Source organism: Asparagus officinalis, chromosome 4 (assembly GCF_001876935.1).
Source record: "Asparagus officinalis chromosome 4, Aspof.V1, whole genome shotgun sequence".
Classification (NCBI taxonomy): domain Eukaryota; kingdom Viridiplantae; phylum Streptophyta; class Magnoliopsida; order Asparagales; family Asparagaceae; genus Asparagus; species Asparagus officinalis.
This window is the reverse complement of record NC_033797.1, coordinates 122,194,999-122,267,087: the sequence shown is the minus strand read 5'-3', so window position 1 is coordinate 122,267,087 and position 72,089 is coordinate 122,194,999. Positions and strand designations below refer to the sequence as shown.

Below are 72,089 nucleotides of genomic sequence, written 5' to 3'. Positions count from 1 at the left end.
GAGTCCAAGCAATCAGCTTATTCGACTGATACATCACAGGGTGTTGGCTGTGGGCGGCATGAGTCACCATTATGATAAATACGACAGTGACAGGGGGAGTGAGGTGCTGACAAGGTACGATGAGTCATCAGGACTTCCTAGGGCGATATAATCATGACTCCGACTGTGCATTTAATATGATTATGATTGGTTGTCTTCCGTCTCGGCTTTGCAAGAGGGCCGAGAAAAGAGTCCTTTTATCTGGACCCTCGAGGGAAACGAGAAGGAATGCCTTTCGTCTCGTCCTTTGAGTGAGGCGAGAAGTCTGTGTATCTGGGTCATGTCGGTGTGTAGTCTGCTTGAGACACATGTCAGCCAGTTGAATGTGATTAACAGTTATTTCTATAGGACAACAATAACTATTCTCATTTATAACAACTAAGCATAGAAAAATAATAATACAATTGATAAATAGTATATTATTTTATTTGTACTATTTATTTTAATTAAATTATTATAATTTATAAATATAAAATATTTTAATATAATAATTATCATAATTATTCTTATTATTGTAAATTATTTTTGAAGTATATTATTTTTTTATTCTACTGATTTACCAAAGGTTTTGTGAAAGTGAGGACGTGTATAATTAATCAGAGGTTACGAATGACTAATAAAAGATTAATTAGTGATAATAACATGATTGAAAATTATCATATTTATTAGCTCTGATTAATTAGTTGAGCGGTGATGTTGTCCGGGCGTACACGTTAGGCCGATTCCTTATCGTGTGTGCCGCTCAAGGTTCACTTGTGTGAAGGTTCTTAGGCGTTAATGGGGGGTAGGAGGGGGAGGAAATAGAAGAATGTTGTTCTTGTAGAGTATCCTTTTTTTTAAAGTTAATAAAGAGTTTCGTAACTGTAGGTAGTAAATTGGGTTATTTTGTGTTGTAAGTATAACTAATTATATGGGAGTTTAGAAATCCAAAAGCCATGAAAACTTTTAAAAAAAGGGAAAATATGAAAGAGTAGAAGCTTGAGAACCAGAGAAAGGAAGAGGGCAAAGACAAGCTTGTAAGAGGTCAGTGTTTTTGTTTATTTGGTTTGGGTTAAAAATATAGATAGATAATATATTTATTTTCGACCGTCGGGATCATGTTTGGCGATGTCTAACGACCTTGGGCAACTCTAGATCTAGGCTCTTGTAGGAGGTAGCCGCTCCGGACACTTAATGATGTAGGACGCTTAACGGAAAATCTGATGGAGGATTCGGAGAATCACGAACTACACGTAGTATTAACTTCCGCAACCCACAATACCACACGGTTGATCATCACCAAGGTATACATATCCCAGATTTTCGGGGTCATACTTCTCGAAGAATTCTTTCTGAGAAGTGGCATGAAACGATGCTCCAGAGTCTAACACCCAAGACTCTTCCTTCCTCTCCAAAAAGCATATCAATGTGTCATCTCCTCGCGAGGTGAAAGTGACATTCACCTCTGCATTTGCCTCCTTCTCCTTCTGTGCACTCTTGCACTGATTCTTATAGCGCCCCGTTTTCTCACAATTCCAATACTCGATAGCCTTCAAGCTGTTACTTGGATTCCTGGATTTGGACCTCCTGTCTTTTGATCTACCTCTTAAGTTTGATTTTTCTTGTCTATTTCCTCTAGTTAAATTTCTACCTCTTGACTCTGTATGTAATACTAAAAAAGTTATAGTTCTACCTGATAATCATATTTTATTATAATGTTATACCCTCATTATCTATTTTTAATGAATAAATATACCACTAATAATTGTTTTTATCTTTAATTGCAGGTTAATAAGGAATAAAGCCCAAAAATCCCATCTCTCAACAAAAGCTCATGGATTAAATAAAGAACACAAGCAAGAGCCAAAAATCCCAAGCCTAGAATCAAGCCGAAGAAAATAAAAAAATCAAATATGAAAACAAAATGTATTCAAGATGATTGGCCGCAAAGAAACGACAATATCTCTCAATCCGGAAGGCGGAATTTAACATATAATATATAAAAATCACCTAGCTCAACGAGACGAATCCATCTGCGGAGGTAGATTTTTGATTGGACATCGATGCTGGTATCGATACTAACGAGCCAGTTACATATCAATGACTGATTTTTGATGGTTTTGGATAAGGATTCAATCCAAGGGCTCTCATTCACTGATGTTTACTATAAATAGGGGTAGAGAGTAAGGGGTTAGGGGTATGAAAATTTTGGTAACTCCTTTTGGAGAAGAGGGCTACTCTTAATTGAGATGGCCTTCCAAATTTATAACTTTTTGTTACAATTAATAAAAAAAATTTTCACCACTTTAAAATTTTCTTTTCTTCTCTTTGTTGGATGATGAAGATGAAGATGAAGATGGAGATTAAGATTTGTTTTTCTTATTTCTCTTTTATTGCTTATTAGTTTAGATTTATTTTCATGCTTGTAATTAGATTTTATTTTCTTGTTTAAATAGCCAAGAGGCTAGAAACCTCTTGCCTTAGATTATTTCATGCTTATAGATTAGATAGATTTATTTTTTTGTATTTAATTGTTTTAATTTATTTTGTAGTTTAGATTTTACAATTTATTTTGTAGTTAGATTTTAATTTCTTGTACTATTCACCTTGAGGCTAGAACCCTCTTGGGTTTAGTTTTTCTTTTTGTTTATTTTTATTTTCTTTGATTTGCCTTTAGGCTAGAACCCTCTAGAGAATCATCATTTTCTAAGAAGTTGATTCAATTCTAGATCACCCATATCTTTAATTGAATCCGCCATCTTTACTTTCTTGAATTTTATTTTCATTCTTGATTTTCCTTTTTGATTCTTGATTTTATTCATCTCTCCTTGTGGAAATCATTCATTCATTGTCACATCCACTCTCACTTACATTTTGTGCCTATTTACACACTATCATCTTCTTAATCTCTTCACAATCACATTCACTCATCACTCCTATTAGTCACATACACAACATAAGAACCGATTTTATATTTTCTCCTACAAAACACCTTCCTCGTGGGATCGATATCTTTATACTATAAGTTGACACAGTTGTGCACTCGTAATATTTTTTGGTACATGTTTATGCTGCATCAAGTTTTTGACGCCATTACCGGGGAAGGTGCTTAAGTAGGTTTTAATTATTTTGGTTCTTTAACTTGTGTGTTTATTGTTAAGGAAACGCTTGGAGCTTGAAGATCGCGGATTGGAGAACTAGGATTTGAAGATTTGCTTGTAGGTAACTCTTCTTTTTAGAATTTTTAATTCCACCCTTTAGCTACTTCTTCACAATTAGAGACAATTAGGACTTACAAAAAAAGATTTTATTTTCGTTGACCATAATAAAATTCACCCTCCACTTTGACATTTACTAACAAGATAATAAATTCAAACAATTTCCCCCTTCTCATTTGTTTGATTGTTAACCCTAATTAAAAAAAGATTTTTTTCTTTCCATCCTTTTTAGTTGCTTTTAATTCATAGGGTTGCATTTCATATTGTTAGTAGGAATTCACCAAGTAATTTTAGCATCTTGATTTGTCACACACTTGAAAATATTTTTAAGGGTAAAACCCTATAATCAAGATAAGGTGAGGGATTTCATCACCCTTTCCTTAGCCCAAAAATCACTAATTCCTCACTACACCACCCAAGCCTAATAAAACTCATTAGATGTTGGCCCTAAGGATTCGAGCTCAATAAGGAATAAAGAATCCTTAAGTGAACCGGTTTAAGTTTTCTTGGATTAGTTGGTATCTAAGGCAAGGTTTTGGGGTGCGTAAAGCGCTCCGTAAGGAACGAGGTACTTTATCGATCTCTGATCACCCACTAGTACTATCCTTACCTGGCTAACTACCTGGGTAAAACTTTAATCTTTTCACTTTAGGAGTTTTTGGTTAGGAGCTAGTCTAGTTGAGTTAGGCTTAACCCTAGAGTTAGAGTGATTGAAAAGTGATTGATTTTGATTAGTTTTAGTTAGGATTTTCCTCTTTTTCCATTCTCTCCTCATTAAAAAAAACTAACTTTTATAAAAAAAAGTATAAAATGAAATAGTTTTGGTGTATGCAAACTTGGGTTAGGGATAATTCTCATCGTTTAATTCATTTTGATTCAATCATAGAAATGACGTATCCTAATCCACCCGTTCTTCAAGATATGTGCTATCCCATTAGGAATGCAATCCACTCTTGCATTAGGCTCCCCGAAACAAATGGAATAATTTTTAAGCTTAGACTGTATTACATAAACATGCTTCCCAAATTCCTTGGAAATGAAACAGAAGATGCATATATTTTTATCTCGGAATTTGAGGAAGTGTGTATTATGATTAAAATGAGAGAATTAACAGAAGATGTGACCAAACTCAGATTTATTCCATTTGCTCTCAAAGACAAAGCAAAAAAATGGCCGTATAGCTTACCCATAAATTCCATCACTACTTGGGAGGAATTTATCACCGTTTTTCGTAAGAAATTTTTCTCGATCCATAAAACGGTAAAGCTAAGAAACAGCATCATGAATTTTAAAATTGTCCCGGGAGAACCCTTTTGGAAGTATTTTGACCGATTTAAAGATCTTCTCATCCAATATCCTCATCACGGTTTAGAAAAATTTAAAGATCTTCTCATCCAATATCCTCATCACGGTTTAGAAAAATGGCGATTGTGCCAAATAATTTATAAAGGATTAGATTATTCTGCAAAAACATTCTTAGAATCAATGTGCGATGGGGATTTCATGAGGAAAAACGCTGATGAAGCTTGGGAGTTTGTAGAGAGTCTTTCTGAAAATACCATGCAATGGGAACACTGTGATGACCGAGTGTCATCAGTTCCCCAACCCAAGTCCAGTTGTATTTCCTTAGAGTCGAACATTGCATCTGAAGCTAAGATGGCCACAATCATGCGTAGGTTAGAAGCTTTAGAAATCAAGGAAAGAGCCCCGGCTCAAATCAATCAAGTTTCAGCCTCAGGATGTCATAACTGTCTATCACCATCTCATGTTTCAGAAGAATATCCTCTCTTAGGAAATAATCAGCCATTAGGACAGGTCAACGCTACATTCCAGCCTTACACAAATGATCAATTCTCTCCAACCTACAACCCAGGTTGGAGAAATCACCCAAACTTTTCATGTAATCAGAGAACTCACTCCGAAACTCAAAACTTCACTCTCTCTTCAAACCAACAATTTCCTAGGGAAAACACAGTTCCTTTCAGTTTTCATCCACAATTTCAACAACCCAATCTGCCGTATCAAAATCAGTCTCTGCTTCATCAAGCTGTAATTCAGACTCCTCACAATCCAGATCAGGATAAACGTCTTAATGTCTTGGAAAGGGGTTTAGAAACCATAATTAAGGTCTCCACTCAAATCACGAATATGTTGACTCAAACGTCTAGCACTCTGAATTCCTTCATGCAATCAACTGGACAAATGCTCAACTCCAATATTCAAGCTATAGCTAGATTAGAATCCCAACTTGATAAACTAGCTAGTGTCGTGAGTGAAAAAGAGAAAGGAGAATTTCCAAGTCAACCCGTGGTCAACCCTAAAGACACAGGATACAGTTCATCCTATGAAGCTCAAGTGAATGCAATCCATTCACTTCGGTCAGGTAGACAGGTCAATAATCAAGTGAGAACTCCTCCAAGTCAAACTTTTGATCCAATACAAATTCCTTCTCCTTCTCCTTCTAATGAATCTATTCAACAATCACCCCCCTCAGATGACCAAGAACCTGAACCCGAAGCTGAGCCTGCTTTTGATAGATTTAGACCAGTTGCTCCCTTTCCAGATAGACTCAAGCCTAGGAAACACTCTCGTTAGGAGGAGAAGATCCTAGAAACATTCAAGCAGGTTAAGGTCAACATTCTTCTCTTAGATGTAATTGAATAAATTCCATCTTATGCTAAATTTTTAAAAGAATTATGCACTAAGAAGAGAAGAATAAATGTTCTAAAGAAAGTCTTTTTAGCCGCCATTATCAGTGAAATGCTATCAAATCTCATACCTTTGAAACGTAAAGATTCAGGTTCCCTCATCATTTCATGTATCATTGGTAATACTTATATTGATAAGGTGCTTTTAGACTTAGGGGCCAGTGTTAATTTGCTTCCATATTCAGTCTACCAGCAATTGGGTCTAGCTGTACTGAACCCAACCAGATGTACCTTACAGTTGGCTGATAGATCTGTTAAGGTCCCTATGGGTGAGTTAGAGGATGTTCTAATTAAGGTTGGAGATTTTATTTTTTTAGTAGATTTTGTAGTCTTGGAAACACAGCCTGTTTCCAATCCCAAAGGACAGACACCTGTCATCTTAGGACGATCTTTTTTAGTCACTTCTAATGCTCTTATTAACTGTAGAACTGGTCAAATAAAACTGTCCTTTGGGAATTTGACTACTGATCTCAACATTTTTAATCCAGGGGATCAACCAAATAATCAGCCTCTAGAAATAAATTATATTCAGGAAAGATCAGAAGAAGAAGAAGAAGAGTCTGATTTAAATTTTGAGGAAATTTTTGGTGAGGAGTTAGAAATTTTAGAAATAGCAGATCAAGTCTTTGAGAATAATGAAACTCTGTTAAACATTTGCTTCTTTGAATTAAATTTTGAAGAACTCTTTCTTGATGAATTTAGATTCTTAGAGAATAATCAATAACCAAATTTTCAAAACTCAACCATGAATCTTAGGGTTGAGGAAAATGATACAGAAGAATTGGTTGTTAGAAAATAAAAATTTACAGTACAAGAGTCTAAGTTCATTAAGAAATGTAAAATGCATGACACCAATAATACCTACCTTACTTTGTTACAAGAATTACTAAACACCCCGAAATGCTTGGAATTTCACATTATTGATTATATCATTCTGAATTTATTTAAAATCCGAGGAAGAATTTTTAACAATAAGATAGGATTCAATGTAGAATACGAGCTCTTCATGTTGAACACTTCATGCTACATTGTTTGTTTTGTTTATTTCAGAATAACAAAAAGAATTTATTCTTATCTCATTTGAGAGTTTCTTTTTCAGTTGTAAAAAAAGAAAAAAAGAAAAGAAGAAGAAAAAAAAAGAAAAAAAGAAGAATAAATTTCTGATTCTATCCTCCTCAGACCAAAGGTAATTGTAGATTTTTATCAGCTGACTAAATGTAAGTGCTTTACTTCATATCTGCTTTACTTTGTGCATCATAGAGTTTGCATTGAGTACAATGCAAAATTTAGGTGTGGGGGTGGGAATTAGTTATTTTTTTCTCTTTATTTTACATTTTTAGTTGCATTTTTGTCATTTTTTTCTTTTCCTCAAAAAAAAATTATAAAAATATCGTCACTTGCCAAATTAATAGAGTTATGTAATAATTAATTTATTTGATAAATTTTAAATTTTCTAATCTCTAGTTTGTTATTTACTCAAATTTACCTTTTATGATAACTCTAAATAAATTTCTTAAGAAATAATTTTTAAAATAGTATACTTCACTTAAGCCTTAACTTAGATTTTTATTTAAAATAATAAAATTTATGCATGCTTAGCTTAGAGTTAAAAATAATTTTTCAAAGTGTCTTGACTTACATATTTTTTTAGAATATATATACATATACATATAAAAATAATTACAAAAGAAGAATGCAAAAAATGGGCACCAAAAAAAAAGAAAAAAAATATTCTTAAATTCAAGTTGATTCTATCTTATAAAGCCTAAGTTGACTGAGTAATTAAGCCCAAGGAGCATTTCCATACTTAATGACCTAAGCCCAACTGGGTTGGGATCCATTGGCCCAAAACTCGTTAATTGGGTCGTTTAGAAAGCCCGTTAAAATAGAAAAAAAATCACCAAGGAAGAAAGAGTTAAAATAATAATAATAATAATAATAATAATAATAATAATAATAATAATAATAATATAATAATAATAATAATAATAATAATAATAATAATAATAATAATAATAATAATAATAATAATAATAATAATAATATAAATAATAAAAAATAAAAAATAAAAATACTAATAAATGTTTTGTATATATAGTTATATTTGTATATATGGTCTTGGAAAATATTTTAGATCAAGCAACTTTAATATTATTTTAAACAAAGAGTTAGCATGTTCTTTTCAAAAATTTTAAATTAAATTTTTAAGTTTGGCTTGATTTTGTATTGCTATAATGAGAAGATTTTCTAGAAAATTTACCTTAAAGTTATTTATAAAAACGTTTTTTGAGTGATAACTAGCTTCAATTAGATTGTCTAAGGTTATCAAGTGAATTTAGTTATTTACTGAGTTCTTTAATTTGGCAAGTAGACCGAATTTTATGGGTATATTTACTGCAAACCCTCACGAGACTACAACTCGTCCACTAGGGTAACCTAGGGGTTTAAATGTTTGTTGTATGCGCTAAATACAACCGTGATTCCTGTGAAAGTGAGTTAGGATTTTCTCTTTCTTTCTTTGCTAGAGGACTAGCAAGAGTTTAGGTGTGGGCGTATTTGATAATCTTATTTTATTACAATTTTATACCCTTATTTTCTATTTTTAATGAATAAATATACCACTAATAATTATTTTTATCTTTAATTACAGGTTAATGAAGAATAAAGCCCAAAAATCCCATCTCTTAACAAAAGCTCATGAATTAAATGAAGAACACAAGCAAGAGCCAAAAATCCTAAGCCTAGAATCAAGCCGAGTAGCTTGTAGAAGTCGGACAAAATAAAAAAATCAAATATGAGAACAAAATGTATTCATGATGGTTGGCCGTAAAGAAACGACGATATCTCTCAATCCGGAAGACGAAATTTAATATATAATATATTATATGAAAATCGCCTATCTCAACGAGAAGAATCCATCTGCGGAGGCATATTTTTGATTAGACATCGATGCCAGCATCGATACCAGCATCAATGCTAGCATCGATACTGGTATCGATACTGACGAGTCAGTAACAGATCAATGGCTGATTTTTGATGGTTTTGAATAAGGATTCAATCAAAGGGCTCTCATTCACTGATGTTTACTATAAACAGGGGTGGAGAGTGAGGGGTTAGGGGTGTGAAAATTTTTGTAACTCCTTTTGGAGAGGAGAGCTACTCTTGATTGAGAAGGCCTTCTAAATTTGTAATTTTTTGTTACAATTAATAAAAAAAATTCACCACTTTAAAATTTTCTTTTCTTCTCTTTGTTGGATGATGAAGATGAAGATGAAGATGGAGATTAATTTGAAGGTTTGTTTTTCTTATTTCTCTTTTATTGCTTATTAGTTTAGATTTATTTTCAAGCTTGTAATTAGAATTTATTTTCTTGTTTAAATAGCCAAGAGGCTAGACCCCTCTTGCCTTAGATTTATTTTATGCTTATAGATTAGATTTATTTCATGCTTATAGAGTAGATTTATTTTCTTGCATTTAATTCTTACAATTTATTTTGTATTTTAGATTTTACAATTTATTTTGTAGTTAGATTTTAATTTCTTATACTATTCACCTTGAGGCTAGAACCCTCTTGGATTTAGTTTTTCTTTTTGTTTATTTTTATTTTCTTTGATTCGCCTTTAGGCTAGAACCCTCTAGCGAATCACCATTTTCTATGAAGTTGATTCAATTCTAGATTACCCATATCTTTAATTGAATCCGCCATCTTTACTTTCTTGAATTTTATTTTCATTCTTGATTTTCCTTTTTGATTCTTGATTTTATTCATCTCTCCTTGTGGAAATCATTCATTCATTGTCACATCCACTCTCACTTACGTTTTGTGCCTATTTACACACTATCACCTTCTTAATCTCTTCACAATCACATTCACTCATCACTCCTATTTGTCACATACACAACATAAGAACCGATTTTATATTTTCTCCTACAAAATATTTTCCTCGTGGGGTTGATATCTTTATACTATAACTTGACACGGTTGTGCACTTGCAATATTTTTTGGTACATGTTTATGCCGCATCATTACCCGATCCTCTCCGTTGGATCTCCTCACTGAGAATCAGATCACGAATATTATCGAACTTCAACTTGTTGCTTCCCGATGAGCTACTCACAGCCGTGACTATAGCGTTCAAGCTTTCTGGTAGGGAAGAAAAAAGTTATCAACATTTAAACTTCCTCATCAAACTTAATTTTAACTGAACTCAATTGGGTTATGACCGTGTTCAGTTCAATGAGGTGTTGTGCTACTGACGCGCCTTCCACCATTCTCAAATTGAATAACCGACTCATCAAATGAACTTTGTTGGCGGCTTATGGCTTCTCATATATATTTGAGAGTGTTGCCATAAGACCTGTCATGGTCTTCTCCGTCGCAATATAGAACGTAACATTACGAGTTAACGTTAATCTGATACCTCTGAGGGCTTGTATGTGTAGAAGGTTCCACTCATCCTCGTTCATAGACTCCGACTTCTTCTCTGAAAGGGGTTGATACAAAATTTTTTAATACAGATAATCCTCTATCTGCATTTTCTAAAATCTAAAATCTGTTCCATCGAACTTTTCTAATCTCACATTTCCTTCATCTGCGGCTATCACTCCCATTTGAATTTGGCTTCCTCTAGATCTTTTTAAGCTCTGATACCAGTTGTTGGGGAATACCCAGAGATATGCTAAACCCCCAAAATAGCAAAAAAACACAGTAGAGAAAAGTACACCAAGATTTAACGAGGTTCGGCAAACTTGTATGTATCCTCGGGAACCACACAATTAATTTCTTATTAATCAAAGAAATTACAATGCAATACACACTGTAGCTACAATGTTAATTCTCTTTAAATATCTCCTCTTTTAAATTCCCCCTCAATAAATTTTCCCCTTATTAATTTGTTGGGCGCTGAGAAGAAGAGATGAGAAAATGCCTCTGCGAGGAAGAGTTCATGAGAAGAAGAAGAAGCTCACGTGCACACTCCCCCACGAGATCTGGGTTTCCTTTTATAGGGAAACCCTAGCGACAGGCTGGTGATAGCATGTCGGTGGAGCTCGCCTGCGTGCACCCTCGCCTAAGGGGAGCTCGCCCACATCGACCTCGAGCTTGTCTGATCAGGACCGACCCGACCTTGCCTGCAGAGCACTCAAGCTCGCTTGTAGAGCACTCGAGCTCGCCTGCGAGGATCCGCCTCGTCTGCTCGAACTCGACCTCACCTGAAGTTCGACCTCGCTTGAAGGAGCTTGACCTCGCCTGCTTTCCTGGAGAAGCTTGCCTGCAACTCGTTGACGACTTCGCCTGAAGCTCGCCTCGAGCTCACCGTCAACCTCACCTGAAGCTCGAGTTTGATCTGTCCTCGCTGACTGGAGCTTTTCCTTGCCTGAATCGAGGTTTGGTCTTCACACCCAGATCCAACAATATTTATTTATCATTGGTCTCTACTTGGTACTTCTACTCCTACTCCAGTTGATAATGAAGTCGGGGGTTATGGTAACACTCTTACTCCTGATATGCAGAATGCTTTACTCTTGCCAGTTACTAGGAAGGAGATCACTGAAGTAGTGTTTTCTATATCTGATCTAAAGGCTCATGGGCCAGATGGATTTTCTTCTAATTTTTTAAAAAGTTCTTGTATATAATTGAGGATAATTTTTGTGATGCTATTGTGAAAATCGTTTAGAAGGATGATTTGTTTGGTTACCACAATCACTTTGATTCCTAAAGTGTATAATCCTACTTTGGTAAGTGACTTTCGACCTATATCGTGTGCCAACTTCGCTTGCAAAGTTATATCTAATATTTGGCCTCTGGAATGCAATTGATCATGCTATGGATTGTTTATGGTGCACAAATAACCTTCGTGAAATGAAGAAGCTTGGCTTGTAACATTTTGCTCACTCATAATTTGTTGAAAACATTATAAGACCAAACATGTTTCTCCTAGAATTATACTTAAGGTGGATATAAGGCTTTTGACTCTGTTAACTGGAGTTTTTCTAAGAGCAAGTTCTTGTTGGTCTTTATTTTCCTCCTCAATTCACTACGTGGATTATGATTTGACTTATGCTAGGTTCTCTATCTTTTTAATGGTGAATTGCATGAATACTTTTAAGGAAAGAGGTGTTTAAGGCGGGTGTGTTGGAGTTATAACTTAAAAACTTGGGTTTGTAGAGGAAAACTTTAGTCCCACATTGGAAAAGAGATGGGAAGATAGGCTCTTTATAAGCCTTCCCTTTCTCTCTTATGCCTAGAAGAAAACAAAGGTTATGCTCCACACCACACACGCGCGCGCCGGCCGGGCCGGGCTCGGGTTCGGGTCGGGTGGCGCGCGCACACGACCTGCGGACACGAATGCAGCTCCGGACTGAGGGGCTCTTAATCTGCTACATTTTTATTTTTGAATAATTAAAATACAATTTTTATTTTTGAACAATTAACATGTGATAAATATTTTGTAACAGAAATATTTCGTAACGGTAAAAATTTATTAGTGTGATTAAAAACGTGAAAAATATTTTGTGAATTTATTATGTAACGGAAGCGTTTTTTAATTTTATAACGGCTAAGCTTTATTAACGTGATTAAAACGTATTAACTACGAGTTTATGTAACGGCTGTTTAACCCTATAAAAGGACCAAAGCCCGAATAGTTTCATACAGTGAAAAATCAACAGATCTCTTCTCTCCTTCTCTTTTCAAAATAGTTTTCTGTTTACGCTGGTTCCCTGAAAGTCTAGAAGAATTCGCAAAACCTTCTTGAAGCTCGTGCCGACGAGAAGGAGGTCGCCTGACCGAGGGTCGTTGTATCTCCGGGGACTTTTGCCGCGTAGCCCTGTACGAGAGGGGGCAATTAGTTTCTTGGGACAGTGCTTGCACGCCTCGACCATCAGGCCGTATTTCTAACCCTTATTTCTTTTTGTTTGAATTATTTCTTACATCTGCGTTACAATATTAATCCGTGATTATCTGTTAATTATTAAATTGCTTAAACTGATTTTCGTTATTGTCTAAACAGCTTATATTCCCAACAATCCAAGAAACTAATTTTGTGCTGTTTAGAATAGTAACATGATTAACATTCTGGTTTTTATGTTAATGTTGTCTGCAATTCTTAAAAACGAAATGTTACAATGCATGATTATTCTGTTGAATGAATGCTTTATATATTTCTGCTGCATTATAATAACAAAAATATTCATTCATCATCAGATTATGGCTACAAGTGAAGTTATGTCTGCTAAACCAGAGAAGTTTGATGGGAATAATTTTCGTCGTTGGCAAAACCAAATGAGATTTTGGTTAACAACCCTACATCTAATAACAGCCATAGAACCAGATAACCCATCTTCATCTAGACCAGTTACTAGGCAATCTTCCTCATCTTCCTCCACAGATTCCATTCCTATCCCAAGAACACCTCAAGAAATAGAGTATCATTGTCTACACAGAATCTTAGGAGCTTTATCTGATAGGTTATATGATATATATTATACTATCACTAATGCTAAAGTTCTGTGGGAAACCCTAGAGAAAAAGTATGGTTTAGATGATATGGGAATTAAAAGATTTAAAGCTTCTGATTTTAACAAATTTAAAATGGTAGATTCTAAACCAATGAATGAGCAAATTCATGAATTTGAACATATAGTTCACCAATTAAAAGTGAATGGATCCATCTTAGATGAAACGTTTCAGATAGCCTGTCTTATAGACAAACTTCCCGAGTCCTGGTCAGATTTTGCCAAAAACCTTAACCATACCCAAGGAGATCTTACCCTAGAGCAAGTATTGAATTCTATTAGAATTGAAGAGCAACATAGACTCAGGGAGAAAAATGTGACAAAATCTGAACCCAAAGAACCCAAAGTAAACAATGTTGAATCCAAACCCTTTCCCCAACACAAGAAACGTCCCTTCCACCAAAATCAAAATAAAACATTTAAGAAGAAACCCTATCATCAAAATAAGAACCATGTTCACTTTCAAAAGAAGGAAGGAGCTGAACGTCGAGCCTGCTTCGTTTGTGGAAGAACCAACCATCTTGCTAAGGACTGCTTTTTCAAGAAAACTGAACCACCCAAGCCTAGGAAGGGAGGACCTCCACCTAATAAGTCACAAGTAAACATGGTGACTTCCAGTCCAGCTGAGGCTGCTTTCAGGTCTGTTCTCTTCACTCCTGAAGTAAACATGACCTTTCAAGCAAATGATTGGTGGATTGACACTGGAGCTAATATTCACGTTTGCTCTAATCAATCTTTGTTTTCCACCTATCAGGTCTCAAGTAGAGGAACTGTGACAATGGGAAATAATAATGTGGCTCCTGTATCCGGAATAGGTCGGATCAACCTAAAGCTGACTTCTGATAAGACTTTGATCCTGCAGGATGTCCATCATGTACCAGACATTAGGAGAAATTTAATTAGCGGATCTTTATTAGTGCAACAAGGCTACAAACTTGTTTTTGAATCAAATAAAGTTGTAATAACTAAGGGTTTGAACTTCATTGGAAAAGGTTTCTTATGTGATGGTCTTTTTAAATTGAATGTTAAGAATTCTACTCTTGCATCTCCAATAGCTTTGAATATTGAACCTTCCATCACTTGGCATCAAAGATTAGGACATGTGAATTATAATTCAATTAAAAGATTGATGCATCTCAATATAATTCCAAAGCTTAATATAAAAGATGATGAAAAATGTGAAATATGTGTAGAAGCCAAACTTCCTAAGAAACCATTTAAAACTATTGATAGAGATTCTGAGATATTAGAACTCATCCATAGTGATGTTTGTGATTCAGGAAGAACAACTAGAGGGGGTAACAAATATTTTGTAACTTTTATAGACGATTGCTCTAAATATTGTTACCTCTACTTAATTAAGACTAAAGATGAAGTCATAAACAAATTTAAAATATATAAAGCAGAAGTTGAAAATCAGTTGGATAGGAAAATTAAAATACTAAGATCAGATAGAGGTGGTGAGTACACTTCTAATGAATTAAAACAATTCTGTGAAGATAATGGAATTATTCATGAAATAACTGCTCCATATACACCTCAATCTAATGGAGTAGCTGAGAGAAAGAATAGAACACTAATGGACATGGTAAACTCAATGTTAATTAATTCTGGTGTGCCAGAAAATTTATGGGGAGAAGCTCTCATGACTGCATGTCATATACTAAATAGAATTCCATTCAAGAAATCTGATAAAACCCCTTACACAATTTGGAAGAATAGAAACCCTAATTTAGATCACCTAAAAGTGTGGGGGTGCTTAGCAAAAGTCAAAATACCTGAGAATAAAAGAAAGAAGATTGGCCCTAAAACTGTAGATGGAATTTTTATTGGCTATGCTTCTGATAGTAATGCAAATAGATTTTTAATAATCAACTCTGACATTAATGAGATAGCCAACAACACCATAATTGAAGCTAGGGATGCACATTACTTTGAAAATATTTTTCCTTACAAGACCAGAATAAACAACACAGGCCCTAGCTCTAATAATTCAGATCCTAGTTCTAATCAAGGTGAAACTAGTTCTAAACAAATTAGACCACTAGAAAGTCCAGAGGAGCCTAGGAGAAGTAAAAGAACTAGAATAGAAAAGGTCCATGAAGATTTCTATGCATTACTTGTAGAAGATTCTCCAGTTACATTTGAAGATGCAATGAAATCAGTAGATGCTCCATTTTGGAAGGAAGCTATAAATAATGAGATACAATCTATAGTTCAAAATCATACTTGGGAACTAACTGATCTTCCTTCAGGATGTAAAACCATAGGATGTAAATGGGTGTTTAAGAAGAAACTTAGACCTGATGGAACAATAGATAAATATAAAGCCAGATTAGTAGCTAAAGGATATACCCAAAAGTCTGGTATTGATTATTTTGATGTCTATTCTCCAGTAGCTAGGATTACTACCATTAGAGTCCTCATAGCTCTAGCATCCATTCACAAATTAATAATACATCAAATGGATGTTAAAACTGCATTTTTAAATGGAGACTTAGATGAAGAAATTTATATGGATCAACCTGAGGGATTTATAGCTTCTGGACAAGAAAAGAAAGTATGCAAGCTTATTAGATCACTATATGGTCTCAAACAAGCCCCAAAACAATGGCATATGAAATTTGATGAAATTATACTATCTTATGGATTTGTAATTAATCAAACAGATGAGTGTGTATACCATAAAATAGATAAAAACAACAAAATTGTGATATTATGCCTATATGTTGATGACATTCTTATTTTTGGTTCTGACATACAAATCATAAATGATATCAAACACTTTTTATCACAAAATTTTGACATGAAAGATTTAGGTCAAGCTGACCTAATTCTTAATACTAAAATCATGAAAAATGAGAATGGATATGTGCTATCACAATCACATTACATAGAAAAAATCCTCAAGAATTTTTATGATCCAAACTGTCAACCTGTTTCCACTCCATATGATCCTAATGTACATCTAAAGAAAAATACAGGTCATCCTCAATTACAAAGAGAATATGCACAAATAATTGGATCATTAGGATTCCTAACAAACTACACCAGACCTGACATTGCTTATGCAGTAAATAGACTTAGTAGATATACATCAAATCCTGATAAGAGTCACTGGGATGCTTTAGAAAGAATTTTGAGATACCTAAAAGGAACTATAAATTATGGTTTACACTATAAAGGTTATCCATCTGTACTAGAAGGTTATTCAGATGCAAATTGGATTAGTGACTCAGTAGATGTAAAATCCACCACAGGATTTGTGTTCCTTTTAGGAGGAGGAGCTGTGTCCTGGAAATCTACTAAACAAACTGTAATGGCTAGAAGTACAATGGAATCAGAAATGATAGCTCTTGATACTACTAGTATAGAAGCTGAATGGTTGAAAGATTTACTAACTGAAATTCCACTAATGCAAAAACCATTACCAGCCATTTCTATTCATTGTGATTGCAGGTCAGCGATTGACAAATGCCATCAAGAGAATGCAAATGTGAAGATGAATCGACACTTGAAAGTGCGCCATAAATCCTTAAGATATAAGATGAAAAACCATATAATAGCCTTAGATTTTGTAAGATCAGAGAAAAATCTTGCAGATCACTTAACTAAAGGCTTATCTAGGGCAGTGGTCCTAGAATCATCGAGGGGGATGGGGTTAAGCCCATAAGAAAAATCACTGCAGTGGCAACCCAACCTCGCAGAGGTTCAATGGGTAGAAACAAACTGAATGAGTGATTAATTGTGAGGAGCACTGAATTCATTTGCTCCCATCCCTAGGGTGATCAGTGCTCATAAAAAGCAAGTGAAAGGTTGAGTCTAACTCTTAATGAATCCAAGACCCATGAGGCAGGATGCTTACTTGCTCGCATCCTTATTAGGATTCACCTATATGTGTGTAGTTGTGAGGCCGCGACTATGGGATCAGGGCTGCTCCCTAGTAACACACATGAAAGATACCTGCGCAAGGCCGATAATAGCGCAACCCGTTTAGAATTCTTCAAAACTGTACTATGTGTGCTTTCTGTAGAAATCCGATAAATGAGACTGGTTCAAGGCGAAGTCCACCAAGCTCTCACGGATCTATACAACTGTCACTAAGTGAAGGTTCAAACCGAAAGGTACCTCCACCTATTACATAGTATAAGGGAACCAGCAATCTTATTTATTTTTAAGTTTTTATTTTATTCTTATTTCTGAGCTATTTCAAGTTTTAAGTTATGTGGGGGATTGTTGGAGTTATATAATAAAGATAACTTAAAACTTGGGTTTGTAGAGGAAAGGAGGAAAACTTTAGTCCCACATTGGAAAAGAGATGGGAAGATAGGCTCTTTATAAGCCTTCCCTTTCTCTCCTATGCCTAGAAGAAAATAAAAGGTTATGCTCCACACCACACACGCGCGCGCCGGCCGGGCCGGGCTCGGGCTCGGGTCGGGTCGGGTGGCGCGCGCACACGACCTGCGGACACGAATGCAGCTCCGGACTGAGGGGCTCTTAATCTGCTACATTTTTATTTTTGAATAATTAAAATATAATTTTTATTTTTGAACAATTAACATGTGATAAATATTTTGTAACAGAAATATTTCGTAACGGTAAAAATTTATTAGTGTGATTAAAAACGTGAAAAATATTTTGTGAATTTATTATGTAACGGAAGCGTTTTTTAATTTTATAACGGCTAAGCTTTATTAACGTGATTAAAACGTATTAACTACGAGTTTATGTAACGGCTATTTAACCCTATAAAAGGACCAAAGCCCGAATAGTTTTACACAGTGAAAAATCAACAGATCTCTTCTCTCCTTCTCTTTTCAAAATAGTTTTCTGTTTACGCTGGTTCCCTGAAAGTCTAGAAGAATTCGCAAAACCTTCTTGAAGCTCGTGCCGACGAGAAGGAGGTCGCCTGACCGAGGGTCGTTGTATCTCCGGGGACTTTTGCCGCGTAGCCCTGTACGAGAGGGGGCAATTAGTTTCTTGGGACAGTGCTTGCACGCCTCGACCATCAGGCCGTATTTCTAACCCTTATTTCTTTTTGTTTGAATTATTTCTTACATCTGCGTTACAATATTAATCCGTGATTATCTGTTAATTATTAAATTGCTTAAACTGATTTTCGTTATTGTCTAAACAGCTTATATTCCCAACAGGGTGACCCATTTTCCCCTATCTCTATGTGCTTTGCATGGATTATTTGTGAAGGTGGTTAAAGAGGAGGAGTTTTGACAAGAGATTCAGTTTACACCTAATTATCCTAAGATAAAATGAGAGGTCAGGATAGATTATTGAGAAAGTAAATTATTAGTACAAATCAGTGTTACTTACGTTGGAAAGAGGTAGAGTCCCTTGATCACGTATTCTTACAATATGAGTTTTCTGCTTCTATTTGGTGTGCTATCATGCCCTGGAATCTGCAAAGTTTCTCTTTCTTTAGTGTGGTCAGACATTTTGCATTGGTCAGTTTTAAATATCAAGGGTAAAGATGGCTGTATGAAGATTCTTGAGGCTAGCGGTGCTGCATGTCTCAACCATATTTTGTGTTAGCATAATAGGAATTTTTTTGCCTTAGCATGTTTCCATCTAGTAGCAGGTTGATAGCAGAAATCAAAAGAGAGTTTCAAACAAGAGTTTTTAAGGCTCACGTCCCCTTTCATTGTATTTACAAATACAATGAAATTGAACGTGTGCCTTAAAAACTTCTATTTTTAATGCTTTTAGTTTTTAATGCTAGATTTTAGTTTTTTTGTATTCTTTGAGTGATATTATCTCTAGCATATGCCTGATATTTTTTGTACTGTGCTTATTGTTGTTTCATTTTTAAAATAAATCAAAATATAAAGGACCAAAAAGGTAGTAAAAAGTTTTAACATAACAATCCTCTTTTATAGATAGTATAAATTTATATTATGTGCTTAATTCACCATCTACAAAAACAATAGCGATAACTTTTGATTAAAAAAGCAGTGGTAACTACGCTACACTTTTTTAAATCACTCTCAAACTACTATATATATCGAAGTAGTAGGGTCTTTGACAACTCATAAAATTTGATGACAATCCATGTACGATGGACCTCATATTTTTGTGAGTAGTCGTGCAAGAGTAGTTTGAAGAGTGTAGTTTAGTTAGAATTGTCCTCTACAAAAACCATAAGGTATCGCATTGAAGAGAACTTTCCTTCAAAGATGCATTGAAGACAACTATTTTTTTATTATAGAGTATAAACATGTAACTGCCAATTCTCATCACAACTTTTCAGTTTTGCAGATTTGGATAGTAGTAGAAATTTTTTACTAGATATCAAGGTAACATAAGTCAAATCCTCACTAGCCACTATTTTTAGAGTATTTATGAAAAAGATACATTGCATAAGTCTAGGTATTAGGCCATATAAAAGGACGCTCAATATAAGACGGCGTATTAAAGTATAAAAATATAATCCTAAATTCTCACTATAATTTTAGAGTTTTGGTACAGTAGGAGAGATCTTTGTCCATTCATAGACCATTTTCCAATTCTCACCGGCCACTAGTTTGAAAAGAACTAATAAAAAATATAATGTTGTATGAGACTAGCTAGGTTTTGTCCCATAAAAATAGCACATAAGCTACGTGATATATTATTATTAAAAAATATAATAGTCAATCCTAACCACAACCTAATTTGGAGTTCTAGTGTAGTATCAGAAATCTTTGACTAGTAGAAAACTGAGCATCCTAGGAAAAATCTATCTAAGATAGCCACAAATTAATCTAGGATGCAAATCTTAGATGGATGTTATCTCTAGAACGCTTTACCAGAGAAGAAACCATCAAGGATGCAAAGGTGGTGGTTTAACAAGACAAGGCAGTAGTTCAACGTACAGGAAGAGGAGGCGATGTATAGAGGTAGTGGGCAAGTGGTGGAAGGTCACCTATGGTGGCTAAAATTATAGAGAGGAGAGTTTTTTAACAGCAATTGAAAAGTTATTATGAGGAAATATTTGAAAGTAGCTGAAAAAGAGGAAGTGAGTCAATTAGAGTTTCCATTTCTTATTTTGTGAGTATTTCCATCTAGGATAATAGGGCTCATTAACTATTTATATTCCTCCATCTAGGATATGAAAAATGCATATATGATGTCAAACATTCTTGACGAAAATATTCTAAATGGAAAATTATTCTAGAATGTTCTGTCTAGGATGCCCACTTTAGTTTATTACAACACAATCCAGAAGCGGCCACCTCCTCAATCACGTTCTATATCACTTTGTCAGAAAAAGAGAGTACAATTGTGCTTCACACCTTCTAATCAATCTTCAACCACATATTGTCTATCAACTCATAGGAATGTGAGATCTAGTTGTCTTGAGTCAACAAAACCTCTACCCTTTTCTGCTAAAGCCTAAAATTTCTTTACCATATAACTTCTCAATCACGAAATTCGCCATTGAAGATTCTCCCTTGACATGCCACTAGGCTGGCCCATTTTCTAAGAGTAGTATGATTCTAATTGATACGTCTGTGACCAAATCATTGACATAATTAGCTATGCTACTTACTGTTGATGAACAACTAGCACTTATACCAATGTTGAGAATCAGCGCATGATGCTGAAGCCAAGGTCTCCAAAATATATCTCCTCCATGTTACTAGGCCTAGACAATGAGGGAAACACCAAGAAAAATAATATTCTAACAAATAGGAAACACAATAAAAAAAACCAAAAGAAAAGTAATAGCAGATGTAATGACAGTTGCCTTTATGTCCATGGAGAGAGATTTGAGTCTTTTTTATTCTAGAGATTTACAAAATTTAACAACTCTTGCATTCTTGAAAGAACCCACAAGAAACCCTTAGAAATCAAATATTTCTCTATTTTATTTTTTCTCTACAACTCTTTTATGATATGTAACTCTCTTTTAGCTGTCATCACAATCCTCGATCTGAATGACCTCTATTTATAAGGTTAATCCCAGCTACAATACCAAACATGATTTCTAATTTGAATGGGATTCTTAAAAGTTACTAATCACGCTTGAAACTTTTCGGAGGCGGTCCAGGGAGGTCTGACCTGCCGGAAAATGACCAGAGCCCACTAGTCATTCCCACTAGCTGGTGAACTGCAGAACTCTTAATCGCTTTTTGTTTTGCTTTTGACTCCTCTGATATCTCCCATGGTGAAATATAAAGTGTTGGGGATTCAAAACAATCAACCAATCACGTGCCCTTCCAAACCTTGTGCTAAGAGTTTAGCAATGTAGTAAAATCACAGCAAATAAAAGAAAAATTGTAGGAAAGATAAACAAGAAAGAATACACCAAATTTAACGAGGTTTGGCAACGTGTCTACGTCCTCGGGAGCCACACCACACAATTCTTTGATTAATTTGAAGAAGATTACAATGCCCACAAATAGGTTTTTATCTCTCTGATATCTCTCTGAAAGAATCCTCTCTAGACCCTCTTTTTCATGTGTTCTATAAACTCTAAAAACGTTTAGGTCTATATAGGATCCTAGCCCAAAATAGAATCCTAAATGAATCAGAAAACTAAAAATCCCGACATCGGTAGACCGGACCAATGGCTTTGGTCGATCGACCAGAGTGTTAATTTTACAGAGTCTGCTCGTGCACATTTTCAATCGACCGTAGTCCTCGTGTCAGTCAACCAACTAGATCGAGCTCAAATCTGGGCTTGGATTTCTACAGGGTTTTCGATCGACCGAACCATCCCCGTTGGTCGACCTGCCAAAGCGGGCTTCTCACGCTTATTTCTTGCAGGCATCACAGTCGACTAGATCTCCTCCGTCGATCGACCGAACTAGGATTTTCCAGTTTTCTTCATTGATTTGATTTCAGGTTTGGTCTACACTCTAGAGATTTACAATCTTTCACTTGGAGATCAAACTGCCATCAATGATCTCTCTCTGAACTCCTGCCATCTTTGCAAGCAGCTTCTCCTCCCCGGATAAATCCATTCTTCAATCATGATTTTCTCGGCAATCCTACTGATCCTCCTAGTGTAGCTCTGCCTTCAAACCCAACTCTTCTAGGAACCTGGTCAACCAAATCATCTCATTGCTGTCTTCAGTCACTGCGACATACTCTGCCTCAGTCATGGACAATGTTACTATCTTCTACAGACGTGAGACCTAGCTCACTGCTGTCGATGCTAAGGTATAAATATATCCCATGGTGCTTCGCCTCGTATAATGATCACCGACGAAATCTGCACCCACGTATCCCTGCAGTACCAACTCCTTCCTCCTAAAACACAATGATATGTTCACAGTCCCTCTCAAGTAACACAATATCCACTTCATGACCTCTCAATGTTGCTTCCCTGGATTGCTCGCAAACCTGCTCACAACTCCCACTACATAGGCGATATCCAGTCTCGTGCAAACCATCGCGTACATAAGACTACCAATGGCTGATGAATATGGCACCTTGCTCATGTGCTCCTTCTCCGCATCTGTCTTGGGTGATTGCTCTTCAGATAACTTGAACTAACTTTTAAGGGGTGTGCCAACTGACTTAACATTCTTCATGTTGAACCTCTAAAGTACCTTCTCGATATATTCAGCTTGACTCAACTTTAACGTCCCTTCATCTTCATCTCTACTGATTCGCATCCCAATAATTTACTTCGCTACACCCTGATCCTTCATAGCAAATTCCTTCGCCAATTACATCTTCAATTTGTTTCTCTCTTCTAAACACGGTCCTGCAACTAACATGTCATCAACATACAATAATAACATGATATAGCTGAATTCAAACCTTTTGAAGTAGCAACAATGATCTGAATTGCATCTTCGATAGCCATTGCTCTATATGAAGTTATCAAACTTCTTGTACCACTGTCTCAGAGCCTATTTTAATCTGTACAAGCTCTTCTTGAGCTTACACACTATCTCTTACTTTCCTTCTTCAATGAAACCAACAGGTTGCTTCCTGTAGATTTTTTCATTCAAGTCACCATGAAGAAAGACAGTCTTCACATCTAACTTCTCAAGATCGAGATCTTCTGCAGCTACTAAGGTCAACACCACTCTAATGGTTGTAAGCTTCACAACGGGAAAAAATATCTCATTGTAATCATTGTACCTCTTGTTTCCATCACTCTTCTGCTTGACCCGATAGACTCATTTATTATGTAAGGCTTTCTTCTGTGCAGATAGCTGAGCTAACTCTCATGTCTCATTAGTGTGTAAAGAATCTATCTTTTCTTTCATTGCATGCTCCCACTGCTAAAATTCACTAACTTGCATAGCCTCCTCATAGCACTCTGGTTCACCACTATCTGTCAAAAGTAAATAATCAAGTGATGAGAGATATTTGAGATTCGATTTGAGTACTCTGGATGACCTCCTAAGCTCCACGTCCTGGATAGTTATCTTTGAACCTGGAGTCACCTTAGTTCTTCGGTCAGAACTGATGTTGTCGCCCTCATCTAGAAGTTCTCCCAAATCCATGTACTCAGATCCACCTGCATCTGTAGTATTGTTCCCACTGGTTTAGCTATTCTTGGCATTGCCCCTGTCCTTGTACATCACCTTCTCATTGAATATCACATCTCTGCTTCTGATGATTTTTCCTATTCTTCTCATCCTACGGACGATATCTGAACTCACCAATGTCATATCCAATGAATGTACACTTCTCTAACTTAGCTTCTATCTTATCCCTAACATGGTCACTGATATAAACATATGCCACGCAGCCAAATACTCAAAAGTGTGAGAGATTAACCTTCTTGCTACTCCAAATCTCTTCTGGAATTCTAAATCCAATGGAACTGATGGCCCATGATTAATCAGATAAGCTAACGTATGCACCACGTCTGCCTAAAACGTGTTAGGTAGACCTGCATGTAGACGCATACTCCTTGTACACTCTATCAATGTCCTGTTCATCCTCTCTACAACGCCGTTCTATTGCGGCGTCTCTTGAGTAGTCCTCTCCAAACGAATCCTATTTAGAGCACAGAACCTCTTGAACTCTTCCAGCTCGTATTCTCCACCATTATCCGATCTGAGACACTTTACCTTCAGATCTGTCTTGTTCTCCATCATGGCTTTCTATTTCTTGAAGATCCTGAACACCTCTGACTTGTGCTTCATGAAGTATACTCGCACCTTCCTCGAGTGATCGTCAATAAAGGTGACATAGTACGCCAAACCGCCAAGAGAAGACACGCTAGCTGGACCCCATACATCTGTATGAACAAGCTCTAGATTCTGAGCTTTAGGTGGCCTTCCACTCTTCTGAAAACTGATCCTCTTCTGCTTCCTGTAGATGCAGTCCTCGCAAACAAGAACTTCTACAGAATCGATGTCGGTTAGCTTTATCTGAGAGTGTAGATTCTTCATACCCTTCTCACTCATGTGTCCTAACCTTTTGTGTCATAGATCTGCACTCTCCTTGCTATCTACAATTACGAGGATGTCACTCGCATGTGAAGTGATGTAGAGAGTTTCTTTTTTGTTATCACGGGCAACCACTATAGTACCATTGGAGATTTTTTACGAATCTCCGGTGAATATTGAAATATAGTCTTCTGCTCTAAGCTGTCCAACCGAAACAAGATTCCTCTTTAGCTTTGGTACGTGTCTGACATTCTTTAGATTCTACTTGGAGCCCTTTATCTGAATCTGCATGTCGCCTCTCTTCCAATAAAACTGCAAGGCTCGTTGTCCCCGAGTACACTTTCCCAAAGTCCCCTACTACATAGTTCTGAATAAGCTTCCTATTAGCAGTGGTGTGGAATGAGAGTCCTGAGTCAATAACCTAAGAATCAGAATTGCTGTCCATATCAAGGATCAAGGTATCTTGCAAGATATGAGCCTCCTGCTCATTCGCATCATTCTTTTGTACTTTACATACTGAAGACATACGGCCTTCCTGGCCGTAGTTCCAACGCTTCCCTTTGGTAGGCCTAACCTTCGAGTTCAATCTCTTCTTTTTTGATTTTGACTGATTCCTATTCTGGTTACCCTTCTTTTGGCTTCGACTTATTTGTTCGAGATTTAGGGCTAAACCTGAACCTTCAGATTCAGGTGATTTTCTTCTAACCTCATCGGATAGAATCATACTAACAACCTCGCTTAGCTTCAACTTCTCCTTCCCAGCCAAGTTGCTAATTGCGGTCGTGCAACCTGTCCAACTATCCGATAACTGTGATAGAATCAATAGGGTCTACACTTCATCATCAAACGTGATGTCAACGGAGATAAATTTGTTAACAATCATGTTGAACTCGCTGAGGTGCATCGTGAAGGAGCATCCTTCTGCCATCTTGAGGTTTAAGAGCGTTTAGATGAGATGCACTTTTTTTGCGGCTGACGGTTGCTCGTACATCTTCGCTAGAGCTTCCATAAGCTCCACCGTCCTCTTCTCTTTCAATATATTATGGGTGACCAATTTGGCGACCGATAACCGGATTTGCCCTAAAGCCTTCCTATCCAGTATTTCCCACTCTTCGTCTGATTCCTCCTTCTTTCTCTTTGTCTTGCCCATCAACGGATGGTAAAGATCCTTCTGGTATAGATAGTTCTCAATCTACAACTTCCAGTATGCGAAGTCTGATCCGTCAAACTTCTCGATCTTTGATTTTCATTCCTCTGCCATGGTTCTCGCACAAATCTTCTGAACGAAGCTCTAATACCAGTTGTTGGGGGTTTGAAACAATCAATCGAACCCGTGCCCTTTCGGACCTTGTGCTAAGAGTTTAGCAAGTAGGAAAATCACCACAAATAAAAAAATTTATAGGAAAGATAAACAAGAAAGAACACACCAGATTAACGAGGTTCAGCAACGTGCCTACGTCATCGAGAGCCACACCACACAATTCTTTGATTAATTTGAAGAAGATTACAATGCCCACAAATAGGTTTTTATCTCTCTGAGATTTCTCTGAAAGAATCATCTCAAAACCCTCTTTTTCATGTGTTCTACAAACCCTAAAAACGTTTAGGTATATATAGGATCCCAGCCCAAAACAAAATCCCAAACAAATCAGGAAACGAAAAATCCCGACATCGGTTGACCGGACCAATGGCTTCGGTCGACCGGCCCAATGGCTTTGGTCGACCGGACCAATGGCTTCGACCGACCGACCAGAGTGTTAATTTTACATGGTCTGCTCGTGCACATTTTTGGTCGACCAGAGTTCTCTTGTCAGTCGACTGACTAGAGCTCAATTCTGGGCTTAGATTTCTTCAGGGTTTTCGATCGACCGGACCATCCCTGTCGGTCGACCGGCCAGAGCGAGCTTCTCACGCTTGTTTCTTGCTGGCATTGCGGTCGACCGGATCTCCTCCGTCAGTCGGTCGAACTAGGTTTTTCCAGTTTTCTTCGTTGATTTCATTCCAGATTTGGTCTACACTCTCGACACTAACATAAAGCTGAATGCCAACACGTTAATCCTCAGAGAAAATACTAGTAGAATCAATAATCTAAGCCCCCTTTGTCAGTATTCAAATTGAAACTTTTTTTTCTCACTTAACCATACGTGCGCCATGTGCATCAACCAAATATCCTTTCAAATTTCTGAAGGATAATACATAATTACAAAGTCTTTTAGGGAAGTGATAAGATCACCGCATGGCATAACCCTTCGCTGTCCAATACAGCAAGGGCTAGATTTTTTATCAACTTGCAACCCGTCGTGTTCTTTCATCAAATGGCCCTCTCCGTTCTTTTTAATTCTAATCTGAAGGCTGATAGTGGTAGGCCAATTGATTATGATATCAAGCAGGCCCTGCAAAAGTTTCTCTTATTAAAGCTCAATGGCTCCACAATATCCTTGCTTGAATAGGCATGTTTGTGTTGCGTTCGTTGTTGAGTAACTTTGTAGGGAGGATTGAAAGAGCGTTATTTAACCTAATTGTGGAGCTTATTCTTGCCAAGAAAATAATTCCTTCACGAAAAAGTTTTAGTTGCTTGTATGATCTCTCTGCTCACAGCGTGTCTGCTAATCTTATTGTAGTGGGTTCATAAACTCTGATCACACACTAATAACTAACTAACAGCAAACAACTCACCCCCACACACAAACACACACTAACATGCAGGCACGACGCAACACGTTTAACTCAACATTCTCCCCCTTAAACTTGTTGTATCTTCTTCACATTTATTACCACGATCTTGGTCTGCAGCTCGACGAATCTCTTATGCCCAAGAGGTTTTGTTAGAACGTTGGCAAGCTGTTCTCCCGTTTTCACATACTCCACTTCGATCTTATTCTTCTGGACACAATCACGTATGAAGTGATACTTTGTTTCTATATGTTTGCTTCTTTCAAGGTACATCGGGTTCTTCGTGAGAGCAATGGTTGACTTGTTATCAATTTTGAGAATAGTCGTCACATTCTTCTCCCCAATCAACTCTCCCATCAGGCGACCCAACCAAACTCCTTGGCAAGCAGCTGCCTGGTAGCTACATACTCCGTTTCACAAGAGGATAACGCCACCACTCTTTGTTTTCGCGACACCCAAATGATTGGGCTTGCACCAAGAAAGTATATGACTCCCGTGGTGCTCTTGCAGTCGTCAACATCTCCAGCGAGATCACTATCACTATACCTTATCAACCATGTTTCTGACTCCTTCCTTATTCCATAGACGCAACCATGATTGATGGTACCTCGCACATAACGCAGTATTTGTTTCACTACTGCCATATGAGTTGTAGTTGGAGCTTCCATGTATCTACTCACCACCCCAACAAAGTATGCAAGATCTGGCCTGGTATTTACTAGGTACCGTAGACTCCCGACGACACTTCTATACATGAAAGTGTCAACTGACGGGCTTGCATCCGTCTTTCTCAGCTTCATTCTCGGCTCCATGGGAACTTGGCACTGGTTGAAATCTGCTAACTTCAGCTTCTCTTGGATCGTCATAGCATGCCCCGACTGACTTATTGTTATTGCATTCGGATCCTACCTCACCTCAAACCCAAGATAGTAACTCAAGAGCCCGAGATCACTCATCTCAAACATTCTCTTCATTTGCTGCTTGAACTGCACAATGTCCTTGATATTTCATCCGGTGATGATGAGATCATCAACATAAACCCCCACAACCTAAACTACAGTACCTTGCCGCCTTTTGTACACCACAAGATCGAGAGGACACCTTTCAAAGCCGAGTGACTAAAGACATTTTTCAAGCATTGTATTCCAAGCGCGGGGAGCCTGTCGTAGCCCGTACAATGCTTTCTTCAACCTTAGTACTTTTTCTTCATGGCCTTCTTCTACAAACCCCTTTGGTTGTGCTACGTAGACCTCTTCCTCTAGCTCACCGTTTAGGAATGCAGACTTGACGTCCATGTGATGTACCTCCCAGTCTTCTTGTGCCGCTAACGCGTTCAACATCCTTACGGTCTCAAGCCTTGTGACTGGAGTGAATACTTCGTTGAAGTCCACACCTTGCTTTTACACATACCCCTTTGCCATGAGTCGAGCTTTGTACTTGATCACATCACCTTCCAGTTTCTTCTTAACTTTATACACCTATTTCAGACTGATTGTCCGGTGCCCTTTTAGAAGATCAACGAGTTCCCAGGTGTGATTCCTTTGTATGGCTGTAATTTCATCTGCCATAGCTTTCTTTCAGTTGTCACTATCCTTAGCTTCTTCAAAGGTTGTCGACTCCTCGACAGAGAGGAAACACAGTGCTGCCTCTCCTTCCACCTCTCGAGTCTCATCATATATTTCCTGCAAACTACGGTATCTCAAAGGTCTTTCAGAACTTGCTAAGAATTCAGGAGTACCTTCATGTGCAACTATGTTGTTTGTCAGTTCTTGGTGTACTTGTTGGCGTAGCTGTCTCATTGTCGCTTCCTAGAGTTCCACCAATGCCCAAGCTGACCAAGGGGGCTGGAGTTCTCGACTCTTGCTCAGCTTCTGCTTGTGCCGGCTCATAATCCACTGTAAACACCTCATTTGAGTTGTACTCCTTATGACTTTGTGTGGTGGAAGACCCCCAGTTCCATTCTCTATCTTCATCAACGATTATGTTCCTACTCACGTGCAGCTTCTTCTGGTCTGGATCATACACTCGGTACGCCTTTGAACCAGGTTCATAGTCGAAAAAGACCATCGGTACACTTCTATCGGACAGCTTCTTCAAGTGTGGGCTCACTGTTTTGACATATGCCACATAACCAAACACTCGCAAATGTTGGACATTCGGCTTTCTTCCCGTCCATGCTTGATATAGTATCATTCTCTCCAGACTTTGAGTCGGCGCTCGATTAAGCAAATATACCGCATTCCTCATAGCTTCCCCCCAGTATACTACAAGTACATGTTTACTCTTCAATAGACTTCTTGCCATGCCCAACACTATTTGGTTTCTCCTTTCGACCATGCTGTTCTGTTGAGGAGAGTACGGCGTAGTCAGATATCGCTTGATTCCCAGCTCTTTGCAGTAAGAAGTGAATTTATTTGAGGTAAATTCACCTCCCCGATTAGTTCAAAATGCCTTCAGTTTGTTCTCAGTTTTTGTCTCAATACTCGCCTTGAACTTCTTGAAAGCACCAAATGTCTCACTCTTACTTTTTAGCATTACTACCCACATATATGTACTATGATCATCCACTAGTAGCATAAAATATTTGTTACCTGCTAGCATAGCGGGTGTGATTGGGCCACAGAGGTCGCCATGCACGAGTCCAAGCGATCTGTCGGCTCGAAAACTTGTGCTGTGAGGGAAGGAACCTCTGTGGTATTTGCCAATGATTCAACCATCACAGATCTGTCTCACGTGCTCTACAATAGGCATGCCGATCACCATCTCCTTCTGGGCTAACTTCCTCAAGGCTGGAAAGTTCAAGTGCCCATACCGAGCATGCCAACTCCACGCATCATCTCCTAGGCTTCCCATCAAGAACACTGGATAAGCCACCTTGAGGTTGAGCACGTACAACCTATTCTTGGACTTCCTCACGTTGGCCAAGAGCTTGCTGCTCCTGTCATAGATGCGCAGATGACCTCCCTCCATAACTATTTTTCACCTATTTTCATCCAGTTGCCTAAGGCTCATGATATTGCTGCATAGCTTTGGTATATAATACACATTTGTTAGAAGTCTATGCTCACCGTTCTGGCATTGAAGCATGATGGTTCCACTCCCTTGTATCTCCACGACCGAGCCATCGCCGAATTTGACTCTGCCGCACACCTTCTCATCAAGTCTGAGAAGTTCTTCCTACAACCAGTCATATGATTGCTAGTACCGGTATCTAGGTACCAAATGCTAGTCTCGAAGACCACCTCTTCGCTGCTCAGCCTCGGCTTCACATATTCTTCGTAAACCATCATCTTTTCTCCCTCTCCTTGAGCTGTGTATAGAGACTCGCACACCTCGGTCAAGAGCAATGCAGGTTCATCGTCGTGTTGCTTTTTAGCAAGGTGGGCTCTCTTTTCCTTCTTCGACTTTCGGCATTCGGAGGCATAATGACCATAATTCTGATAGTTGTAGCAGTGGATCTTTACCTTGTCGAACTTGTGATACTTCTTTCCAGAGTCGTTTGAGTGTTCCTCAACGCCGTTCCCACATCCCCGGCCATGGTAGCGACCACGACCACCGCTGCGCCGACGACCACCTCCTCCATGCTCGCTCGTTCTAGCCACTGCCAAAGCCCTTACCTCCTTTCTTCTTCGTCTTGGCCTCCCATTCGGCCTAGATCAGTAATGCGTGCTCACCTTCCATGTCGCCAAAACCTCACAGCCGCTCTTCATGTGCCTTGAGCCGGCCAAACACCTCCTCGGTCATCATCTCACTCAAGTCACCGAACTGCTCCAATGTGGAAGCAATTTGCAGAAACTTTGGTGTCACCGCTCGCAACACCTTCTCCATCACAGCAATATCATCCATCTTCTCCCCTATGGCACGTATTTTGCTCACCATCGTGTTCAGCTGCACAACGAACTCATCGACGGACTCTCCTTCTCGCATACGGAGAGCCTCGAACTCTGTCTTGAGGGTTTGCAATTTTTCCCTCGTCACACGATCGGCCCCCACGTACATGGACTTCAATGCAGCCCACGCATCTTTGACCGTCGTCTTCTCGGCGAGGAAAAGAAGGATCTCATCGTTCACCCCCTGGTAGATAACCGCAAGTGCCATCTTGTCGCGTCGGTTGTTGACTCTACCCTCGGCCTCGACGGCGTCCCACACGCCCTGAGCCTGCATGTAGACCTTCATTTTTATGGACCACGTCGGGTAGTTGCTGCTCGTTAGTAGTGGGTATTTAAGTGTAATACTCTCCTCTCTTCCCTCCTTCGTTATCGCTTCTCCGCCGGTGACATGACTTGATGGCGATGGAGACTCCGATCTTTCCATGATCTTAGGCATTCACACACCACGACTCTGATACCAAATGTCGAAAGGAACAGGGTTGCAAAGGCTCAACTTACAGAAACTTTGCAGGAAGGAAACATAGTACTTTATTAAATGATGGAGTGCTTTTACTTGTGTTTCTACCAATCATAGCAAAGTCCAAAATGATGGAGAGCTTTTACTTGCGTTTCTACCAATCACAACAAAGCCCAACTATTTATACACAAGGAAATCTACCAATGGGTGAAGCTAACAAACTCCACAAGAAGCTCTCAACTCATGACTCTTTCACTGCTACAATTTCTCCACGTGGGTGAAGCTAACAAACTCCACAAGAAGCTCTCAACTCATGACTCTTTCACTGCTACAATTTCTCCACAAGACTCGTTCCTCTCTCTCACACAAGAAGCTCTCAACTCATGACTCTTTCACTGCTACAATTTCTCCACAAGACTCGTTCCTCTCTCTCACACACTAATAACTAACAGCAAACAGCTCACCCACACACACAAACACACACTAACATGCAGGCATGACTCAACAAGTTTAACTCAACAATAAATTTGTACATTGGAGGTGTTTGGGCACGAGCACTAGTACAAACTGCAACAGCCCCAACGGTTGTAACCGTTGAGGCTGATCGTGTCCCCAACGGTTAGAACCGTTGGGGCTGCTAAAACGCCCGTTGGGACAAATCCCGTTGGGGCTGATGGTGCCCCAACGGTTGAAAAACTTGCCCCAACGGTTACAACCGTTGGGGCAAAGAAATTTCTTTTTTTTTAAATAAAAATAAAAATACGCCCCAACGGTTAGAACCGTTGGGGCCTTAATCAGCCCCAACAGTTCTAACCGTTGGGGTCTTAATTAGCCCCACCGGTTAGAACCGTTGGGGCAAGTACCTGATTAAAAAAAACAATTATATTCAATATTAATCACTCTTAATAGAGACAAAAACACAATGCATACACACGAAAAGTATAACAAAATATAAAATTTGTATTCATAAGCTTTAATCAAAATTGGATTCTACTATACATCCAAATTTAAATGATTTGCGACGAGATTCTTTTTTTTTTCCAACCAAGCTAAGATTTCATTTAAAAGCAAAGAGTTACATGGTTACGCCTCTCATATTGAGAGCGAGCCTTTTCTGAAGTGAGGCGTCCCTCACTTTTACAAAAGATTACAATATACATGTATGTGAGAATACAAAATTAAGCCATGTGAGCTATACTCTTAGACAATTGATCCTCATACATGCTTCGAGCATTATACATTTCCAAAGCATTATTATAGGAAAAGACAACATTAGCAGGGACCCCATCCAATTCCTGAGTTCATATCGCCAGTGTTCCCTTGTTCCACCTCCCAAAGCCTGTAATTAACTAATTTGATTCTAAATTCACTAAGGGAATAGATAGTTGTTGATGGAATAAAGTACGTATCCGATCAATCTGTTTTGGTTTTTCCTGAAAGATAAAACAGTATAGTGATCAACAATTTTGTTCTATTTAAACTACAAAGTATACTGACATATATTCACATATGAAACTAACCTCATTATTGTCATCACCAATTGTCAAAAAGATCGCTTGTTCATACTCTGTGTATGCTTCCCATATCTTGCCGACTTCAACCACATGCACTCCAGCAGCAGTAAAAGCCCGTTCAAATAAGCTTCTCATTTTTAGGATGTCATCCGGTGCACATTGAGACACCAACTGATCGTATTCTTGAACAAAATTTAACTAATCACACAACGGCACATACTGCATGTAAATGAGGTCGATCACTCAACCTATAAATTACTTCAACAAAATTTATAGTTCAAATACATATAGTTTTATCTTAGAACAGTGAGCCGCATATAAAAATAAACCCTATATGTAAATATAAACCCTGTGCAACAGGTTTACAAATAGGTGCAAGAAGATAGCATCTAATATATGAGTGTTGTCTTTGTCATATTTTCATTTTCTTACTCTATTTATCTGGTGGGATATGATCGTTGAAGCTCTATTCCATCCATCCTCCAACATATTATTTGCCTAGAATCAATATAAAACACAAACACTAGACAAACAATATTAGATGTAAATTGTTTGTAAATCATCATCAAAATAAGAAGGCCAACACTCGGAAGCCACACAATTAATTTCTTATTAATCAAAGAAATTATAATGCAAGAGCAGATCTCAAACTTGAGATCTCTCAATAAATACAAATCTTCATTGTAGCTACATTGAAGATTCTCCTCTCTTAAATACCCCTCTTTAATTCCTCCTCTTTAAATTTCTCTCTTTAACTTTCCTCTAAAATCTCTGAGCATTGGAAATAAAAAGAATCGTGAGAGGAGAGAGAATGAGCTCCATCGTCGCTGAAAGAACACGAGAAGGAGAGGCTAAGGGTTTTCGAGCTCTGGGTTTCCCTTTTAGGGCATCTCCAACCCTTTGCCTCAAAATGGTGCAAATTTTGCACCAAAATGGTGCAAAAGTCACATCTAACAGTAATTCATCTCCAACCCATTGCACCATTTTTTGCACCAAAAAGGAATATTCTCAGTATCTTTCTTTTTATCTACTTTTATATGATTATTTTTTATTCCCTATATTTTTAACTATTTCAACAATTAACCCCACATATCAAATTTTATTTTTTCACATATTTTCCAAACAAAATGATTTATTATTTAAAAATTAAACTAATAAAACAATAAAATATTATTTTATTAATTAAAATAACTTGATTGCTAAAATATTATATTTTTATTATTGATATTGCCAAAATATTACATTCAAGAACATAACAGGAAATAAAATACAAGGAAATAATTAAACATTAACAACAATGTAAAAATTATAAATTTAGTATGCACTTAACTATCTGAATTAGTGTATTCCTCCCATAGATGATCTATCAGCATTACAAAGCGCAATATGAGCATCTTTATCCTTGATTTTTCCGTAACATGTAATAAATTGAGTAAATCTTGTAGTTTCATCTGCTACCATATCAACTTCTGGTGTTGGTGCTTCCCTCACTTCTTGAATTGGTGCATAAAGATCACGTTCATCCTCGATTATCATATTGTGCATAATAATGCATGCAGTCATTATGTCATGTAATACATGTTTTTTCCAAAAACGTGCTGATCCTGCCACGATTGCAAATCGTGATTGGAGAACTCCGAACGCACGTTCTACATCTTTTCTACATCTCCACCACAGCAATGTCATCCATCTTCTCCCCCATGGCGTGCATTTTGCTGATCACCGTGTTCAGCCGCAAAACGAACTCATCGACGGACTCCTCTTCTCGCATACGGAGAGCCTCAAACTCCGTCTTGAGGGTCTGTAGTTTCGCCCTTGTCATACGATCGGCTCCCACATACATGGACTTCAACGCAGCCCACACATATTTGGCCGTCGTCTTCTCGGCGAGGAGAAGGAGGATCTCATCGTTCACCCCCTGGTAGATGGCCGCGAGTGTCATCTTGTCGCGCCGGTTGTCAACTCTACCCTCGACCTCGACAGCGTCCCACACGCCCTGAGCCTGCATGTAGACCTTCATTTTTATGGACCACGCCGGGTAGTTGCTGCTCATTAGTAGTGGGTATTTGAGTGTAATACTCTCCTCTCTTCCCTCCTTCGTTGTCACTTCACCATCGGTGACATGACTTGATGGCAATGGAGACTTCGATCTTGCCATGATCTTAGAGATTCACACACCGCGGCTCTGATACCAAATGTCAAAAGGAACAGGGTTGTAAAGGCCCAACTCACAGAAACTTTGCAAGAAGGAAACAGAGTACTTTATTAAATGATGGAGAGCTTTTACTTGGGTTTCTACCAATCGCAGCAAAGCCCAACTATTTATACACAAGGAAATCTACCAGTGGGTGAAGCTAACAAACTCCACAAGAAGCTCTCAACTCATGACTCTTTCACTGCTACAATTTCTCCACAAGACTCGTTCCTCTCTCTCACACACTAATAACTAACAGCAAACAGCTCACCCACACACACAAACACACACTAACATGCAGGCATGACTCAACAAGTTTAACTCAACAATAAATTTGTACATTGGAGGTGTTTGGGCACGAGCACTAGTACAAACTGCAACAGCCCCAACGGTTGTAACCGTTGAGGCTGATCGTGTCCCCAACGGTTAGAACCGTTGGGGCTGCTAAAACGCCCGTTGGGACAAATCCCGTTGGGGCTGATGGTGCCCCAACGGTTGAAAAACTTGCCCCAACGGTTACAACCGTTGGGGCAAGGAAATTTCTTTTTTTTTAAATAAAAATAAAAATAGGCCCCAACGGTTAGAACCATTGGGACCTTAATCAACCCCAACGGTTCTAACCGTTGGAGTCTTAATTAGCCCCAACGGGTACAACCGTTGGGGCAAGTACCTGATTTAAAAAAAAAATCAATTATGTTCAATATTAATCACTCTTAATAGAGACAAAAACACAATGCATACACACGAAAAGTATAACAAAATATAAAATTTGTATTCATAAGCTTTAATCAAAATTGGATTCTACTATACATCCAAATTTAAATGATTTGCGACGAGATTCTTTTTTTTTTCCAACCAAGCTAAGATTTCATTTAAAAGCAAAGAGTTACATGGTTACGCCTCTCATATTGAGAGCGAGCCTTTTCTGAAGTGAGGCGTCCCTCACTTTTACAAAAGATTACAATATACATGTATGTGAGAATACAAAATTAAGCCATGTGAGCTATACTCTTAGACAATTGATCCTCATACATGCTTCGAGCATTATACATTTCCAAAGCATTATTATATGCAAAGACAACATTAGCAGGGACCCCATCCAATTCCTGAGTTCATATCGCCAGTGTTCCCTTGTTCCACCTCCCAAAGCCTGTAATTAACTAATTTGATTCTAAATTCACTAAGGGAATAGATAGTTGTTGATGGAATAAAGTACGTATCCGATCAACCTGTTTTGATTTTTCCTGAAAGATAAAACAGTATAGTGATCAACAATTTTGTTCTGTTTAAACTACAAAGTATACTGACATATATTCACATATGAAACTAACCTCATTATTGTCATCACCAATTGTCAAAAAGATCGCTTGTTCATACTCTCTGTATGCTTCCCATATCTTGCCGACTTCAACCACATGCACTCCAGCAGCAGTAAAAGCCCGTTCAAATAAGCTTCTCATTTTTAGGATGTCATCCGGTGCACATTGAGACACCAACTGATCGTATTCTTGAACAAAATTTAACTAATCACACAACGGCACATACTGCATGTAAATGAGGTCGATCACTCAACCTATAAATTACTTCAACAAAATTTATAGTTCAAATACATATAGTTTTATCTTAGAAGTTCAAATGGAAGTTGTTCTCTTCATGTGAATGAATATATTTGGAATAGTTCAAATACATATAGTTTTATCTTAGAACAGTGAGCCGCATATAAAAATAAACCCTATATGTAAATATAAATCCTGTGCAACAGTTTTACAAATAGGTGCAAGAAGATAGTATCTAATATATGAGTGTTGTCTTTGTCATATTTTCATTTTCTTACTCTATTTATCTGGTGGCATTCTGTGTGCTCATTAAACATTATGCTTTCTTTTTCTTGATCTTTTTTCTTATGTTTTTGTTTTTGTTATAATAAGCTTCTCTTTGTTTTCTTCTTATTTCATTTTTTTCTCTCTTCCGACAAAGCTGCATAATGGTTTCTCCTATTTTTATTTCGTTCTAGTTCAATCTCAATTGGTGTCGAAATTACAAATTATCCTTGGAAAAAGAAAAATTGTAAACACACTTATTTCAGAAATTATTATAAAGTCTGTAGCAATGAGAAAAGATATATACTACGAAAACCAGGAAACAAACAAATCGTATAGAAGTTAATTGAAAGAAAATTACTAATACCAACAATATAGAAGTCTTGCAGAAGCCCCAACATATGTCAGACCCTATAGAAAGAAACTGCAAGAGAAGGAGAAAAAAATTAAACAGGGGGGAGTTTTCTAAAAGATCTTGTTACACAAACATTCCAAATGAAAGTGCCTTTCCAGATATAGTATAGAACAGAAATTAAGGTGCAAACACAAATGTATACTTCATATGTTGTCTACTAGTTACTTGTGGAACAAAATGTACAGTAGCAGAAAGCTCCTTAGAGCTTTTTCACAATTCAAAGCTGTAAATTATAAGCGTAAGATATATTATTGAACTGGTAAAAGAAGTGAAGAAAAAGTGAGCAGATATGTAAGTATCTGATTTCAAAATGTCAAATATAAAAAAAAACTACATAAACTTACAATATATTATACTCAGGATAGCATGACATTGTTGCAAACAGAGTAGCACCTAATTTTTATAAAACTTTACAAGGTCATAAAATTTATCGGCTAATTAAGTATTCTTTATGACGTAACTTTTTATTGTTGCAGACTTGTCACGGATTGGGTTATTGCAGTGCTTGCTTTGAAATTCTTAGTGATGAGAATATAGGGATCTAGACATGTTTCTTATGAGCAGAAGGCACATACATGGTAATATTTGTATAAACTCAAATATCAACACAAGTAATCATTATCGTTTTATCATAGTTCGATAAATTGACATTAGTTCACGTTCGATATAAATTAAACATGAACTTGATTTGCACAAGTTTTTTATTACCAGAAGGTACATACATGCTAATATTTATATTGACTCAAATTTAATTCAAGCAGAAAACATTACCTCCTATTTAAGGAAACTTCATCTTTGGCTCATTCCTCCCACCGTTATATGATTAACATGGAGAAATTTGTCAGACTTGCTTGTAGTATGATGTAAATGGATGGCCGCTACTCTACTCATGTATATATTACCTCTATGTCAATAACATACCTAGCAAATATTAAGGAGCACAATTTTGTATTAAACATAGGATGGTCATAGCATGCTTTAGAGGTCGTGAAAAAGAAAATGGACACTGTTCAACAAGGTTACTAATCAATATGCAAAAGGTATAACTTGGGGGGGGGGGCGCTAGTGAATGTGCCACATGAGCTAAGATGGCTCTTACGGAAAAATTAGACATGGAACTGAAGCAATCAAAATTAGTGGCTGACTTTATGATGATGAGGTTCGTCAAATCTTGCTAAAATTAATAAGAATGTGTACATAAATAAAGCAATGGCATTGTGGCCAAGACTCTGAGGTGATTGTGTCCAAATTAATTTCCCGCACCAAAATTTCATATACTAGATAGATTATTCATAAATTCCTCTCTTTCTTTAGTTAATTTAAACATTCCAGGCTCAAAAAATCCACCAAAAGAGGTAAATATTTAGAACAAACTTACAATTTATAAGGATCAGCTCCTGTGAACCTAGTCGGCTTCTCAATCGGAATCAATACCTACACATCCAATCAGAATTCACAACAAAATGGCAGCAATCAATATTTTCAATGTTTTTGAACAGTCAATTGCTAAAGGTATCACCAAGGATAATAAAGATATGCAGGGCTTTGGTGCGTCAAAGCCTTGAATCTCAATCTCAGTGAACAGTTGAAAATTCCCTCAAAACACCTCAACTTTTTTATCTTCCCATTTCTCTTCATTTAAGACATCTTCACAGACATTAAGAACAAATAAGCTAATCAATCTAGACTCAAATAATCGGTAACAATCGAAAAAAACCCGAAAATCTGATCAATTACCCTATAAACGAAAAAAAACCCGATTACAAAATCTGATCAATCGTACCTCACGATTAACCGCAAAGATCGGGCAGTGGCGGCCGATCACATCGTGCCAAACCGTTCTCAACTGAAATCACACATTGTCAATAAAAAAATTAAAGTGTAGAAGAGAAGAACCGACGAAAAGGAGAGGATTAGGGTTTTGAGACGTTACTCCGTGGTATTGGCCGGCTTTGCTCTTGGGGATGATGTCTCCAGGCCTGTAGGCGAGAGAGATGGGAGTAGATTTGAGATCGAGAGGATGAAGAAGAGGAGAACGAGGGTTTGGGTTTTTTGATGTGTGAGAGAGACAGAGAACGGGGCAGGTGTGGGGGGGTTTTGTTTTGTTTTTTCAAATTTCGTCAAAATAAAGGGGGAATTTTCCCTCCGTTCTGTTTTTTGGCTAAAAGAACTTGCCCCAACGGTTTTTAACCGTTGGGGCTTGTGCGACCAGCCCCAACGGTTGGACACCACCGTTGGGGCTGAACCTCTTTTTACTAGTGTGAGAGAGAGGAACGAGTCTTGTGGAGAAATTGTAGCAGTGAAAGAGTCATGAGTTGAGAGCTTCTTGTGGAGTTTGTTAGCTTCACCCACTGGTAGATTTCCTTGTGTATAAATAGTTGGGCTTTGCTGCGATTGGTAGAAACCCAAGTAAAAGCTCTCCATCATTTAATAAAGTACTCTGTTTTCTTCATGCAAAGTTTCTATGAGTTGAGCATTTGCAAACATGTTCCTTTCGACATTTATCATCTTACTGGTGGTATTTTGATCCTCCCCAAATGTTAAGATACTTACATAGTGCGCGTATAGTTTCGCATTGGAAAGGATAAGAAAGAGTTATAGAATTTACCGTGGCTAGTGCTTGATAGCTTAGTGTTTGGGTAATTTGACTTTAGCCAAATAATCTCTTTCCTTGCTTCAGTGGCTGCAGTATATTCAATTGCTAACTTGGCAGTGACAGCCATCTATTGCAGCTTATAAATTAAGCACTCACCATTGAGTCACTTACTATATATGAAAATGCAACAGAGACCATATTATTTACCCTTATTTTCATTAACCTGACCCCTACGTGTCATCATGCCTATCGACTTATCGGACCGGTTTTTTGTTTTAGTTTTAGTTTTGGGGTTCTCATCCCCAATCTCTCAGTACTATGTTTTTCTATAAATTAAGTTCCACGAAAAATAATCTTCAATGTTATATTTTAACTGTAAAAGAGTCACCTTCTCCAAACCATCTGATCATCATTGGATAATTGTGACTTATTCCAAATCATTGCTCTACTAGACGACCGATTATGATTGAGAAAGTTGTCTCTCTAATATTTGTTGCATCTGTTCGCGATGAAAGGATCAGAATTCGCATCTCCACAGGATAGTCGTCCCTCTACCCTATAATAAGAGGTTACAAGTCAAGACAAATTGCTCATATCACTACATAGAAGTCACTAGAGAAAACGCCACACTTACCCGACTGCACAACACCATTGACAAGATTGTCCTATCTTCAGATCATCAAGTATCAAAGCCTCCAATTACAAGTGCATCACGTTCATGCTAATAAAGAAAAAGATAGGGGGGGAAAGCAAAGTAGTTAGCTCACTTGGAGAACAAGTAGGGGTGCTGTAGAGAACCGTTTTGTAATCATTTGAAAAAAAAAAGAAAAAAAGAAAATCAAAGGTTTTGTAATTCTAGCCCTAACCCATGTTTCAATTAGGTAAATTAATGTTCTAAATAGGAATAAATGTGATAGGAGTTATAGAATGCAAAGGGACTTTGAAACCCTAAGTAAATCAATCCCTCATAACTTCATGGACGCAACCAAAAGAGAAAAAAACAGAGCTTTGGAAGAATTAGAGAAATGAATTTAGGACGAAGGCTTCAACAAGGTGAGTGTTTTATTTTTATTTTTATTTTTAGTAATGAATTCTTGTAGAAGAGAAAGGAAATAGTACCTTTTCCGGCCACCAGCGTCACCACCGACGATGTTCAGTGATCTCCGATCAAATCATGGACCGGACCTTCGCCAGCGGTTCAAACCCTAGCCACCGATCCCAAATCCCTTCTTGAATGAGTTCAAATTTATTGAGAAATCAAAGAGTGGACATGGGGTTAAAAGAATAAACAAAGATCTTTAGTCTAAACCCTTGAGTTTCTAAAAAATTAACTTCTAGTCCAAAAGAGAGAATAATTCTAGAACATTATCCATGTTGTAGAAAATTAGTTTTAAGTCCAAAACTTTATAAAAACAGGTCCTTACGAGAACTAATTGTGAAATATTAATCTTAGCCCTTAGACTAGAAAGTTTTGTTGTAAGTGCAAATTTTGCTTTAAAAGAAAGATAAACAAAATTTTAGGAAACCCCTAGACCCTAGAAATATCAAAAATTAGTTTTGGGTCCAAAAACTGATAAGGAGATATTTCTAAATAAAACCTATTTAATGAAAATATTTCCTTTGAGTCCTTAGTTAAATAAAGTTTACTATTAGATTCTCTAGAATAAAAAAATAGAAACAAGTTTCAGAAAAATCCTAGAAACTAGAAAACCCTAGTAGTATACTCAAAATAGTATGTGCATGAAATCTTTTGTATTAGATATTTATACATCTTGTATGATTATAGGTTTGATCAAGGAGTAGGTTGTTGGAGTACGGTTCTCCAAATTGTTATCAAATATTTTAAGGTGAGTAGAATTTTTCTCATTGGTTATTTTCTATTATATATTATTTAAATGATAATTTTATTTTTGTATAGAGAAATAATGGATCACACATGTTATTCTGTTCAATTATAGTAATTGTTAACAAACGTGAATGTGATAGCTATTTATCTTTTACAAGATAAATATTGTTAAGTATATGAGATTATTGAAAATTTATCATTTCAAATTCAAAAATCCCATCTCTCAGCAAAAGCTCATGAATTAAATAAAGAACACAAGCAAGAGCCAAAATCCCAAGCCCAGAATCAAGCCGAGTAGCTTGTAAAAGCCGAAGAAAATAAAAAATCAAATATGAAAACAAAATGTATTCAAGATGGTTGGCCGTAAAGAAAAGACGATATCTCTCAATCCGGAAGGTGGAATTTAACATATAATATATAAAAATCGCCTATCTCGACAAGACGAAGCCATCTGCGGAGGCGGATTTTTGATTGGACATCGATGCCAACATCGATGCTGGCATCGATACCAGCATCGATGCCAGCATCAATGCTGGTATCGATACTGACGAGTCAGTTATGCTGGCATCGATACCAGCATCGATGCCAGCATCAATGCTGGTATCGATACTGACGAGTCAGTTACAGATCAATGGCTGATTTTTGATGGTTTTGGATAATGATTCAATCCAAAGGCTCTCATTCACTGATGTTTACTATAAACAGGGGTAGAGAGTAAGGGGTTAGGGGTGTAAAAATTTTTATAACTCCTTTTGGAGAGAAGGGCTACTCTTAATTGAGAAGGTCTTCCAAATTTGTAACTTTTTATTACAATTAATAAAAGAATTTTTTCACCACTTTAATTTTTTTTCTTCTCTTTGTTGGATGATAAAGATGAAGATGAAGATGGAGATTAATTTGAAGGTTTGTTTTTCTTATTTCTCTTTTATTACTTATTAGTTTAGATTTATTTTCATGCTTGTAATTAGATTTTTTTTTCTTGTTTAAATAGCCAAGAGGCTAGAACCCTCTTGCCTTAGATTTATTTCATGCTTATAGAATAGATTTATTTCATGCTTATAGAGTAGATTTATTTTCTTGCATTTAATTCTTACAATTTATTTTATAGTTTAGATTTTGTAATTTATTTTGTAGTTAGATTTTAATTTCTTATACTATTCACCTTGAGGCTAGAACCCTCTTGGGTTTAGTTTTTCTTTTTGTTTATTTTTATTTTTTTGATTCATCTTTAGGCTAGAAGCCTCTAGGGAATCGCCCTTTTCTAAGAAGTGTGTTTAATTTTAGATTACACATATCTTTAATTGAATTCATAATCTTTACTTTCTAAAATTTTATTTTTTATTCTTTATTTTTATTTGTTTCATGATTTTTCCTTCTTGCCTTGTTGATCACATTTTTTTATCACTTTCACTCTCAAATATATTCATTTACACAATCATTTTTATTCTCTCCATCTCTCCACAATCATAATTATTCTTCACTCCTATTTGTCACGCACACAACATAAGAACCGAATTTATATTTTCTTCTATAAAACACCTTCCTCGTAGGATCGATAACTTTTTATACTATAACTTGACACGGTTGTGCACTTGTAACATTTTTGGTACATGTTTATGTCGCATCAAGTTTTTGACACCGTTGCCGGGGAGGGTGCTTAAGTAGGATTTTATTTAATTTGGTTCTTTAACTTGTGTGTTTTTTGTGAAGGAACCGCTTGGAGCTTGAAGATCGCGGATTGGAGATCTAGAACTTGGAGAATTGCTTTTAGGTAACTCTTCTTTCTAGTATTTTTAATTCCATCCTTTTTAGTTAGCTTCACAATAAGAGATAATTAGGATTAAAAAAAAGAGGGATTTTATTTTTTTGTTGACCATAATAAAATTCACCTTTCACTTGGATATTAACTAACAAGATAATAAACTCAAATAATGTTCACCCTTCTCATAGTTGTTTGATTGTTAACTCTAATAAAAAAATATAAAGATTTTTTTTCCATCTTTTTTAGTCGCTTTTAATTCATAGGGTTACATTGCATATAGTTAGTAGGAATTCACCAAAGTGATTTGAGCATCTAGATTTGGCACACACTTTAAAATATTTTTAAGGGCAAAACCCCATAATCAAGATAAGGAGAGGGATTTCATCACCCTTTCCTTAGCCTAAAAATTACTAATTCCTCACTACACCACCCAAGCCTAGTAAAACTCATTAGACGTTGGCCCTAAGGATTCGAGCTCAATAAGGAACAAAGAATCCTTAAGTGAACCGATTTAAGTTTTCTTGGATTAGTTGGTGTCTAAGGTAAGATTTAGGGGTTGCGTAAAGCGCTCCGTAAGGAACGAGGTACTTAATTGATCTCTGATCACCCTCTAGTACTATCCTTACCTGGCTGACTACTCGAGTAAAACTTTAATCTTTTCACTTTAGGAGTTTTGGTTAGGAGCTGGTCTAGTTGAGTTAGGCTTAACCCTAGAGTTAGAGTGATTGAAAAGTGATTGCTTTTGATTTGTTTTAGTTAGGATTTTCCTTTTTCTTCTCATAATAAAACTAATTTTTTCCCTTAAAAAATTATAAAAAGAAGTTGTTTTTGGTGTATGCAAACGTGGATTAGGGTTAATACACATCGATTAATTCGTTTTGAACAAATTCCAGAAATGGCATATCCTAATTCACTCGTTCTTCAAGATATGTGCTATCCTACTAGGAATGCAATCCCCTCTTGCATTAGGCTCCCCGAGGCAAATGGAACTAACTTTGAGCTTCGATCGTAATATATCAACAAGCTTCCAAATTTTCTAGGGAATGAAACTGAAGATGCATATATTTTTATCTCAGAATTTGAAGAAGTATGTATGATTATTAAAATAAGAGAATTAACTGAAGATGCAGTCAAACTCAGATTTATTCCTTTTTCCCTCAAAGACAAAGAAAAAAAATGGCTATACAGCTTATCCATAAATTCCATCATAACTTGGAAGGAATTTATCAACGTTTTTCTTAAGAATTTTTTTTCGATCCATAAAACGGTGAAGCTAAGAAATAGCATCATGAATTTTAAAATTGTCCCGGGAGAATCTTTTTGGAAGTATTTTGACCGATTTAAAGATTTTTTCATCCAATGTTCTCATCACGGTTTAGAAAAATAGCGATTGTGCCAAATAATTTATGAAGGATTAGATTATTTTGCAAAAACTTCCTTAGAATCAATGTGCCACGGGGATTTCATGAGGAAAAACATTGATGAAGCTTGGGTGTTTTTAGAGAGTCTTTCTAAAAAAACCATGCAATGGGAACACTGTGATGACCGAGTGTCATCAGTTCCCCAACCCAAGTCCAATGGTATTTCCTTAGAGTCGAACATTACATATGAAGTTAAGATGGCCACAATCATGCGTAGGTTAGAAGCTTTAGAAATCAAGGAAAGAGCATCGGCTCAAATCAATCAAGTTTCAGCCTCAGGATATCACAACTGTCTGTCACCATCTCATGTTTTAGAAGAATGTCCTCTCTTAGGAAATAATCAGTCATTAGGACAGGTCAACGCTACATTCCAGCATTACGCAAATGATCAATTCTCTCCAACCTACAACCCAGGTTGGAGAAATCACTCAAACTTTGCATGTAATCAGGGAACTCACTCCGGAACTCAAAACTTCACTCTCTCTTCAAACCAACAATTTCCTAGGGGAAACACAGTTCCTTTAAATTCTTATCCACAATTTTAATAACCTAATCTGTCGTATTAAAATCAGTCTCTGCTTCATCAAGCTGTAATTTAGACTTCTCACAATCCATATCAGGATAAACATCTCAATGTCTTGGAAATCATAATTAAGGCCTCCACTCAAACTACGAATATGTTGACTCAAACGTCTAGCACTCTGAATTCATTCATGCAATCAACTGGACAAATACTCAACTCCAACACTCAAGCTATAACTAGATTAGAACCCTAACTTGGTCAACTAGCTAGTGCCGTGAGTGAAAGAGAGAAAGAAAAATTTCCGAGTTAATCCGTGGTCAACCCTAAAGACACAGGATGCAGTTCATCCTATGAAGCTCAAGTGAATGCAATCAATTCACTTCGGTCAGGTAGACAGGTCAATAATCAAGTGAGAACTCCTCCAAGTCAAACTTTTGATCCAATACAAATTCCTTCTCCTTCTCCTTCTGATGGTTCGGTCATTTGTTGGCACTCTTCGTGGAGCAGCCTTCGATTGGTATCGCCATCTTAAGCCAGGAAGTATCAGCATTTGGGACAACATGGAATACATGTTACTCAAGAATTTCTTCGATGACGATACCGAGGTTTCAATTGGAACGTTATCCGATAAGAAGCAGAAGGACAGAGAGTTGGTCGAAAATTTCATCAAACGATTCTTGAACAAAGCTATGAATTATAGAGATTCGGTTAGCGAGGACTTCATCCTAGAAATCTGTCACAACAATCTTTCTCTGGATATCCTCGGAGCCATGGGAATGGTGCCATCTAAGACTTGGAAGGATTTGAAGGTGCAAGGAGAACGAGTTGAACGCTTCCTCAAAAAGAAGATGGTCGAAAGGGGTCAAACAGCGACTAACACTACAAGAAATCTACTATTTAACGACCAAAATTAGTGAAGGGACCATTTGCCCGTTATTAATGTGCATATAATAACGACGGGTTTTAAACCCTTCGTCTAGTGATTACAAATAATAGAGAAATATTGTGATATGGGATAACGGTTTTCTAATCCCTTCGTTGATTTGATCCTACTACCGTCGTTATTGGGTCTCCTTAAAAATGAAGGGGTCTATTACCTTCATTGATGGAACTCCTAATCATAATTAGACTGAAATTAACATATTCCTATTAACAAATTAGATAACCAAACTCGAAGCCGTAACTAGATTGTCTAAAAAAAATTACGAAACTTCCCCCCTCTTTTTCATTTCCCCGCCTATATTTTCATTTCTGTATCCTCGGAGCCATGGGAATGGTGCCATCTAAGACTTGGAAGGATTTGAAGGTGCAAGGAGAACGAGTTGAACGCTTCCTCAAAAAGAAGATGGTCGAAAGGGGTCAAACAGCGACTAACACTACAAGAAATCTACTATTTAACGACCAAAATTAGTGAAGGGACCATTTGCCCGTTATTAATGTGCATATAATAACGACGGGTTTTAAACCCTTCGTCTAGTGATTACAAATAATAGAGAAATATTGTGATATGGGATAACGGTTTTCTAATCCCTTCGTTGATTTGATCCTACTACCGTCGTTATTGGGTCTCCTTAAAAATGAAGGGGTCTATTACCTTCATTGATGGGACCCCTAATCATAATTAGACTGAAATTAACATATTCCTATTAACAAATTAGATAACCAAACTCGAACAGGAAAGCCCTCACCTTTGCAGACATTGGCGCAGTTGCCGTCACTTACACAGAGTCCATTGAATTGAGTGCTTGGAGTCTCACACATTCTTCCTTCGACGTTAGAAGCGGCGGCGAAAAGGAGGGAAACAAGGAGGAGGAGAGTGAGAGAAACCTTCATGTTTGTTCTCCTGGTTTTAATAAGCACATTTCTTTAAATGGATACGACGCCATTTCTTTAAATGTCTCAAACAAGTGAGGTTCCAAGATCATATCTCATTCTCTGTTTTTGGTGAAGTGTTTTTTCTTTATAATTTATGCTGAGCAATCTTTGGTACTTGTAGAATGCTATGCAAATGAGAAGACAATGAATTGAGGTCTCTATTATTTCTTGCAATTAAATGACTATTACTAACCCATGGGCAGCCGTGGATATTTACTGAAATTAAGGAACAACGGCATTGGGACATTATTAGTTCGTGGGAGAGATTTAATATTCTGAAGGATTATGTGAACTGTGGTCTTGCACATTGGGGTTCAGATTCCAAGGGTATGTTTTAGTACTTTCTTTGTATTTGGATTACTCCATATAATCTGGAAAGGGTCTCATCTTATAGTTAACTGGTATATTCATGTGTAGTGCATTATTTCATCAATCTCTATGTTACAATAAAATATCAGACCATGCTCATAGTTTTGTCACATATTTCTAGTGTGTATTATGTCTCTTTATACAAAAAAATTGGAGAAAGGCACCCGATATGTTAGATGAACAACTGAAGAATCAAGAGCACATGCTTCTAAATGATTTTGGTTTCAGTAGTGATTGTGTAAAATGTTTTAGTTACTTCTGCTTTTTCTCATCACAATCACACAGTTTTTGTGAATAGGAATGGGGACAATTTGTCATCTAAGATATTAACAGTTAACTAGGTGAGAGGCCTATTCATGCGCATTATTGACCCGCATAACTTATGATTACATCAATTCTTGTAATAACATCTCATAAACAGCCCGACAATTAAGAGAGACTTCAATTGGTTTAGGTCCTCCCTGGATGTTTGAGTAACATTTTTGTCAGTAGTAGGGTAAGTAGTACATCTCGATTACTAAAGGTGAAATGATATTTTTTAATTGCTTATTGTGATGGCATGGAGATAGGTGCTTTACATAATTGTTCTTCCTCTTCAGCCACAAAAGCACATGAGGTGACTTCTTTTTTCCTGTTTTCTATGAGGTTGTAATCTTTCAATTTTTCTATTCGGAGAACCAAAATTATGACAGTCATCATGTCTTTGTTAGTAAGATACTTGTATTCTTTTGAAATGAATGATTTTCTTATGTATCCTACGTTATAATGTGCTATTCTGATTACTTTTCTGTTCCTTGTACTTTAGATAAATTTCTGATGTCGAAGCTTATCCAACTGAGTCCATTCTATTGTCACATTTGGAGTACTATGTAGATTTAAATCCTGAACACGGTAGTAGGCTGGTGACGAGTAAACAAGTTGTTTAGTTGTCCCGAACATGAGATGTAGTCCCTGAACACGGTAGTAGGCTGGTGACGAGTAAACAAGTTGTTTAGTTGTCCCGAACATGAGATGTAGTCAAGAAACAGAAAGTTTGGAACTTAGTTCTAACCGATCATCACTACTTATGATCTTGCAGATATCTTGATGAATTTGTCCCTTTAAACGGCACTTTACATACCAGGTACACATTTTGTTATGCATGGATTGTTATGTTCCCTGTATAATTGAAGTAATTGACGATTTCGAAGCAAGATTTGATTTTTGTCATGTCAGATGAAAGAAACCAAGTTTCCCTTGCCTTTTATTGCACGTACATCGTGTTACAGACTTTGATAGGGGTGGATACATAGAATAATAGTGGTAGCTTATTGGAACCAGAGTCTTGAGGCAGCTAGCAGGGCATGCGACACATACAGCGGCGGCAAATGCCCTTGCAGTCACCGTCAGGAAAGCCCTCACCTTTGCAGACATTGGCGTAGTTGACGTCACTTACACAGAGTCCATTGAATTGAGTGCTTGGAGTCTCACACATTCTTCCTTTGACGTTAGAAGCGGCGGCGAAAAGGAGGGAAACAAGGAGGAGGAGAGTGAGAGAAACCTTCATGTTTGTTCTCCTGGTTTTAATAAGCACATTTCTTTAAATGGATACGACGCCATTTCTTTAAATGTCTCAAACAAGTGAGGTTCCAAGATCATATCTCATTCTCTGTTTTTGGTGAAGTGTTTTTTCTTTATAATTTATGCTGAGCAATCTTTGGTACTTGTAGAATGCTATGCAAATGAGAAGACAATGAATTGAGGTCTCGATTATTTCTTGCAATTAAATGACTATTACTAACCCATGGGCAGCCGTGGATATTTACTGAAATTAAGGAACAACGGCATTGGGACATTATTAGTTCGTGGGAGGGATATAATATTCTGAAGGATTATGTGAACTGTGGTCTTGCACATTGGGGTTCAGATTCCAAGGGTATGTTTTAGTACTTTCTTTGTATTTGGATTACTCCATATAATCTGGAAAGGGTCTCATCTTATAGTTAACTGGTATATTCATGTGTAGTGCATTATTTCATCAATCTCTATGTTACAATAAAATATCAGACCATGCTCATAGTTTTGTCACATATTTCTAGTGTGTATTATGTCTCTTTATACAAAAAAATTGGAGAAAGGCACCCGATATGTTAGATGAACAACTGAAGAATCAAGAGCACATGCTTCTAAATGATTTTGGTTTCAGTAGTGATTGTGTAAAATGTTTTAGTTACTTCTGCTTTTTCTCATCACAATCACACAGTTTTTGTGAATAGGAATGGGGACAATTTGTCATCTAAGATATTAACAGTTAATGCTTCCTACAAACAGTGATTTATTAAGGGTGATAAATGCAAGATGAAAGAATGTGTCTTCCACAAACTTTTATTTTAATTAGTTTTAGATAGTTTCATGTATTTTTCTTTGGAACGATTAGGATATTAACTCTTGTTATTAGTATTGAATATTTGAGGATGGTGTAATTTTATTTATTGATGTTATTAATGAATGGAATTTTTTGTTTTCCCTCTTATTCATTATTGGGTATTTTTAATATATTTTTGTTGTGAATCTTAATGTCAGATTGAGAATAATATGATAGTTGCCTATGAATGAAAAAATTATTATTGATGTATATTAGAAATTTGTAGTCTATAATGACGGTTTTATAAACCGTATTTTGTTCATCAACGAAGGGAAAGCACCATTGTTAATGAGTTACTAATTATTCATTATGAGAACTTTTACGACGGTATCCAACCGTCATTAATTAGTCTTCAACGACGGAAAAATATCCCCGTAACTAATGGTAACGACGGGAAAATATCCCTGTAACTAATGGTAACGATGGGAAAATATCCCGTCACTGATGGTAACGACGGGAAAATATCCCTGTCACTGATAGTAACGACGGTGATAATTAACGTCGTAAATATTAACGACGGTAATGTGTTCCGTCGTTATAGACTCTATAACGACGGGTAGTATATCCCTTCGTGACCCTTTAGCGAAGAGGGCTTCAACAACGGGTGACGAAGGGATTTTTCCCCGTCGTTAGCATACAATAACGAAGGTTTTTAGCTCTTTAACGAAGGGAAATCCCTTCGTTAAAGATGTAATTTCTTGTAGTGTAATTCTCCACAGCAGAATTTTGTCCCTCGGGGTAAGGGAAAATCACAAGCGAATGTAGTAGACGCGAACCAAACATTCGAGCTACAAGCATAAACGCAACCGCAACCGCAACCGTAACCGCAACAACAGCAGCAAAAGGCGCCTCAACAGTCATATTGGCAACAACAGCCTTAAAAGCAAAAGACCACGGAACCAAAGTTCCCAAAGGTTTATTCTTTTAAAGAAGACGAGGTCCCGGTATTTTTAAATACCTCATAGAGAACAAGATCAAGTTGCCTCCGATCCAGGACCAGAAAGACACCAAAAGGGTTAATGATCCAAAATACTATGCGTTCCACAGAGCAGTCCACCACTCGACTAAGTTATGCTATGTCCTCAAAGACAAGATCCAAGCTTCGATCGACGTTGGGGTCATTACTATGAAATAGTCTAAGGAAAAGAAGGTGGGTACGAACACAGTATCAATTAGCTTCGAGTCTGTTCCTTTGAATTGGTTTTAGCCCGAAACCATAATGAATGTAGCGGTGAAGACCGTTAACGACGATCCTCACAAATAATGCCAGAAAGGACTTGTGCCACACACAGTCCCAAATGGCTAGATTCTCTGGGTCCATCCCGATCTAATTGAAGATGAACAGTGGATCGAATCGTCATCCAAGAAGAAATCAAAAGGGAATGGGAAACTTGTTGTGGAGCCGCAGCCATTCCAGAAGAAGATGATGAAGAAATTCCTGCTTTCCCACTCTCCGAAGATGAACAAGAAGTCTTTGTAACCAATGGAGAACCAGTCTTTGCTACCTGGAGTGGGAATGAATATCATTTCAAATACCTGGATGCCTCTGAGCAGTTAGCTAAGCAAGGGGTAACCAAAACCATTCCCTCCAAGACATTAGCAGAAATGAGAGTGGTCACAACTCCCCTAGCACCTGTTGAAAAGACTCAGCAAAAGTTAAAGGAGAAAGAGCCTTTATACCAAGAGGGCCAGAACCCAAAGCAATCTCGATTCAATCAACCGATTGGGAGAGACAAACCGGGGACCTCGAACACTCCGTACCGCTTCAATATTATGACACAGTTAGCCAATATACTGGCCAGAATAACTCTATACGAGCTGCTACGTCTTTCGAAAGACACGAGGGAGGCATTACAAGAAGCTTTGGCAAATTCTGATGTTTTCCTGACTCAGATCAATCCATCCCCTGAAGAACCAGAGCTGTCAGTCCAGCATTGCAACCTCGTAGTACACCACTTTTCCTACATTTCTTTCACCAAGGAGGACATGCAGACAAAGAATTCAAAGCATGACCGACCCTTGTACTTCACCAGGCACATTGGCTCTAGCGTGATCAACCGGATCCAAGTCGACTCGGGTTCCGCTGTTAGCATCATGCCACTCTGATCTATGTATAATCTCGGAATACCGGCTAGTAAGCTGGCCTACATGGGCACTACGATCTATGGATTCAACACCACTGGGTCCAAACCACTAGGTAAAATCCGAGTGAAGTGTCAGATCGGAGACTTGAAGTCAGAAGTCATATGTTATGTAATCGACGCAGAGACTTCATATAACTTACTATTGGGTCGACCATGGATTCACGGTAATGTTATAGTCCCTTCGACCCTCCATCAGTATCTTAAATATGTAGACACTAATAATGAGGTTAAGACGATGGTCGTGGATAAGCAGCCGTTCAAGGGGTTGGAAAATTATTTTACCGACTTCCTTCTCTACGGGGCTAAATCTGATACTGAACCATCGGCCCAAGATACGGACAAAGAAGAAGAAGCTGACACCAAAGCTGGGTTTGATTACAATGGTGGTTTTGTACTTAATAATATTGTACTCATTGTAATCAATCTTGACGATGGAGAGTCATCGGATAGTAGTTGTAATTGGCAACTTGCCGAAGAAATAGCAATAAATGATGATTTAGAGTACTCGTTGTGTCTTGATAACATCATGAAAGGGTTATATGATGACCCCAACTTGTATATGCCACTTCAGTCATGTTGCATGATGAAGAAGCATGTTCAAGATTCGTTCGGAATGATACTTGTTGTCCCCGGAAATGCAGGGGTGAAAAAGAAGTTGTCTACGGTAAAGGAAAGGAATTTTCAATACCAGACCACTTCTTGGAAGAAAATGACGATGATGATAAACTTGCTCCTTATTTATTCAGATATGATACAAAAGCATGGAACCTCATGGAGAGATACGGATATGACTTCGCACTCGGAGAGGGTCTTTGTTTCGGTCGAGGTCCGCAGGTTCTACCTCGTGTAGCTTATGTACCAAAAGGAAAACCTGATAGTTATTATAGCTACAGGAGAGGTTTAGGCTACGTCTCCTCGTCCGATGACGAGTGCTGCTGGCAAGTCATCGATCAAATAGATAATAAGGGTAAAGACGGATATTCTTCCAATTCTTTAGCTTAGGACTCCGAGGCTAGTCTTGGAGAAATGTTCCAAAAATTAATGTCGAACATGACCACAATTGACCCAGTCACCATTGAGGAAGATGATCAAATACCAACTTGGGAAGACCCTTAGGTTCATCACCTGAGTATGCAGTACGGTGATAGATTCGAACAAAGAGAGCCCCCTACCGAGGACAAAGTAATCCAGGTAAATATGGGTGACGAGGATAACTCAAAACCGATATTCATTAGCGATAGTCTCCCACCAAATGAGAAAGAAGAGCTAATTACCCTTATTAGGGAGTATATTGATATTTTTGCTTGGAACTACAAGGATATGCCAGGGCTCGATCCAAATATGGCAGTGCATCGCCTCAATATTAAACTGGATGTCAAACTTGTCAAATAACAACAAAGACGGTTTCGTCCGTAAATTATGGAGGCAATCGAGTCCGAAGTTAAAAAACTTATTGACTCAGGTTTCATCAGGGAAGAACAACATCCTGAATGGATTGCCAACATTGTCCTAATCCTTAAAAAGAATGAAAAAATTAGAATCTGTATCGACTTCAGAGATCTTAACACTGCTTGCATGAAAGACGATTTTCCTCTTCCCATCACGGATGCTATCATCGACAATACGTGTAGATTCGAGAGAATATCCTTCATGGATGGATTTTCTGGTTATAATCAGATAAAGATGCATCTAGATGATGAGAAACATACCACGTTCAGAACACCCCTCGGTGTCTTCTGTTACATAGTTATGCCTTTCGGTTTGAAGAACACAGGTGCCACATACTAAAGAGCCATGTCAAAGATTTTCCAGGAGCATCTCCAGAAGACTGTTGAATTCTATGTGGACGATCTAGTTGTGAAGAGCCGTGATAAAAATGATCACATCAAAGACTTGAAGACGATGTTTGACCTGATGCGGACTCATCAACTGAAGATGAATCCTACCAAATCTTTCCTCGGATTGTCCAGCGGCAAATTCCTTGGATTCGTCGTCACTACCAAGGGTATTCATATTGACCCTGATAAAGTGAAGGCAATTAATGAGTTGCAACCCCCGAGAAACCTTAAGGAACTCAGAGGATTACAAGGATGATTGGCTTATATCCGTCGGTTCAACTCGAACCTTTTAGGGAAATGCCAACCATTCTCCAGGCTCACAAAAAAGGGCGTATCATTCGTTTATGACCACGCTTGTCAAAAAGCATTCGAGGATATCAAAGAATATCTCTCGAAACCTCCTATACTCGTTGCACCAAAATCAGGCAAACCATTCTTGATATATGTCAAGGAGACGAGCCACTCGTTAAGTGCATTACTTGCACAAGACGATAACAACGGTCACGAACAGGCAGTATATTACCTGAGCCAGACCCTTGTGGGTGCTGAATCCTGATATCCAATGATTGAGAGGGGTGTCTCTCATTAGTGTTCGCAATTCAAAAGACGTGGTATTACTTAGTTGGACAGACTATTTACGTCATCTCCAACATTAACCCAGCCTGAGTATTCATGACGCAGCCAGCTTTCATGAATTGGCGTTTAGAAAAATGGGCCCTGCTTCTGTCCTAGTACAATATGCACTTTAAACAACAGAAATCGATCAAAGGACAGGCTATTTGTGATCTACTGGCACCTAACCCAACTACGGATACCGCCGAGGTGTACGACGATCTGCTAGATGAAACCCATGATGCTAACGTAACTTCCCATCAACAGGTGTGGTGTTTGTACTTCGACGGTGCTTCTCGAGCAACTAATGTAGCAAGTGCTCTTGGATATTATAAGGTCTCCTCCGGAGTTGGAGCTGTCTTAGTTTTCCCAGAAAAACATGTAATGCCTCAAGCTTACTCACTGACCGAACTGTGCTCAAACAATATAGCTGAGTATAACGCGTTGCTTATTAGGCTCAGTTTTGCTAAAGAGCTGGGGGTTGAATATCTCGAAGCTTTCGGTGATTCTCAACTGGTAGTTAAACAAATTCATGGGGAGTACGAGGTCAGAAAATAGGATTTGATACCATACCATAGGATGGACGTTAAGATGGAAGAATCATTTGAAGGATTCTTCATCGATTACATTCCACGCTTACAGAACGCCTACACAGATGCATTAGTAGCATTAGCAGTATCTCTAGCACAGCCTTCCAAAATGGAACAATTCGTTACGGTGAGAACTCACCAGCTCTTTGTACCAATCTACGATGTAGATGACGGAGAAGAGGATATTAAAGAAGTGTATTCAATCCAAATTAAGTTCGAATCTCGAGACTGGCGCTTCCCTATCGTAGACTACATCCTACACAGGATTTTACCAGAAGACGTAAAGGAAAGAGACTCAATCCAATGGAGAGCACCGAGATTCTACTATAACACGGAGAGTTGAACGCTATATCGTCGGGGGTACGATGGTTTACTACTATGTTGCCTATCAACCAAAGAGGCAGAAGAAGTCCTTAAGGAGACGCACGAAGGGGTTTGTGGCGCACACCAACCTGGCTCCAAACTTTACGACCACATCAGAAGGATGGTATATTTCTAGCCCATCATGATCAAAGATGCAGTCACATATGCCCGAAAGTGTCATGCGTGTCAAGTACGCGCGAATTATATGTACCAACCCCCAGAGCATCTACACCCTTCGACTACATCATGGCCTTTTGAAACTTAGGGAATGAACATCGTGGATCCTATTTTTTCCCCGTCGATCAAAGGTGACCGATTCATCCTAGAAATTATCAATTACTTCTCTAAATGGGCTGAAGCGATCCCGCTCAGAGAAGTTAAGACAAGCAACATTGTGGCTTTCATCAAACACCATATTATCCATCGGTATGGTGTCCAAAAAAATCATACATGACAACGGTCCTCAATTTGTCAGTAATGTTTTTATCAAATTCAGCGAGAAGTTCAAAATTCAAGATGTCTCGTCGACAGCTTACAATCCCACAACAAACGGATTGGCTGAAGCCTTTAACATGACTATCATAAAACTTTTGTCGAAGCTCATGAAGACTAATAAATGAGATTGGGACGATAAATTCGGAGAAGCTCTATGGGCCTATCGCACCACAGTTTGCACGCCCACTAGAGCAACCCCATATTCTCTAGTGTACGGGTGTGAAGCAGTTCTTCTGTTGGAAATCCAAATTCCATCTCTTCGGATCGCTCTTGCAACGGAGATGACCACTGAAGAACAACATCAGAAATATCTCAAAGAACTAGAGATGCTTGATGAAAATCGCTTAGAAGCCCAACAGCACATTGAATTCTATCAATCCAGAATTTCCTGAGCTTTTGACTAAAAGGTTTGACAATGGAGTTTTAGGGAAGGGGACTTGGTCTTAGCTGTTCGACGACCAATGATCCTCAATTCTAAGAAGAATGCAAGTTTGAACCCAAATGGGAAGGACCATTTGTGGTAGAGATAGTCTACTCAAATGGCGCATATCGCCTTATTACCAAGGAAAGCGCCCGGCTTATGATGCCGATAAATAGAAAATTCTTAAAAAAGTACTACCCTTATTACATTCAAGATAACCCATGTATTGGGAAGTTCCCGGAAGAATACTACGTGTGGTATTCTTAGGGATAACCTAGTTACTGCAAAAAAAAAAATAAATAAGAGATCCACACTTGGACTCTGAATGTTTTCAAAGTTGGAACATATCTCAACATCGAATTCACTGACTCTCGTGAATTCTTTTGTAAGACGAGATTCGACTATTTTGACAGATCAATCTTTCTCCACAAAATCCCCAACTGATCAAATCAATTGACGATGGGTTCACCAAAACTTCTATCCACCAATCTTCAATGTCTTTCAAACTTGACATGTTAAGTCTTAATCACTTAACATCAAAATCTTCCATCGAATGACTAGCACAAATCGACAGGTTTCACTGCAATCGGTATTACACTCCCACTTCTTTCTTGGTCAAACCTATAAAAGTTAGGGCCAAAGCCAAAATTTCCTCTTGATTCCTTCAATGAACGAGAGGACCACTTTCAATTCGAATAATCAAACTTATAAAAGTTAGGATTGTCTCTAACCCCACTTGGTCAAACCTGCAGATAGTTAGGACAAAGATCGGATTCCCACTTTCGATAAACGAGAGGCTTCCACCTTTTCGATTTCAGCCAAACCTATAAAAGTTAGGGCCGAAAATAAAATTTCACCTTAATAAATGAGGGATTCTTTTCTTGGATTTAGCAACCAATCCTATAAAAGGTAGGGTTGCTTGAATCTTTTCGGTTCTCAGAGTGGAGATTCCACTCTTAGTTTCACCTTTCCGGATTCTGGGGGTGGAAATCTCACCTCGAGTTTCCTTTGAAACTGGAGACAGAATATAAAATTCTTCCTATTTAGTTTTGGGAGATAGAATATAAAATTCTTCCTCTCCTATTTTAGGTTCGTCTTTACCATAAACAATACATGGGGACAGAATAGAAAATTCTTCCACTTCAGCATCGGGTTTGTCTTTCACCCTAAGAAAAGACACAATTCCTGACTTCAAATCCGTACACTTCATACACGGGAGATTTTATCTTGATCCCTAATTAGAGATAAGTCATCGCCTAACACGTGTTGTCGGGTAGTCTATTCCCGTGAGAAAGACGAAGTCTACGTATTCAATATCGTAGCACTAAAAGGGTTAACTCTTTTAGCACAATATTACATGTGGAATGGACTTAAACAAATCGCATGCTAGCCCGACTCAAACGGTAATCGGTAAAGGCACGTCAAATCCGTTGATGGCTGAGGGTTTGCCAAAAATCCTATGAGAACCCCGCAAGGGATGAGTAAGTCTATGTATTCAAAAAAAATCATAGCGCTAAGTCTAAAATAATTCATTCTTCTAGCACAACATCATATACAGAACGGATTTGAATAATCTGCATGCTAGCCCGATTCAAACGATAATCGGTAAAGACAAGCCAAATCCGTTAATGGCTGAGGGTTTGTCAAAAATCCTATAAATATTATGGTTATTCATCCTAGAGTGGATAATAATCATAATAAAGAGTGAGCTAAAGAAAAGATTTTATTTCATTAATAAAGTCAAAATGAAGGAACTATCGCTTCGAGTACAATCTGCGGCTGAGAATTCGGTGTTCCAGCATAGAAAGATCTTCGGCGAAACTACGCTCGAGTTTAGCCCCCAACTCGGCTCGAATGGAATCTTCAGATGTATCCAGTATATTTGTGGCTGTGCTTCTCAACTTAGCCAACTTCTCCTCTGCAGGCTTCAGCTTCCCCAATGTCTGTCTTTGAGAGTCTTCAGCATTAGCTAAGTCGTCCTCAAGAATAGCGCGAGATTCTTCGGCATACTTCAAGGCCTTCTTAAGTTCAGCTATCTCCTCGTCGGCCGAAGCTAGAGAGCTAATTAAATCAGCCTTAGCCTTATCCTTCCTTAAGAGATTAGCCCTCATCTGTCTAATAGTGCTCTCCTGTGACTGAAGATCATGTCCAATGGATACTCTGGAGTCATGCCACTGCTTCAACTCAAATTCCAACTGAGTAGCAACAAAATAGGGAGCACCTCTAGTCTTCTGTTCCCCTAACTCTTGGGATTCGTGCTCCAGTATGGCAAGATCCGCAACAAGGGAATCGGCTAGCTCGGGGTACCCCCTCCTCCCTAATCATCATCATATGACGGTCAAGTGATCATTTGTACTGATCAAAACGGAATCCATGATGAATGATCCTCTTGACCATCTTGCCCAAGAAGGTAAGGAAACTCTCAAGATCTATCCAGAACATGTCTGTGCTCGGATCGGTATCAGATAATAAGGCCATAATGTGCTCATATGGAGATGGTGAAAACCCTACAAATAATCATATGAAGAGGTAAGAAACCCTAGAGTATTGTTGGGAAATTCAGAGCGAATTATGAGCTTACCATCACCGACAGAGGTTCCTTCAGTTTGATGTCCTATAGCGGGCTCTACTAATCTAGTCTCGGCAGGCTCGGAATGATAGCAGGTATGACTGTCGATGGTATATCAACTCCTCTAGGAGATTCTGCCATGCCTAGAGGGTTTGGGGGAATAGCAGCCTGAAGATGAGAATCGAACGACTGACTCATGGCCATACTTCCCTCCAGTGGAGAAGAGACAGAACCCTCAGGCAGGCTGGAAGCACCAGGAATCGTAGTGGTATCAGTCCTAGTGGTTGATCTTGTGATTACAACTCTTTGTCAGTCAAATATAGATTTCGACAAATGAATATAATAATGATGCAGAGGATTACGTGTGTACCTGTGGGTAAACCACCCTCAGGCAGACCGGAGATACCAGGAATCGTAGTAGTATCAGTCTTAGCGGCTGGTCCTGCGATTACAACTCTTTATCAGTCAAATATAGATTTCGACAAATGAAGATAATAATGATGCAGAGGATTACGTGCGTACCTGCAGATAAACCACCCTCAGGTAAACTAGGGATGCTAGAAATCACAGCTGTATCAGTTATAATAGCTGGTCCTACGATTAGAACTCCCTATCAGTCAAATAGATGTTTCGACAAATGAAGAAAATTATAATGTCGGAGATTAGATGCATACCTGTAGAAGAACCATCTTCAACGGATGGTCCTGCAGCCTCTCTAGTAGCCTGTTCTGCCAATATCTCAACAAGCAACCTAGTGTCGGATCCTGAGAAACTCAGTGCTAAAACATACATATGCTCACTAAATCCCCCGAGATCCATGCCATGAAAAGTCTCATCCTCGATTGGTCTCTCCAGCACAGTATCTGCACGAGAGTTTAAGTGTTGGATGTATAAAAAGAAGCTAAAAGTTCATGATAGAGAAGTGCGGACTCACTTGTGGCAGTGGTAGGAGGCTCATCCACCCTGATATTCGTGCCCGCATCCTTCAATTTGTCTAAATGAGAATGAAGTGCGGAAGTGATTAAAGGGGGAACGAATTCTGAACTACCTAACCCCTTTAATTGCCTCTCGAATGGTGTATTACCGGTGTTAGATATACCTGGGCATAAAATACTTGGCTCAACGATATTAGCCTAGTCAGCACCCCGGTTTACTCCAACACATGTAGGCTCATCACAAATGGCATCACACATTTGCTGCACAAAGCTCCGACTATCTAAATGGCTAGGATCAGAAAATGCAGAGTCACACGGAAGTTCACCTCCACCATGGCTTCCTGAAACACAGGACATGATTAGGTTTAGGGAATCCAGAAGAGCATCATTTTAAGGTCATGAAAATAATGGAACATTACCTTCTTCTCCACCAGCAGTGACAGTACCTCGTAACTCAGCTTCGCGGGTGCGCTGACCAATGTGTGACTTATGAGCGGTCTTCTTTCGCTTTGGGTGACAAAGCTGTACAGGACCAGTGGGTTGCTCATGCGTAGATTTAGTATGCATCTCAACCTGTGCAGGAGCCTCGGCACCGGATAGTGATCTCGAGTAACGAAAAATGAGAGGTGCATGCTCGTCAATCATCCTACCTAGAGTGACAAGAGTCATCTTATTAGGATAAGTAAATAAAACCTTTCATTCCGGCTCTGGAGGAGTCGGTCGAGATCTAGAACGTTGAGACCAACGAAGAAATGCCAGATCCATTAATTTCGAAAAGAAAGAGTTTGACAGACCTGTCTCAGATTCTCCCTCGTCAACTCTAACGTTGGTGTCCATATCTCTAAATTCTTCTTCAGAAGTCTCATCCTCATCATCAATAGGAAGGAGCTCCTCATCATCCTCTATCTGGCTTTTTCTCAAATGGGAGGGTTTGACAACTTTCTTCCCTTGCTTCTTCAAAAGCCCGGCCTTACGAACAGCTTTAATAGTAGTCTGAACCAAGTGCTCAGCCTCCAACTCTAAGAGGATCTTCACATCTAGAAGCTCGTTGATAGAAAGGAGCCATTTGCAGCTGATAAAGGTAAGTGATGGCTTGCGTTTAGACGAAGGGAGAGCGAAAAGGCGCTGGTACAACCCGTCATAGTCCAGAACCATGCTCGGGCACCATCAATAAGACCTCCTTCGGTCCTCAAGCCTCGATTCGGGCTCCCAATATATAGTTGGTCATAACCGAACTGACGAACGAAACGGCAAGAGAGATAGGGCTCTATGTGACAACAACCCTTCACCCGAAGAACGAGGTACCCAGCACGAATGTTCACCAACCAACGGAAGCAACCAACATCAAGGGAGGTCCGACCGGCTCCCGACTTCTCCTCATCAATCAATACATTGTCATAATGAGCCGAGAAGCGAGGAAAACACCTGAAGAACTCCCAGCTCCTACGAACTTGAAGCTCTCGTTGTACATCAGTGAAGTTCTTCGTGTACCATTTGCTCCCCTCTAACAACTGTAGAAAAGGGACAGAGGCATCGGTGGTACTAGGCGCCAACATCAAATCAGGATGGTGAAGGATGAGTCATGCCATCAAGTATGTATACAGAAGCTCAACCTTTACGAAGAGATCTCGATCGACAGTTCAGAACCCACATGTGTAAAACCATCGACCAAATACCTAAGCCCATAATGAATGCCGGCAACCATCACCGGGAGCAGAGAAAGATCCTTCCCATGAGCTAACTGAACGGCGGGGAGGAGGACCTCAATAGGCAAGGCATCAGAGAACTGATATGGAACGACGTACTTCTTCAACCAGAGGGCGAGATAGCCCGCCAGGAGGGTCTTAGGCCGAATAGGCTTCCGTGCATGGCAAAGGAACGTCCTAAATTTAGTCCCCTCTCGAAAAGAACCCTCAACACTAGCAGTGGTAAATGAACAAGCGCCGGCTTTCTTAATTAAGCTATTAATGGCAGAAGGTGTCAAAGGGACCAACTCACAAATCGTCTCGCCCGAACTGCTCTCCAAATGCTGAAATAGATAATCAGCAAACTGCTTCAAGCTGACCTGCTTCTTCTTCTTTGACAAAGGACTCATGCTGACTAGAGATGTATGATAATGACACGTAAGGTCCCAGAGTGTGTCATACATGTCGGAGGAATCCCTCTGTAGCTGTCCCAACTGCAAGTTAGAGGGAAAATACTCTTGATATGGATAATCTCCCATTGGAAGACCAGAAACCTTGTGCATCTCATGGAGAGCTAACCCCAACTCTCCACCGCAAGTCAGAAAAGTGTTACTATCAGGGTTATAAAACTCCATCAATGCCAAGAAATGACAGCTGCTGACCGAGAGTCCGTACATGGTGGTCCGTATAGGTGCATATAACCCGCTATGCTTCAGCTCACTCTCCTAATGTCCCAAGACGTAACCAGTCATACGAGTCCACCAATTCTTAGGCGGCGAGGACGACCAATCAAAACATCTGAATTCCTTTGGGGGTACCCTCCTCCCAAGCCTAGCCAGACGATTCCTCACAGTATGGGCGACTGCTGACACCTCGTCTGGTGGCGCTGTATCAAGTCCTAGAATCCCCGGTCGAAGGCCACAAATATAATTATAACCATCACAACCTTAGGGTTTATCATGGAAAATAAAGCCACAATGAACTCGGTCATTGTCATCGGTAAGATTCTAGGACATCTGTCGCCGCACAGCCTGCGTCTCTAAATGAGCGAAAGAATGCTGACGGGGTATAGAAGGAATATATAAAAGATTCCCACCATCGTCATTCAACCAATGTTCATTATCAAGAATCAACTTAGCCGGATCCTCAGCATAGTCCCCAAATAAATAATCCGGCTTCTCTAAAGCCTAGGTAGAAATGGAATCTTCAACGAAGGCAGCATCGGTAATCAGCTGGCGTAATGAACGGCGACCTCCATCTCGTATCAATCGACGCATCTCATCGGAATGACTCTCGTTGAACTGAGGGGTCGGGCCAATAGCTTACCTGTCAACATTAATAGTGAACTTCTCCCGCTTGCAACCAATCGTAGCATGAGGTGGAAAACCTTCTGTAGGGAACTCAACTGCGGCAACACAAACATGGAGTCAGAAAATTATTCATAAATTATCCAAGGGTTGAATTCATCTCACAAGCTAGTGAGATAGAGTCGTTCATCGGGTGATTGGCAAGATGATTTTGAGTATCCTACACAGGAAGGGAGGTATGCATCATCATGTAAACAACATGGTAATGTACCCCGACCCACACAGTGTAATACAACACGAAATAGCCCTAAAATACACGTCTTTTGAAGCCTCAATCCCCGCGAAGGAGGACATCAGCTCTTCCCGAATGACCCGCGAAGGAGCCAAACGAGGGTAAAACAGAACTCAAAATCATCCTGAAGCCACAATCCCCGCGAAAGAGGACATCAGCTCTTCCCGAACATCAGCTCTTCCCGAATGATCCGCGAAGGAGTCAAACATGGGTACAACGGAACTCAAAATTATCCTGAAGCCTCAGAAATCATGAGGAAGCTATGGGAGCCTCCCTCTCGCTATGCTGAGAAGATGAGCGGCTCCTATAAAAACGTGGCCAACATGGAGACATGGTTAACCTACAACGAAAATCAATAAATCAGGTACAATCATGAATTCGAGAACCCAAAATTAACTGGGAAATTATGAATTTAAACCAAAATCCTACAAATAAAATAGGATTTTACGATTGAAGTCTAATTAAACCTATGGGTTCCATACATATAAACAATGGGCTTAATTTGCATTTAAAGCCCTCATGATCAATTTTGGGAATGAAATACCCAAAATACCCATCATATTCAAGGCTCAAAGTTAGTCATGAACACATACGATTTTCGGTCCTACTTTACACAAAAGCCCCCCTGAAGTTTTCTGCCATGGGTATGTAATCTAAGCTTCCAAAATTTTAGCCCTTTTGTAAAAAGGCCCCTCAACAAAATTTTGGCCTTTTTGCACATAAAACCCCTAACAAATTTTGGCCTTTTTGCATGAAGCACCCCTTAAAATTTTAGCCAAATTAGCATACAATCCAAGCCCCAAAAGTTCAGTCCTCTTGCACAACATCCCCTTAAAGATTTTGACCAATTTTTGCATAAAGTCCCCCTAAGAATTTCAACCTCAAATGCATGAAAGCCCCTACAATTTTTGGCCATATTCAAAACCCACCTTCAAGATTCATTCTTTTTCACAAAACTCACTTCATGAGAGCAAAAAGCTACAATCTTTGCATACAAATTCATGAATTTTTTACTACATACCCACACTACAAGAGTAAAGTTTCAATCTTTACATCCAAACCATAAACTTTTGGACCAAAATCAAGTGTTCAGCGTAGAGGGGATGAAAAATAAACTTACCCAACTCAAGAACCCAAGTCTTGAATTTGAAGATTCCACAAACCCTAGCTTTGAGAGGAGAGGATTTTCGGCCAATGAAGAAGAAAAAATCCAAAATTTTGAAGGGGTCAAGGGTTTTAAATGCAAGAGTTTGAATGGGTTAAGAATTCTTGAAAGAAAGAGACAATGGGTTTGGAGAAAGAGTTTGGGTAAGAAGAAGAAGAAGGAGGAGGAGTTTTAGGGGGGAAAGGGTTTCGATTTGAATTGTGAAACAAAAGGGGGGAAGTGAAATTACAATAAAAGTACAAAAAGAAAAAAAATGTGGGGGTGTCTTAGCCCATTGGCCGAGACACTCATCGGTGTCTCGAGCCTAAGCCGGGTCTCCTAAGTGTTTTTATGATGTTTTTCGCTTTGTTTTCGTCCGTTATTAGCTACTCCGACAGAAAATCAACACTAGTCAATACCGATCGACGTGAAACCCTAAGGTCAATGCTAGTCAACGTATAACCCTAGGTCAACGCTAGTTAACGCGTTGCGATCAAAGTCATTGCCAATCGAAGCAAAACCCTAATGTCAACGCCGGTCAACGCATAACCCTAGATTAACGCCAGTCAACGCGTTGTGATGAAAAGTCAATGCTGGGTGATCCGAAATCCTAAGGTCAACGCTAGTCAACGCGTAACCCTAGGTCAATACTAGTCAACGCGTTGCGATAAAAGTCAACGCCGCGTGATCCGAAACCCTAAGGTCAACGATGGTGAACGTGTAACCCTAGGTCAACATCATTCAACGCGTTACGATGAAACGTCAATGTCGAGCGATCCGAAACCCTAAGGTCAACGCCGGTTAACGCATAACCCTAGGTCAACGCTAGTCAACATGTTACAAAAAAGTCAACGCCCGGCGATCCGAAACCCTAAGGTTAACGTCGGTCAACACATAACCCCAGGTCAACGCCAGTCAACACGTTGCGATGAAAATCAACGCTGGGCGATCCGAAATCCTAAGGTCAATACCGGTCAACGCGTAACCCTAGGTCAACGCCAGTCAACACATTGTGATGAAAAGTCAATGTCGGACGATCCGAAACCCTAAGGTCAATGACGGTCAACACATAACCCTAGGTCAACGACAGTCAACGCGTTGCGATGAAAAGACAACGACGGGCGATCCGAAACCCTAAGGTCAATGCCGGTCAACGCGTAACCCTAGGTCAACGCCAGTCAATGCGTTACGATGAAAAGTCAACGCCGAGCGATCCGAAACCATAAGGTCAACACCGATCAACGTGTAACCCTAGGTTAATGCCAGGCAACGTGTTACGATAAAAATTCAACGTCGGGCTATCCAAAACCCTAAGGTCAACGCGTAACCCTAGGTCAATGCCAGTCAACGCGTTGTGATGAAAAGTCAACACCGGACGATCCAAAACCCTAAGGTCAACGTCGGTCAACTCGTAATCCTAGGTCAACGACAGTCAACGTGTTGTGATAAAAAGTCAACGTAGGACGATCCGAAACCCTAAGGTCAACACCGGTCAACACGTAACCCTATGTCAATACCAGTCAACACGTTGCAATGAAAAGTCAACATTGGGTGATACGAAACTCTAAGGTCAACGCCGGTCAATGCCAGTCAACGTGTTGTGATGAAAAGTCAATGCCGGGCAATCCGAAATGCTAAAGTCAACACTTTTCAGAGATAGTCAATTCTGAGTCAACTCGATGACACGAGCCAAAATCAATTCACCGGTTTTTGATTCGAGACTTCGACGGCGGCCAGGCTATAAACGCAGAGCCGGAAAAATTTTAGCTATTCATATTGAATAGACTGGAAATCGAAGGAGTCAAGAGTCAAAACTAACTACAGGTCCTCTTACGCCGACTAAAGGTTGGACCGTTCATATCCAAAGTATTTCAGGCTACTCTATAAAAAAAATGAGACTGAAACACTTTAGAGGGGGTATCTGTAGGTGATAAAAATTGTCTATAGGTCCCTGTACATTGCTCGAGATAGAGAGAATATGATGAACGTTGCTATCCGAGACACAGAAGCTCATTTGACGATGATAAGTACATGAAGTGAGTCGACGAACCATGCGAAGCAACAGAACTTCGGAATAACGGAAACATGAATGGACCGGGAGCTCCACATCACATACGAAAGACAAAGCACCCCCCGTGTCCCGTCTACTTCACATGTGATTCAACCACGGGAGTTTATTGATCTCCTTGTTAGCTTTCTGACGCATCTTGAACCACATAATTCTGAATTTGGATGATGAAGATACGGCGGAAACGGACGTAACACGTAAACCAAGCTCAGGCCAAAGTTTGGTCAAGACACCAAATGGTGTCTCAGCCGAAGCATGGCCGAGACACCTACGGGCGTTCGCAGTCCCCAAAATCTGTTTTTGGCTATTTTGAGCTATTTTTCGACCGTTAACCATCTGGATTTGTTCTAACTGATAAGATATCATCCAAGAACGTGGTTAAGTGGTTACAACTGAGGATAAGAGTGAATCAACCGTTCTTATCGAAAAACAGAGCTCCTGAAGTCTATAAATACAGCCCCAGGGCCTTCATTTTTTCAGATTTGAAATTCTTGAGCGTTGGCGAAGCCCTGCTAAACTGAAAACTGAAGGAGCATGAATTTCAGAAGAGAGGAGGAGATCGGGTCGAGTTCGTCAGCATAAAGAAGAGGAGCTAGTCAGATCCACACTTCCCGGTCCTTTGCCTTGAGATTACCCCGTTACAATAATCTCGAGAAGAGTGGTTATCTCGCTGTTGTCGAGATAATTGCTTCGGCTTCGTGATTACTTCGCGAATCAACGAAGCTTTAGATCTGATCTGATCGTTTGGTGGTCCATGGACATCAACGTCCCTGTCACAGGCTAAGATCCTACGCAAGCAGCGGGCGATAAACACCCGTTGCGCTATTTGACGAGAGTTGTATTTTTTATTTTCATTGTGTAAGGGTCTTATAAAAAGACTAACTTTTGTTTTCATTGTAACGTTTGAAGTTGTAATGACTACATCAATGAACAAATCGACTTTCTCCCCAAACAATCATATGAATAATTTGAATCCATAATTTGAATATATCATGATAAATAATAATAAATATGTGAGGTACATTTGAATATATCATGATAAATGATAATAACTATGTGATATGGTTATAAATAACATTTATCGATGTTTGAGTATGCTAGTAATTTACTTGGGATCAATTTAATATATATATGTGCTTGAATCTAGAAAAACTCAAATGACCAAAGTTGTAGGTCTCTTCAACTGCTTTCCAACGCATCTCAAATCACCTCATTCCAAGATTGAACGGAGAAATTATAGCAAAAATAACATTGTAAATAAAACATGAGAGCTCACAGAACTAATATGGGAGCTCACAGAAGTTACATCATAGCTCACAGAACTAATATAGAAGCTCACAGAACTAACATGGAAGCTCACAGAACTAACATCATAGCTCACAGAACTAAAATTATTTTACACACAGATGTAGTTCTAACTAAAAAAACTCAAAATACTAAAGTTGTAGGTCTCTTCAACAGGTTTTCAACGCATCTCGAATCACCTCATTTCGAGATCGGATGAGAAAGTTATAACCAAAATACAGATCATATGAATAATTTGAATCCGTAATTTGAATATATCATGATAAATAATAATAAATATGTGAGGTAAATTTGAATATATCATGATAAATGATAATAACTATGTGATATGGTTATAAATAACATTTATCGATGTTTGAGTATGGTAGGAATTGATTTGGGATCAATTTAATATATATATGTGCCTGAATCTGGAAAAACTCAAAAGACCAAAGTTGTAGGTCTCTTCAACAGCTTTCCAACGCATCTCAAATCACCTTATTCAGAGATCGTACAGAGAAATTATAGCAAAAATAACATTATAAACATAACATGAGAGCTCACAGAACTAACATAGGAACTCACAGAACTAACATCATAGCTCACTGAACTAACATGGGAGCTCACAGAACTAACATGGAAGCTCACACAACTAATATCATAGCTCACAGAACTAAAATTATTTTACACATAGATGTAGTTTGAATCTAAAAAAAAAACTCAAAAGACCAAATTTGTAGGTCTCTTCAACAGCTTTTCAACGCATCTCAAATCACCTCATTCAAAGATCGGATGAGAAAATTATAATCAAAATACAGATCATATGAATAATTTGAATCCGTAATTTGAATATATCATGATAAATGATAATAAATATGTGAGGTAAATTTGAATATATTATGATAAATGATAATAACTATGTGGCGCCTGAATCTGGAAAAACTCAAAAGATAAAAGTTGTAGGTCTCTTCAACAGTTTTCCAACGCATCTCAAATCACCTCATTCCTAGATCAGACGGATAAATTATAATGAAAACAACATTATAAACATACATAGGAAAACATCAGAACTAACATCAGAGTTCACAGAACTAACATGGGAGCTCACAGAACTAACATTATAGCTCACAGAACTAAAATTATTTTACACACATATTTAGTTCGAATCTAAAAAAACTCAAAAGACCAAAGTTGTAGGTCTCTTCAACAGCTTTCCAACGCATCTCAAATCACCTCATTCCGAGGTCGTAAGAGAAAGATATAACTAAAATACAGATCATATGAATAATTACAAAGGTTCTAATAGGTATCAAAAACTATAATTGTTTGATTCAATTACCGAGGTTCTTTTACTCCTTAGACAAGGGTATGAGCATAAAAACAAACAAACACAATAATCTCCCTTATCATTAATAGTTGACTTTCCCTTCCTCCATAAAAAAACAATTAACCATTCAAAACAAAGCTGAAGAAGCCTTCAACTCCTTTAACATCTTCTTCAGTGCAGGTTGATTCAATGCCACATTTCCAAATTCAATGCTCGAATATTTCTTGTACACTGCTCTCAATATACTCTCAGGTGCAGCTGAGTGAGACTTAAGCAAAATTTGAGAGCAATCCCTACACAATGCAGCAAAATTATTTTAAGAAAAATTTGCAGGACATAATTTGGACTTATACAAGTTGTTAAGAAAAATTTGCAGGACATAATTTGGACTCATTGAGTACTGTATCAGACCCAACTTATCAAAAATTACAACATCCTCGATCATAGAGTATTGTATCAGACCAAACACAGCGTGTTAGTTCTAACACGTAGCATGTTAGTTCTAACATGTGGTGTGTTAGTTCTAACACACCGCGTGTTAGTTCTAGTTTTAACGCCTTCTCGTTCACTTCCACATCCTCGATCATTCCAGAAATTCTGAAGAGAGGGGGGAAGGCTGAACTCAAGGGAGGGGGAAGGTTGAACTCGAAGGTCGGGTGGGGAGAAGGCGACGGTGAACTCGAGGGCGAGGCGGAGAGCGGCAGCGGCGAACTCCGACGTTGTCGAGGGCGAGGCGGGGAGTGGCGGCTATTAACGACAACGAGGTTGGGCGGAGGAGAGAAGGGGAGGCGGCAACGAACCAGAGGGGAGGCTTAGGGGCCTAGGCGGAGGCAGCGATGGCGAGGAGGGCAAGGGCCAGGGCGACGAGCTTGAGAAAGCCATTGGTTTAGAGAGAGAGAGGAGATGAAAGAGAGAGGATATGAGTACTGGGTCTGAGGGATTGAGGGGAGGGGATAAGGATATTTTAGGGATTTAAGCTTAGCTGGCATGTAATAATTGCTTGAAAGGGGCTGCAGCATAAAATATCACACTTTAAGGAGCTGAACCACATTATGGGGAAACTAGGAGAGGCTACAGCACATGAAGTTTCTGCTTTTAGGGCTCCGACACATTTTTCCCTTTTTTTCATGAAAACAAATACTAAAATAGGCCAAATCCATATGGATTACCTACAAACTTTTTTGGGACAAAATGACCAACTCCTCTTAAAGTATTGTTAAATTCCCAACTGTCATTTACATCGTTGATATTCCCCCCCACTATGTTTGTTTGCACATTGATCCTTGTGAACCATTCATTAAATAGTTAACAAATTATGACGTGACATATCAATTTTTTGGGGTCTTTAATGAAATTTTCAAACAACCCCTAAAATTTACAAACAACACCCTAAAAAATAGAAATTACAGAAGTTACCCTAAAATTATAAAAAAACCACTTGAAATTTTGACATTTATAAACCTTAAAAAGTCTAAAGTTTACAAAAAACACCCCAAAAACTTTAAAACTACAAAAGAATTCAAAAATTAGAAAGAACCTCTTGAGAACATGAAAACTATAAAAGACCAAGCAAATTAAAATTTTACAAAAATACTCTAAAAATTAGAAATTGAAAAAAACACCCTGAAAAAATCTATAAGTTACAAACAATCCCCTGAATTTGAGAATGTTTGTAATATTCACAGTTTCAGGGTGGCTTTGTAATTCCCAAAAGTTTTAGTTTTTTTTCAAATTTGAATATTTTAGGACACATTTGTAGTTTTCAAAAGGTTGTTTCTAAATTTCTAATTTCATGGTGTTTTCTATAATTTTAAAATTTAAACTTTTCAGTAATAATTTATAATTTCTAATTTTCTTGAGGTTATTATAACTTTTAAAATTTTTAGGGTATTTTTGTAACTTTAAAATTTGTTTCAATGTGCTTTTTGTAAATTTCAAACTTTCTAGGGGAGTTTTTGAAAATTTTGAATTTTTCATTAAATATATGATGTTGGCTTCACAGGAAGGCCTACATTGGGCAAACAAACAAAATATTTTTTAGGGGGGAGGATAGGCAAATTGATATTTTAGGGGACAATTTAGTAGTTCAATAATACTTGGGAAAAGTTAGCCATTTTATCCTCTTTTTAATATAGTAGCCATCTTATAAGTGAATTTAGCTTTCAATCAACTACTTTAAGGTAATTTCTATTTAATTTTTATCCTAACTATTGAAAATACCTTCATTTGTTCTCCCTTCCTCCTTGTCGATCCCAACTATACTCCACCTCCACCCTCCTCCTTTCCCCTCCCCCATAAACCTTACCTCCACCGGCGTGGTCCTCTACATAAACCACGATTAAGATGGAGGAGGAGGATAGAGGAAGATGAGGTGGAACGGAAGTGAAAGGAATAAGGGTTAGTAAAAGACAAGGGAGCAAGGGCGAAGTGAAATGGAGGAGGG

General features: G+C 38.4%; 2 protein-coding genes and 1 long non-coding RNA gene across 7 annotated transcripts; all 3 read right to left on the bottom strand.

The window, feature by feature from the left end:
- On the bottom strand, window positions 27,843-28,352 carry LOC109839239 (uncharacterized mitochondrial protein AtMg00810-like). The gene has a single exon (XM_020407667.1). The coding sequence runs from the start codon at window positions 28,350-28,352 to the stop codon at window positions 27,843-27,845; it is 510 nt and encodes a 169-aa protein (XP_020263256.1).
- On the bottom strand, window positions 30,537-31,800 carry LOC109839238. Its single transcript, XM_020407666.1, has 2 exons — window positions 31,184-31,800; window positions 30,537-31,137 (listed from the first exon to the last, which is right to left on the bottom strand). The coding sequence occupies exons 1-2, from the start codon at window positions 31,798-31,800 to the stop codon at window positions 30,537-30,539; spliced, it is 1,218 nt and encodes a 405-aa protein (XP_020263255.1).
- Window positions 36,392-39,980, bottom strand: LOC109838063. Of its 5 annotated transcripts, XR_002246563.1 has the most exons (7): window positions 39,710-39,980; window positions 39,560-39,622; window positions 39,155-39,210; window positions 38,548-38,697; window positions 37,729-37,785; window positions 36,873-37,085; window positions 36,392-36,785 (listed from the first exon to the last, which is right to left on the bottom strand). It is a non-coding gene; the product is annotated as an uncharacterized LOC109838063 (long non-coding RNA). The 5 variants fall into 5 exon arrangements; XR_002246559.1 differs by having other exon boundaries at window positions 36,873-37,785; XR_002246562.1 differs by lacking the exon at window positions 37,729-37,785.

What these genes read in the sequence shown, in the direction of transcription:
- LOC109839239 (XM_020407667.1), bottom strand. Translation starts at nt 28,352, where the DNA reads ATGACGATCCAAGAGAAGCTGAAGTTAGCAGATTTCAACCAGTGCCAA.
- LOC109839238 (XM_020407666.1), bottom strand. Translation starts at nt 31,800, where the DNA reads ATGGAAAGATCGGAGTCTCCATCGCCATCAAGTCATGTCACCGGCGGA. An exon ending in AAGGCACATGAAGAGCGGCT is followed by an intron (nt 31,138 to 31,183) that starts GTGAGGTTTTGG and finishes TTACTGATCTAG; the next exon opens with GCCGAATGGGAGGCCAAGAC.